General features: G+C 37.7%; 4 protein-coding genes across 4 annotated transcripts; 2 read left to right on the top strand and 2 right to left on the bottom strand.

Annotated features, from left to right (window-relative positions):
- Window positions 1-19,320: 19,320 nt before the first annotated feature.
- On the bottom strand, window positions 19,321-23,008 carry LOC104086438 (protein HOMOLOG OF MAMMALIAN LYST-INTERACTING PROTEIN 5). The gene is made up of 6 exons (XM_009590687.4): window positions 22,772-23,008; window positions 22,571-22,671; window positions 21,763-21,872; window positions 21,144-21,219; window positions 20,829-20,969; window positions 19,321-20,266 (listed from the first exon to the last, which is right to left on the bottom strand). The coding sequence occupies exons 1-6, from the start codon at window positions 22,863-22,865 to the stop codon at window positions 19,478-19,480; spliced, it is 1,311 nt and encodes a 436-aa protein (XP_009588982.2). The 5' UTR covers window positions 22,866-23,008; the 3' UTR covers window positions 19,321-19,477.
- Window positions 23,009-33,626: 10,618 nt separating this feature from the next.
- LOC138895586 (uncharacterized mitochondrial protein AtMg00860-like) lies at window positions 33,627-34,144 on the top strand. Its single transcript, XM_070180293.1, has 2 exons — window positions 33,627-33,746; window positions 33,842-34,144. Exons 1-2 carry the CDS (start codon window positions 33,627-33,629, stop codon window positions 34,142-34,144), a joined length of 423 nt encoding a protein of 140 aa, XP_070036394.1.
- Window positions 34,145-35,498: 1,354 nt separating this feature from the next.
- LOC138895585 (uncharacterized) lies at window positions 35,499-35,936 on the top strand. The gene has a single exon (XM_070180292.1). It carries the CDS (start codon window positions 35,499-35,501, stop codon window positions 35,934-35,936), a length of 438 nt encoding a protein of 145 aa, XP_070036393.1.
- A 1,128-nt stretch (window positions 35,937-37,064) lies between these two features.
- On the bottom strand, window positions 37,065-41,868 carry LOC104086447 (65-kDa microtubule-associated protein 1-like). The gene is made up of 10 exons (XM_009590695.4): window positions 41,728-41,868; window positions 40,820-40,912; window positions 40,470-40,673; window positions 40,096-40,344; window positions 39,794-40,009; window positions 39,245-39,400; window positions 38,846-39,157; window positions 38,088-38,175; window positions 37,659-37,807; window positions 37,065-37,524 (listed from the first exon to the last, which is right to left on the bottom strand). The coding sequence occupies exons 2-10, from the start codon at window positions 40,889-40,891 to the stop codon at window positions 37,228-37,230; spliced, it is 1,743 nt and encodes a 580-aa protein (XP_009588990.1). The 5' UTR covers window positions 40,892-40,912; window positions 41,728-41,868; the 3' UTR covers window positions 37,065-37,227.
- Between the last annotated feature and the right edge of the window lie 30,221 nt (window positions 41,869-72,089).

The following is a 72,089-nucleotide window of genomic DNA, read 5'->3' as shown; positions in this document are numbered from 1 at the left end:
ATATGTTTGTTATATATATGTTTATTTAAAGTTTTTTTTTCTCTGTTAAAAGCAAAAGGTAAAAAAAGTATATGTTATAACTAAAGAAATATTTTTTAGTAAAATTATAAAAAATAAAAAATAAAAAAAAAGTGAAAAAACTTGATAAAATTTGAGTTGCCTTACTCCTAAGGCGGCTCATTTCATGTACTTCCATGAATTTCTTGTTTGGTTATTTGCCATGGTTGTAATCCTTTGAACCGAACATGTTTTTTAGGACTTTTTGTTGTTTAATTAATTTGTTTTGGTAAATAAGTTGGCTAAACTTGATTTTACTTGAAACCATGAGACTTAAAAAAAAAAAGACGAATTTGATTAAGTATCATTCATGGATTTTATGATTACCTTTCTAAGCTCATACTTACTTATTGGTGATTGAAATCATAATTTTAGTACGTTCCAAGTGTATTGTGCGGTTAGCTTATATTGTCTAGTTCTCCTGCTTATTTGGAAATCTAGAACTTGCCTTGAATGTGGTTTGAAGCGAAATTCTAGGTAGATCTTTGAGTTGAGAAATGAAAGTAGGCCTTCTTTGTTGAGCCACAACCTAAATTAACCTACCTTGATGATCTTTATCCCTAGTTAGCCCAGTTGAGCCTAAATAAATTATCTCTTCTTCTTTTTGTTGGTCACCAAGCTTTAACCCTTAGCTTGTTTGTTGTTACAACTTATTATTTATTCACCCAATTCTCTTTGGGAACTTTAAGAGTTGATCTAAATGTAAAAATATAGGGGTGAGGTGTAATTGATGAAAGAATAATTATTTGAGCTTGTTGATCTCTTGATATGTTTTTATGAGGAAAAAAACAAAAATAGTTGCTTCTGAAATTCTGGAAAATAATTACAAAAGAAAAGGGAATAACGAAGAGATATTGTCATCTCCATTCAATTAAAAAAAATGAAAGTTATGAATGGGTTACAAAAAAAGGGGGGGTTGTCGATTGCTTAAAGAAATATGGAAGACAATTGTGCTTGAACGATAAAGTAAAGTGTAGATCCTACAGGGAATTTGAGTCACTATTATCCATATGTATCCTTCTGATCCCTAAGCCTTCATTACAACCTTGTAAAAGTCCTACATGATCTCAACTCAAAGACTCTTATATTAGTAGAGAACCACCTAATAGTCAAGCTTATGGCAATTTCGAGTATCTTGAGATACTTTTTTTGTTGAGAGTGAGCGAATTTTTCTATTCATGCCCTTCTCTGTTCTTTATCTATATATTATGTGATATATGGGCATCTCTCTTTCTCTAGTAAGACTGTAACGACCCGACCAATCGTTTTGAGCATTTGCACTTCGCTCGGTAGTTTACGGGCATGAGTAGCCCCAAATGATGTATTTTGACTTATGTGAATCGTCGGTTTTGATTTTTCAGGTTATTCGGAATCGAATTGAAAGAATGAATTTCATTGTTGAAGCTTTAAATTGGGAGAGTTGACCAAGTTTAACTTTTTAGCATTTGACCTCGAATTAGAGTTTTGATGATTTCGTTGGGTGATTTTGGACTTAAAAACACGTACGAATTGTGATTTGGAGGTCCATGGTTGAATTTGGCTCGAAATGGCGAAAGTAGAAATTTTGGAAAGGCTGACCGGGAGTGGACTTTTTGATATCGGGGTCGGATTTCGATTTTGAAAGTTGGACCAGGTCTGTAATGTCGAATGTGACTTGTGTGCAAAATTTGAGGTCAATCGGACATGATTTGATAGGCTTCGCCATCGGTCGTGAAAGTTTGAAGTTTCAAAGTTCATAGATTTCGATTTGAGGTGTGATTCATCGTTTTGATGTGAAGTATTAGATGATTTGCGTTACAGGAGCTCGGAAAGGATTTGGTTGAATCTCACTGCAGTATTATGGCAGTAATAGAGTATGGGCATTGTGAGTTGTGTGTTTTGATCTATGGCTTTGAGCCAAGTGGGGGAGTCTGCTATCGACAAGCTGATTGCACGATTATGTGTTGTATTATTTGAGGTATACTGGTGAATCAGCTATGACTACAGGGGTTAAGATTGAGGATGACTCGAGTAAGGAAATTTCTGGATACGGGTTAAATTACACTCTATGGGTACATGGGTATTATAGAATGATTGAGTGGTTAGTCGTGAAAGATGTAGTGTGCATCAAGTAGGAATTTGCTTGGTCGCGTTAAGGTGGGATTACTCCTTTGGGTGTCGTCGTGCCAATGGGGAACAGGTCGTTCGGTTCGTTTGGTCGGTGTAATTGAGATTTGAGTAGAGTGGATGACTTTCGAGAATGGTTCTGATGGATTCAAGATTTATATGTAGCAATTTGGAATTTTCAAGATTTATATATGGCTAGAAACTGGGAGTTGCATTGGATGGTGTCGAGACTTGTGGCATTTTTATACCGTTGTGGATTATGCATTTCAGCATCAAGAGGGTGAAGAAAACAGTTTTAGGTATGTAATTTATGGTATGTAATTGATTTTGGCTAGATTTGGGCCATTCGGAGTCGGATATTTGTGGAAAGGGAATTGTTACCGATTGATTGAGCTTAGTTCGAGGTAAGTGGTTTGCCTAACCTTGTGTGGGGGAGATCCCCTTAGGATTTGGTACTGTTGTGATATGTCAGCACCGTGTACGTGAGGTGACGAATACGTACCCGGGCTATTTGTTGTAAAACCCAATTTATTTTATGGAATAGCAACCTGTTTTTTCTTTAATTTGAGTTATACCATTTAAATGAGAATTAGTCTGTTTTCATTCTTAATTGAGTTATTCCAATATGTGTAGTTATCCTGCTTAGTCTAATATCGCATGTCTATGTGCTTTAACTGCTTATTTGAGCTCTGTGAAGCATCCCTAGTTAATTTCCTATTTTTCCTTGTTCCTTATCAGTATAACTGTAGAAATCTTGTTGTTAATTATTATATTTATCGGTTTGAGTTGTGTATTTACTTTTGAAACTACGAGGCGGATCCTCGCGAGTTCTTCCTGTACATTTACTTTTGAGACTACGAGGCGGTTCCTCGGGAGTTCTCCCTGTACATTTACTTTTGAAATTATGAGGTGGTTCCTCAGGAGTTCTCCCTATACATTTACTTTTGAGGCTACGAGGTGGTTCCTATGGAGTTCTCCATGTACATTTACTTTTGACTGAGGTTAGGCTTGGCACTTACTAGGTACCGTTGTGGTGTACTCATGTTATTCTTCTGCACATGTTTTTTGTGTGCATATCCATGTACGTTTTATCAGCCCTGCTATTAGCTGAGAGTGTTCACTGTTATACGGAGACTTCAAGGTACATTTTTCACGTTCGCAGACCTTGGAATCCCCCTCTATTCTCCCATATGTCAATTACCTTTTGTACTTCTTTTATTAGACTATGGTGTATAGAGATACTAGTTTCCTCCTGTAGCTTGCGACTTATGATCTTTGGGGCTTTGGGAAGACCGTGTATTTATAGAGTATGGGTTATTGTACATGCCGAGCCGCATTGTTATTAGTTATTTAGTTATCCACTGATGTTAGTTGCTAAGTTTTACTTTTGTTTTGTTATTTTCTGCAATTTGTTAGGCTTACCTAGTCGTAAAGACTAGGTGTCATCACGACATTATACGGAGTGAGTTTGGGTCGTGACAAGTTGGTATCAGAGTTTTAGGTTCATAGGTGTCGTGAGTCACAGGCCGGTTTATTAGAGTCTCACGAATCGGTACGGAGACGTCTGTACTTATCTTCTGGAGGCTATGGAGCTGTTAGGAAAAATTATGCTCTTTGATTCATTGTCGTGCGAAAATTGTTGACTTCAAATTCTAAACTTTTGTATTCTATTCTCTCACAGATGGTGAGGACACGTACAGGCGGATCTGATGACTAGGCACTCGCGCCCCTGCTAGAGCCACGAGAGGCCGGGGTCGGGGTAGAGGCCGAGGATGCCCACGCAGTGTAGCTAGAGCACTCGCACGAGCTACTACAGAGGAGCCCTCAGTAGCTCTAGCTGGAGGGCAAGAACCTGAGGTACCTGTTGCTGCACCAGCCCTCCAGGAGACTCTAGCCCAGTTTCTGCGCATGTTCAGCACCTTAGCTCAGGCTGGATTGATTCCACTTGCTCCTGCCACATCTCAGGCCGGGGGATGAGCACAGACTCCCGTCGCTGGTACCCCAGAGCAGTGAGTTCAGGTAGACCAGGATCCAGAGATCATACCAGTGCAGTTAGGGCTGCTTATCGGGCGGATTGGGCGGTTAATTACTCTTAACGGTTTGGCTTAACAGTTATCGGCTTTTAAATGTATTAATCCGCTAGCCACCCGATAAGATATCGGGCGGATTGGTATCGGTTTAGCTCTTATAGGGCGGTTTATCGGCCTAATTAAATCTATATTGCGTGCATTAATTGTTTGTTGACCGCCTAGCATACAAATTCATAATAGGAAATTACACATTGAGTCCCGACAAACATGTATGCTAACGCCTACATAAGAATGATGTAGTGTGTCATGTGTTGAAGAGTGAAAAAAGTATAACACATTGTAGGCTAGATTACATCCCAAAGCAGACTACATATGAGTCTAGACATACATGTATGTTAATGCCTACCATTAAATCCCAAAGCAGACTACATTACATGAGTCCAGACATACATATGTCTGTTAACGCCTAGCATACAAATTCAGAATAGTAAATTCCAGTCTATATTCAAAGTGAGTCCAGGATACATATTTCAAAATGATTAATCCATAAGTGAGCAGAATACACAGAAATGTTTGGCCTGCAGCTAACGCCTAACAGAGCTTGAATTTATGCAGCTTCAAAGTTCAAACAACAACTTCAAATTTCTAACTTAAACTCTCAACCAGGCATTTCACGCTATATCATTAACCATACAAACAACACCGAGAAAAAGGTAGTTATGTATAGAAATAGGGATGGATTATAAGTAGTAAACAATTTACAGGAAACGCAGATGCGCTATTTCCCCATAACATAATTCAAGACAGTACTATCGTCAATATTGTGGGATAAAAGTTGTGGCAACAACACTGTTGTTCTTGTATTAAATATAGACAGCATGCATTAGTTTTAAAAAACAAAAGCAGAGGTGAACCATAGACAGTAGCTTAAACAATCTTATAGTAGGGTGGGAGAATAAGCTAAGCAAATAGCTGGAAGAAGTGGAAGAGTTTTTGATATTTAATATATATATGGATAAAAATAAATTTTATATATATATATATATATATATATATTCTTAACGGGTTAACGGATTATCCGTTAAGAAAATTGAATAATCTGCCCCCAAACCGATAAGTCGTTAATAAAAAAATTTCAATCTGTTCCCCGTCCGTTAAACCGTTAACCCGATACCAATAAGCCATTAAGCTTCGGTTTCGGGTTGATTTTCAGTTTTGGTTCGGTTTTGAACACCCCTAAGTGCAGTCGATAGCTCCCGTTCAACCCAAGGTTAGGGCAGCAGTTTCTGAGGCGGAGCAGCTCAGACTTGAGAGGTATAAGAAATACCACCCTCCTACCTTCAGTGGATTGGCGTCAGAGGATGCCCAAAGTTTTTTGGAGGAGTGTCACTGTATTCTCCGTACTATGGGTGTATCGGAGTCGAGTGGGGTTTCTTTTACTGCATTCCACCTTAGAGGAGCAGCCTATCAGTGGTAGCGTGCTTATGAGTTGAGTAGTCTGGATGAGGCAGCTTCACTTACATGGACTCAGTTCTCGGACATGTTTTTGAGAGAGTATGTCCCTCAGAGCCTCAGGAACTCATGGCGCACGGAGTCTGAGCAGTTGCACCAGGGTGCTATGACTGTGTCAGAGTATGCAATCTACTTCAGTGATTTGGCCCGACATGCACCGGCCTTGGTTACCACAGTTCGAGAGAGGGTTCGTCGTTTTATTGAGGGACTCCACCCTAGTATCAGGATTAGTATGGTCAGGAAGTTGGAGATGGATATATCTTACCAGCAGGTTGTGAGTATTTTCTAGGAGATTGGAGGGCATGCTCGCTCGGGATAGAGAGGAGAGGAAGGCCAAGAAGTCTCGAGAGTCTGGCACTTATAGTGGTACTCGTGCCTAAGCTGCAGTTCGCCATGGTAGGGGTTATGGGAGTCTCCCCGTCTATTCAGCTCTTCCAGCCACCAGTGGTATTCCGATCCCTTCAAGGCCCCAGGAGCCTTATTATGCACCGCCAGTGTCTAGTGTGCCTCCTGCATGGGGTGCTTTTAGTGGTCAGTCCAGCAGACCTGGCCCGAGCCAGTCATAGCAGCCACGCTCTCCGAGAGCTTGTTTTGAGTGTGGTGACACCCACCATATGGTGAGGGATTGCCCCAAACTTAGGAAGGGTGCACCTCCATAGACTTCTCAGCCACCGCGTTCTCCACCGGGTCCTCAGGCTATGATTCCAGCACCAGCTACCGCCCCACCTGTTAAGCCAGCTCAAGGTGGAGGTCGGGGAGTTCGAGGTCGCCCTAGATAGGGAGGCCAGGCCAGATATTATGCTCTTCTGGCTCGTACAGAGGCAGTTGCTTCCGAATATGTCATTACAGGTATTGTTTCGGTCAATCATAGAGGCGTGTCGGTCTTATTTGATCCAGGCTCTACATATTCCTATGTGTCCTCTTATTTTTCCCCGTATTTGGGAGTATCTCGGGATTCCTTGAGTTCTCCTGTTTATGTGTCTACTCCTGTGGGAGATTCTCTTGTTGTGGACCGCATGTATCGGTCGTGTTTGATTGCTCTTAGTGGTTTTGAGACCAGAGCCAATTTATTATTGCTCAGTATGGTAGACTTTGATGCTATCTTGGGCATGGACTGTTGTCACCCCATTATGTTATTCTTGATTGTCACGCTAAGACCGTGACGCTTTAGAGTGGAGAGATACCTTAGAATATACTCCCAGCAGAGTTATTTCATTTCTTAAAGCTCAACGAATGGTTGAGAAGGGGTGTGACGCGTATCTAGCTTATGTGAGAGATGTCAGTATTGATACCCCCTACAATTGAGTCATTCCCAGTAGTGAGGGATTTTCCAGATGTGTTTCCAGCTGATCTTTCGAGCATGCCGCCCTACAGAGATATCGATTTTGCCATTGATTTGTTGTCGGGCAGTCAGCCCGTCTCTATTCCTCTATAGCGTATGGCTCCTCCTGAGTTGAAGGAGTTGAAGGAGCAGTTATAGGAGTTGCTTGATAAGGGCTTCATTCGGCCCAGTGTGTCACCTTGGGGTGCTCCGGTCTTATTTGTGAAGAAGAAGGATGGTTCTATATGTATGTGCATTGATTATCGCCTGTTGAACAAAGTTCCAGTGAAGAAAAGGTATCCATTGCCTCATATTGATGATTTATTTGATCAGCTATAGGGTGTTTTCCAAGATTGATTTACGTTCCAGCTATCATCAGTTGAAGATTCGGGAGTCAGATATCCCGAAAACTGCTTTCAGGACTCGGTATGGTCACTACGAGTTCCTTGTGATGTCCTTTGGACTGACCAATGCCCCAACAGCTTTTATTCACTTGATGCACAATGTGTTCCGGCCCTATCTTGACTAATTCGACATTGTGTTTATTGACGACATTCCGGTGTACTCCCGAACTCGAGAGGATCATGAGCAGCACCTGATGACTATGCTTCAGACCTTGAGAGAAAAGAAGTTATATGCAAAATTTTCAAAGTGTGAGTTTTGGCTAGACTTAGTAGCATTCTTGGGTCATGTTGTATCTAGTGATGGGATCATGGTGGATCCGAAGAAGGTGGAAGCAGTGCAGAGTTGACCTAGACTGTCATCAGTTATGGAGATCCGGAGTTTTCTTGGTTTGGCGGGGTATTACCGTCGTTTTGTAGAGGGATTCTCATATATTGTTGCACCTATGACTAGGCTGACCCAGAAGGGTGCTCCGTTCAGGTGGACAGAGAAGTGTGAGGAGAGCCTTTAGAAGCTCAAGACAGCTTTGACTACAGCCCCAGTATTGGTATTGCCTACAGGTTCGGGGTCTTATACTGTATATTATGATGCGTCGCGGATTGGTCTCGGCGCGGTGTTGATACAGGACGGTAGGGTGATTGCCTACGCGTCCAGACAACTGAAGGTGCATGAAAATAACTATCATGTCCACGGCCTTGAGTTAGCAGCTATTGTTCATGCCTTGAAGATTTGGCGGCACTATTTGTACGGTGTCCCTTGTGAGATTTACATTGATCACCGGAGTTTGCAGCATTTGTTCAAGCAAAAGGATCTTAACTTGTGTCAGCGGAGGTAGTTAGAGCTGCTTAAGGATTATGATATCGCCATTTTGTACCATTCGGGGAAGGCCAATGTGGTGGTCGATGCTTTGAGTCACCGGAAAGAGAGTTTGGGGATTTTAGCATATCTACTAGCATCAGAGAGGCCATTGGCATTGGATGTTCATGCCTTAGCCAGCCAGTTTGTGAGATTGGATATTTCTGAGCCGATTCGAGTATTGGCTTGTGTGGTCTCTCGGTCTTCTCTTTATGATCGTATCAGGTAGCGCCAGTATGATGACCCCTATTTGTTTGTCCTTAAGGACACGGTCTAACACGGTGATGCTAAGGAGGTCACTGTTGGGGATGATGGTGCATTGAGGATGTAGGGCAGGCTATGTGTGCCCAATATAGATGGTTTGCGTGAGTTGATTCTCTAGTAGGCTCACAGCTCGCGGTACTCCATTCATCCCGCAAAGACGTACCAGGACTTGAGGCAACATTACTAGTGGAGGAGGATGAAAAAGGACATAGTGGAGTATGTACCTCAGTGTCTAAATTGCCATCAGGTGAAGTATGAGCATCAGCGGCCAAGTGGGTTACTTCATAAGTTAGGGATTACGGAGTGGAAATGGGAGCGGATTACTATGGATTTCGTTGTTGGAATCCCACGGACTCAGGCGGAGGTTTGATGCAGTTTGGGTGATTGTGGATAGGCTAACCAAGTCAGCTCATTTCCTTCTTGTGATGACTACCTATTTTTTTGAGTAGCTGGCTCAAATTTATATTCGCGAGATCGTCAGGCTTCATGGCATACCGGTATCTATCATCTCTGACCGGGGTACGCAATTTACATCACGGTTCTGGAGGGCCGTACATCATGATTTAGGTACTCGAGTGGAGCTGAGCATAACATTTCACCCTCAAACAGAGACGGGCAGTCCGAGCGCACTATTCAGGTATTGGAGGATATGTTTCGTACGTGTGTGATAGATTTTGGAGGTTCTTGGGATCAGTTCTTGTCACTTGCGGAGTTTGCCTACAACAACACTTATCAGTCGAGCATCCAGGTGGCACCGTATGAGGATCTTTATGGTAGGCGGTATCGGTCTCCAGTGGGTTGGTTCGAGCCGGGAAAGGCTAGATTATTGGGTACAGACTTGGTTCAGGATGCTTTGGAAAAGGTTAAGGTAATTCAGGATCGACTTCGCACAACCCAGTCCATGCAGAAGAGTTATGCGGATCGGAAGGTTCGCGATGTTGCATTCATGGTTGGAGAGCGGGTCTTGCTCCGGGTTTCGCCTCTGAAGGACGTTATGAGGTTCGGGAAGAAAGGCAAGCTGAGACCAAGGTTCATTGGGCCATTTAAGGTGTTGCAGTGTGTTGGGGGGGTTGCTTATGAGCTTGACTTACCTCCCAGTCTAGCAGGAGTTCATCCGGTATTCCATGTTTCTATGCTCCAAAAGTATCACGGTAATCCGTCTCATGTGCTGGATTTCAGCTCAGCCCTGTTGGATAAGGATCTATCTTATGTTGAGGAGACGGTGGCTATTTTGGGCAGGTAGGTTCGAAAGCTGAGGTCAAAGAACATTGCTTCCATAAAGGTTCAGTAGAGGGGTCAGCCGGTCGAGGAGGCAACTTGGGAGACCGAGCAGGATATGTGTAGCCGTTATCCTCATCTTTTCACCACTTCAGGTATGTCTCTATGCTCGTTCAAGGATGAACGATTGTTTTAAGAGGGGGAGGATGTAACGACTCGGCCGGTCATTTTGGGAGTAATATCCCCGATCCCCTATTAAATGCTTCCCCTGTATCTTTCTCTACTTATGTAACTTGTCGGGAGGTTTTATTTTTGATTTCGGAGTATTTTGGGACACTTAGTCCCTAAACGGAAGCTTAAGCCTTAGGATTTTGACCATAGTCGGAACTGTGTGAAGACAACTCCGGAATAGAGTTATGTTGATTCTGTTAGCTCTGTTGGGTGATTTTGGACTTAGGGGCGTGTCCAGTTTGTGTTTTGGAGGTCTGTAGCTAATTTAGGCTTTAATTGGCGAAAGTCAAATTTTTGGAGATTTTGACCGGTAGTGAACTTTTTGATATCGAGGTCGGATTCCGATTTCGGAAGTTGGAGTAGGTCTGTAATGTTAATTATGACTTGTGTGCAAATTTTGAGGTCAATCGGACATGATTTGATAGGTTTCGGCATCGATTGTAGAAGTTTGAAGTTTCAAAGTTCATTAAGTTTGAATCGGAGGGTGATTCGTGTTTTTAGCATTGTTTGATGTGATTTGAGGGCTCGACTAAGTTCGTATGGTATTTTAGTACTTGTTGGTATGTTTGGTTGAGGTCCCGGGGGCCTCGGGTGTATTTTGGATGCTTAACGGATCGAAAATTTGACTTGTGTATTTGTTGAAGTTTCTGGTTTCTGGTGTTTTTTCACCTGCGATGGGGAGACCGCAGGTGCGTACTCGCACGTACGGAAGATGGAACGCAGAAGCGTATGGGGCCTGGAGCGTGAGGTTTCGCAGAAGCGAAAGATATCCGCAGGAGCGGGCACGCAGGAGCGGCCCCTTGCTCGCAGATGCGGACCCATCCCCTTAAGTCATTTCCGCACCTGCGAGGGATTTTCCGCATGTGCGGCGTCGCAGGTGTGACTGGTGGTCTGCAGGTGCAAGATCTCTGGGCAGAAAAGGGGAAATTTTGAGGGTTTGATCTCATTTTCATTTTTGGGTCTTTAAGAGCTCAGATTGAGGCGATAATTCAAGGATTTTTCAGAGAGAACTTTGGGGTAATGATTCTTAACTTATGGTTATATTCCACTAATCTATAGTTGAATTCATCATTTAATTAAGGAATTTTGGTTGAGAAATTTGAGAAAAAGTTGGAAGGTTCTTCAAATAAATTTTTGAGTTTTGATTGGGATTTTGATATCGGATTTGGATAATTTTGGTACGAATGGGCTCGTGAGTGAATGGGTGTTCATATTTTGTGACTTTTACCCGATTCCGAGACGTGGGCCCGGGGAGGCTTTTGGGGGTAATTTTGTAATTTCTTGCTTTAGCTTTGATTTCATTAATTAGATTAGTTTCTTATAGTTGTATTTATGGTATGTAATTAATTTTGGCTAGATTTGGGGCCTTCGGAATCGGATATTCGTGAAAAAGGCATTGTTACCGATTTGATTGAGCTTGGTTCAAGGTAAGTAGCTTGCCTAACCTTGTGTAGGGGAGATCCCTTTAGGATTTGGTACTGTTATGATATGTGAGCGTCGTGTACGTGAGGTGACGAGTACGTACACGGGCTATTTGTTGTAAAACCCGATTTGTTTTACTGAATAGCTATCTGTCTTTCCTTTAATTTGAGTTATACCTTTTAAATGAGTATTAGTCTGTTTTCATTCTTAATTGAGCTATTTCAATATGTGCAGTTATCCTGCTTAGTCTAATATCGTATGTCTACGTGCTTTAACTACTTATTTGAATTCTGTGAAGCATGCCTAGTTGATTTCCTATTTTTCCTTGTTCCTTATCAGTATAATTGTAGAAATCTTTTTGTTAACTCTTATATTTATCGGTTTGAGTTGTGTGTTTACTTTTGAGACTATGAGGTGGTTCCTCGGGAGTTCTCCCTATACATTTACTTTTGAGACTACGAGGCGGTTCCTCGGGAGTTCTCCCTATACATTTACTTTTGAGACTACGAGGCAGTTCCTTGGGAGTTCTCCCTGTACATTTACTTTTGAGACTACGAGGCGGTTCCTCGGGAGTTCTCCCTGTACATTTACTTTTGAGACTACGAGGCGGTTCCTCAGGAGTTCTCCATGTACATTTACTTTTGAGACTACGAGGCGGTACCTCGAGAATTCTCCCTATATATTTACTTTTGAGACTACGAGACGGTACCTCAGGAGTTCTCCCTGTATATTTACTTTTGAGACTACGAGGCGGTACCTTAAGAGTTCTCCCTGTATTTTTATTTTGGGACTACGAGACAGTATCTCGGGAGATCCCATGTTGTTTACCCCTGTGTGTTGTACTGTTTCCTTGTTATGTTTCATTTTGTAAAATTCTAATCTCTTATTATACTTTATATTCTCCAGCTTTATTTTTTATATACCAGTGGGCCTGGCCTCACCTCATCACTACTCGACCGAGGTTAGGCTTGGCACTTACTGGGTACCATTGTAGTGTACTCATGCTATTCTTCTACACATATTTTTTGTGTGCAGATCCAGGTACTTTTTATCAGCCCCGCTATTAGCCGAGAGTGTTCGCTACTGTACGGAGACTTCAAGGTACATTTGCCATGTCCGCAGACCTCGGAGTCCCCTTCTATTCTCCCATATGTCAATTACCTTATGTACTTCTTTTATTAGACTCTGGTGTATAGAGATACAAGTTTCCTCATGTATCTTGTGACTTATGATATTTCGAGTTTTGGGAAGACCGTGTATTTATAGAGTATAGGTTATTGTACATGCCGAGCGGTATTGTTACTAGTTATTTAGTTATCCATTGTTGTTAGTTGCCAAGTTTTACTTTCATTTTGTTATTTTTCGCAATTTATTAGACTTACCTAGTCGTAGAGACTAGGTGCCGTCATGACGTTATACGGAGGGAGTTTGGGTCGTGACAGTTAAAAGGGAATTGAACAAGCAAAATGATATGAAAAGAAGAATGAAATGAGGAATTAGCTGAAGACGTGAAGAATTGACAGAGGCAGGCGGCGCAAGAGTTTTAGTTCGCGTTTGAGCTTGCATCGCGACTTCCAGCACGAGATTGTTCCTCGCGTTTAAGCTCGCGAGGCGAGGCCTGACGCGAGATTGTTACCTCGTGTTTGAGCTCGCTAGGCGCGGCCTGTCGCGAGATGCTTCGCGTGTTCCGGTTTCAAACCTATTTCATCTCTTTTTTGGTTTTGGACTTGGTTATTTCGCTTACACCTTTTCCCTACACATATAAATAGTCTTCAAAAATACAATTTTTATGAAGATTGGACGAAAGGAGAGTACAAATCCATCGTGGAGCGAAATTCATCAGATTCCATCTTTCTTTCATCAAACTTAGTAAACTTTACGTTTCTTTGGATGAATTGTTGTTTTGCTACCATGTCTATGCGGTAAACTTCGCGTTCTTGGGTTGTGATTGTCATGAATATTGAAGTTTATTAATTATATTACTGTTAATTTGAGTTATCATCTTTGGTTGTTTCTCTAATTCTATGCGTAATTGCTTAATTATTTGGCCAGCAGTTGAGTCCTATTTACTATCTATGTTATGCTTGAGAAAGTCGTGTTTAGATTAGAGTAGAATTAGAGAGAGCTTATTTCTGAACCCATGGCACGGGGAAAGATTTCGCGGTTAGGATAGGAATATACCTAACAGTCTTGCTTAGTTGAACATTGTAATATATTGGTTCATGATAGATTCAAGACCATAGGAATATAGGGTTAATATATTATGGATAGACGGATAGTATTGTGGGAATATGCTATTTATATAAACGATCTGGTCAACTAGAAATCATAGATAATGTGGATTAACATGTGTAATTACGAACCCAATAGGATTGACAAACCGACCACAACTCTAGAATCTATATCTCCCTTGGTCACGTGTTTAAATTTCACAATAGTAGTTTACTAGAAAAATAATATTTTTTTATTTTCTTGGACAGTAAATTGACTTTAGTTTGCTTAGTTAACGATTAATCTAAGTATATGTGGGTTCGGCATCCGACTTTCGAGTCACTTTATTACTTGACAGCAACATATACTTGTGTGTATTTGGGGAACCAACACATAGGTTGCGATACCTTGTGGAGTGATTAAATATGAAAGTCTTCCACTTAGCCTAAATTTCACCGCTCGAGTATTATTATCCATTCTTTTTACATAATAACTAATGTAGGGTACACCGTTGTATGTGACAACCTAACACTAGTTACAGGAGAACAACTATAGTTCATCGATCGAATTATTCTCCAACGCGTACTCACCGTCTAGTATAACACAACCCTAATTCATCCCTCGTCCATCATTGTTGAAAGATTCAGACAAAAAATAAAGAAAAAAGATGGAGAACATAAGACAAAATTATTTTAGATTAGGAAAGAAAAAAATTTCATGATTCAAAATAAGATTTAAGTAGATGATGCATGAGCATATGGACAAAAATAAAAATAAAAATAAAAAGTACAGTATAGAGCATGTATCCAATGTGCTATACCACTTATAAGTATAATTTAGAAGGAGATCATTTCAGAAATTTAAAAAAAATAGACTGAAAAAAGAACTAGTATTATACCGCATGGGAGGCATGCTCTATATCAATCAAACATGACTAAACGTCCGTTAAGATGGGACGTTAGTCAAGCGTATATAGCGCATGCCTCCTATGCGTTATATGTAGTATTCTTTCCTTCTTCTTTTTTTAATATCACTTTGGTTCCTTAAAAGATTTTATACGTTACTTCAATTCCGGACTCACTACAATGCATTGACATAGTTTAATTCAATAATTTGGGTGTCAAAAGATTTATGAAACCCATTGAACCGAACCTAATTGAACTGGCCCTTGGGATCTTTTTTCTATAAATATACAACTTTTTATGTGAACTTATAAGCGTCCAAATAACTACTAATATTGTTTTACTTATATATATATAAAGAATTGAAAAAATTATTGAACCAAATCGGTATAACTTAATTATTTGCAAGCCAAACAATCCTTTAGTAAATTGATAAAAGTACCACACATATATTTTAAGTATATAAACAAATTACAATATTTTGAGCTTTGAGAAGTATCTAGGAGTCGATCCATAGTATACCATATTTTGAACCGAATAACTTTAGCTCAAGCCTTGTATATGTATTAAAAAAAATTCACTAAATAACTTTAAATATTTTATCGTGAAACCCATTTATTATCGCATGCTATAAACTTAGGTCGCAATAAAAATTTATAAATTTCTGTTGGGGATACCAAGTTCTTCTGATACAAGTCTAAAAAGTCTCTAATTCTTCTTTTATAAGTAATGCTTGTGAACATCATGTGCAATGAAAGGATAGAGTTAATAGACCAATAGATCTAGTCTATGAAGAGGAGACCCAATTCCGGGTAGAACAAAAGTACTCGTGACTTTAATTATTAGTTGTAGTGAATCTAAGACTACAAGATTTGGACCTGGTTTCATTCTGCCTGATAAATCCAAAACCAAAACCATGAATACCTTGCCCAACTCCTACAACAGTGTTTTTTCCTTTTGAGAATGATTTGCAGTGATTCAATAAGTTAAAGTGTTCTTTTAAATGATTTGCAGTGATTCAATAAGTTAAAGTGTTCTTTTAAATGTAACTGGCAACTTGCCTTAATTTTAGGATTATGAATAGTTATTTCTAATAATGATCTTTCTAGACGACGTGATAATATAACAATACTTCTTTTATATTGTTTTTGTGTATATAAGTTACACTCTTCCAAATTCTGACTAGTTACTAAGTTAAAATAGTAAACCTGCTTTTTCTTGAATATATATACTACTATATATATATATATATATATATATATATATATATATATATATAGCGACTCTCTGCCGCTAAAAGGTGTCCTGAGGAACACATACTTGTCCCCGGCACCCATTGAGTTGAAGACCAAAAACTAAAATGATTCTTTTAGAGCATTTATGAATATAAATTACAACGACTTTAGTTGTTCTGTTTAAACTTTGAAGATATTTATGAATATATGCTACATATTAAAGTTGATGGAAGAGACAAATCTGCATGGTAACACAATCATTGTAACCCTATTATTTTATGTGGTGGTAAAGTCGAAAGTTTGATTCAAGATCTTATATATATATATAAAGGTAATAATTGAAATGTATATACAGTCGTATAACTTTCATCTACCATCCTTGAGCTCTCAGCTACCGCTTTAGCCTTTAAGGACGTACGAGAAACACCAATGGGCGTACCATTTGAACATGCATTACGCCTCCTACTATATCCACTTGAACTTGTACCAGATCCACGGTTACTTTTTCTTTTCCTTCGTCACTTAATATTATTACTTTTCCATATGGTTTCCCAGGAACCTTTTCAATACTGTCCTAATCGCTAGCACTCTAATCAAAATGACGCATAAGTTAAACGACTTTTGGCATATATAAAATGACTTCTCACTCTGACATGCGCCTCCTCCTTCGCTTTTCAACTTTTCTCATGTTTTCTTTTCGTATAATGTTTGATTGAGAAGGCACAATATATTACATTGGTGACAGTACCATTTGATTTAATTGCCCGACAAAAATGAGAAGGTCAATTGAGATTTGCGAGTAGAAAGTTGAAGGACGTGCTATTTTCATAGGAGAACCAAGTATACAACATCAATATTGGTCCTTCGGTCAGTTGTCGCTGTTTCTTTTCTGTTTTGCCTCTTCTTGACAATGAAATCTGCATGCATGCCTAAGATTTTTCCAGCCTTTTTCTAACAGTACTACTAATTACTTAAAGATTTAAGTTATACATACGGATATTAACAGTGAATTTTAACTTATAATTGCAAGTTAATTACTCCTTCCGATCCAATTTAAGTGATTTTTTGGCCTTTTCTTTGTGGTTCATAATATTTGATTTTTTCAAATATCAAGAAAGAACTAACTTCTTTTGTCTAAAATTGTCCTTGGGGTAAAGAGCCTAGGAATATTTATTGTATTTTTAATGAATAAATTAAGGTTAATATTGTCAATTACATTGTTAATTATTACTAAAAGGTGAATTTCACTTTAAGTTGACTGAAAGGAGTACTATTTTTACCATACAATTAATGTTTATCATTAACCTATAATTATCTAATAACAAGTGATTTGATAGTGTAAATATTTATTACACCGTCTCGTCTGTACTTAGCACTTACCATCATTATTTAATCTTGAAAAGGAGTTGATTTTAGCCCAGAGCCAAAAATGTCGTAGAATAGTTACCTAAAAGTTCATTTTTATACTCCTTATAGCAATTCATAATATCAGCATATTATAACAACGTCGTACAGTATTAGTACTAATATATACAGAATATTTCATCAGAATCCATCAAAGACCCAATGAATAAGTAAAACTTTATTTATTACTAATTCTATGAAATGAAGGCACTTTATCAATAATAAGAAGTATTCCTCAATATCAAATAACCAGGCGAATGTTTAAAATAAAAAGCAATTAAAAAAAAAAGTTAGAGATGTTGTATGTGTATAAATGAACAAAATTCTATCATTCCTTTACTGTGAAACCATTTCTACACCCAAAAAAAAAGTAATGGTGGAATAAATTGAATTTCCTTATCATACTAGAGTATTATGTTTAAATGATGGGAATGAAGGAACACCTAATAGATAACTCTTCCTCTTTTGGTGGCCTAACACGCACATCTAAATATTAATCGGACAAGTAAATTTCGGATACACACAGTAAAAGAATACAAAGTCCATCATTTAACTTCATGAGTCATACAATAGCTTCCTCACCACCACCACCACCACCACCCCCCCCCCCCCCCCACAAAACACACACTGACACATACATCCCCAACCCCAAGAAAAAGGAAAAAAATAAAAGAAGTGGTAAAAAGAGTTAAGTTGAGGTCATTTAGAAGCTGTTAATAGACAGACAAAATGCAAAGCACCTTATTGATTATAACAGTAAATGTAGCTACATGACATTCAATGGTCACTATCTCCTGCTTCCGAGTCCAAAATGAATACATCAGCCACCTCTGGCTGTCTAAAACTCACCCTCTTCTTCAACTTTCCACTTTGGCTTTTGCAAATAGAGACATCTTCTCTTTCTCTTCCTTCAACTTCAATATTGCTACTCTTATTTTTTTGATAGGTAACTTCAATATTGGTACTATTGTAAGATAAGAATCTTCCAAGTGAAGGATAAACCTTGTTAGAGGACTGTTTGGACCCCTGAAAATCAATACTTGGTGAAGCCAAGATCCATTCCTTTAATGTCACAAAATCTTGCTCATTTTTACTAGTTTCCTTCAAAAGTTTCTGATGACGATTCTCTCTTTGGTGTGAGTGATCAACCTGTCTTTTCCTCTTTTTCTTTGCTGTCCATAGGCATTTAAGACTTACTTGTCCAAAACCACAAAGAGTTGCACCCATGACCTTTAGAAATTTTCAAGATTAATATTAATTATTATGCATAGAAAGTAATGGGAAAGAGTAGATTATATATGATGACTAACAGTGATCTATAGTTTTCCTCAACTCAGAAATCTATAAATCAATTTGGACTAGTCTTTGTGTTTTTACCCCAAGTTGATTACTAGTATAAAATAATTTTTTTTTCTTGGAGGCATCAACAATGCCCAAAATGGAAAATGGGGTCGATGATAATTGACTTAAAAAAACGGACGTCTTGGGCTTATTCACCGTCTTCATGAGGTAAAGTTAAAAAAGACCGAAGGCATCTTTGGTAAACATAGAATTGACAATAACAAGGACAAGACTCGTAACATTAGTGGTAATGAATCAACATAATCTTAATCCTTAATTTTCCCTAATCCTTGTACCAGCAGTTGAGGACTTAGCTTAGAGCTCCAACTCACAGCTCACGTGATTCTTGTCACTATAATTTGTGCATTACTATGATACTTCCAGCTAAGGGATATATTTTGTCTTATTTCTTCTCTAATTGGAATCGAAATGATGAACATTTCAAGGTACAGCTTTTTAGCTCACTGAGTGTGAGTTTTAGGAGTTGTAAATCAACAATGGAATGATATAACCATATAGGTGGGGCCTGCAGGTCAGTAAATTTGTAAGCATTTGCTACAATTGCCACACATAATTGGAAAACAGAAATAACGCGACCTATGAACATTTATGGAACAAAGTAGAGTGCAAGCTTGCACTTACTTTTTATTTCTTCTCTCTTTCATAATTGCTAGTTTCTCAATGCTTACAGATCAGTTCTTGAACTCGGACATTTTTTATGGGCTTTTCTTTTCGTATATCCTTTATATATATGGGCCTCCTGGCTTCACTTGGGTTTCGTATATCTTCTATTTGAATCACAAAAATCATAAAGCTGACAAGACTCCTGGATGCATACATAATCACATCACTGTTCGCGTAAAAAAGGATAGAACAGCCAACAAAGTCATCTTTACAAACTAAACCAAACAATGAACAACCCCTAAAAAGTAGTCTCAGACGTTCAATTAGGTAGCACGACGCACCTCATTGATCACCTGATGGGTTTGTTAACAACTCAAGTGATTTTTTGAGGTAGTCTACGGCAATAGAGACATCATCAAATGCTAGAGCCCCAACAGCAAACCTTGCAGCCTTGTGTGCTTCAGCTATTTTATCTGGAGGAGGCTGATAATTGCTGTTGTATTCATATGTTTTCGTGGGAGCAGCTGCAGCTTGTGATGCAGTCCCATTTCTATCACTTGAGCTGTATTGAGTGTTTGATGGATAATTTACAGTGCTAGATGCAGGCAATGTGGAATACGAAGCATCAGCGCCTTGGTAGTAAGAAGGGTGATGTGATGGCGCAGAAGGAAGGCTGCTCTCCATAAAGCTAGGATATGACTGGAAATTGGGATATGAATTCGAGGGAACATCATGCGAAGGGTAGTGCTGTGGCAAGTGAAACTGTGGTTCTTGCACATAAGGTTGATGGTGATACGACGGAGAGTAAGACGGATTTTCAGATATATTAACTGGTCCAGTCTGCTGGAAATTATGAGAAGAATAGTCATTTTGAGAAGGATACTCATCACTAGAATATGAAGGAGGTGATGGAGGGATATGTGAAGGAGTTGGTGTGGTGGCTGCCGGAGGTGACGGAGGGACACGTGAAGGGGGTGGTGGTGGGGTGGCTGGAGGAGACGGTCTATTTGCAGAATAATGCGCATCGTCATATGCGTGATTAAATGAACTGGATTCTGGTGCAGGTTTGATGACTGAATCGGATTCTGGTGCAGGTTTGATGACTGAATCAGTTCCACTAGGTTGATGATCCTGCAAAGATGCTACGGTCAGTTAGCCACGATAGCTTGCAATTACTGTCTTTAGATGCTCTAGAGAGGAAATAATCATTGCAAGCAAAAAAATTAATTAATATAATTGCTTGAGTGTTTAAGGGATTACTCCCTAATCCATTAAAGACAATAAAAAATAATTTAAACAGAATTGGAAGGGAAAAGCTCAAAGTTCAATATCTTAAACTGTTAGCAGGGAAACAAACACTAAGGTGAGAAACTTTCGGTATTCCCAAAAGCAAGAAACGCTTAACATCTACTTTAAGGCTTTTCACCCATTAACAGTGTTATGAAAGCTTTTAGATTACACTTCAACGAGTACAGAAATAAGCCTTCCTATGTCCCATTGTCTTTCATCTACTCTCTGTTATAAGCAGCTCCAGAAAGAGAGGTCACTTTCAAACTTATCAACAAAGAATGGTCTGTGTTCACACATGCAAGACAATCAGTGGCAATGCATGACCGTCACTAATCTGCCTCTGGAAACTTTTGAGATAGGATAATACACTAATCCAACAAATTATCACAAGCATGAACCTTACATATGTATCATTTTGTGCACTGGACAGCTCCGAAATATCTCTTTCATCACCAGGAGGGCCTGGTACAGGCTTCCTTCCTTCTTTCAGAGCTTTCCTTATATCTGCTGCCTTCCAAGCTGCATACTTCTGTTTCTGCTCAAGCTGATGATATAATAAGGTCATCCAATCAGGCGAACAGAGTCTACATCACTAAATATAGTTGGAAAAGTAATGTTTTGCATAATCAGGTATCATGACAAAAGATTAAAACAAATAAGAGCTACCAGAGAGAGAGAGAGAGAGATTAAAACTTGTCACAACACGATGGAAACTCACATCAGGCTGGAGTTCACCGAACTGATTAAGGATCTCAAAAAAGATACTGGCGGCATAAAACGTCTTTGCTGTATTCCTGTAAAACCCCAGTCAGTCATTGCAAAGAAATTCCCAATTCCTAATCATCAATAGAGAAACAAGCTCCAATAACAGTTAAGAAGCTTCAATACCAATTAACAAACAAGTATCTAAATCAACTTCGTTTACATAGTATCACCAATTAAATATGTTGTACAGGACAGTTGAAGCATAGCCAAGGTCAGAAACAGCCACCATATCAGATGTTTGAACTAATTAACTAAAGAGCGAAGGGAGCAATGGAAAAAATCTAGAAGATGAAGCTAAATCCGTCTACTTTGAAAAGTCCAAGAGATCAAAACAGAAGCTGGAGAACGGCTGGTAGTAAGCATCTATTCTTAACTATGTCTTATTCCATGCAACATGAGGTTGGCACATCTAAACCAGATAAAGCAGCCAAGACGGGTCTTATTTTTTATATCAGTGCAGTCAAGATGGCATCTTTACTGAATGACAAGGTAGAACGACTAATTACATATGAGAAGAATGATGCAAGTGAAAAACAAAAAGGTGCATGTCACATAAATAACAAAATTCATACAAGTCTGCTCTCCCAGCTCGATCTTGTTTATCTGCCTTTGCAAAAACATTCAAGGCAAATCCCTCCACATGCAAATGATCATCGGGCCCCAATTCCAATGACTTCTTATCCTGTAGAAAGAGAGCAACAGACATGACATCAAATAAGACAAAGAAAGCCACACCAAACATAGACATTAAGGCTCAAGCAGATCTCAAGCTACGAACTCAAAGAGTAATGACCATTCAGTGAGATTGGCAGATGTGTTGGCTGATCAAGCCGAAAAACTTAAGCTAAAACACCAAGATAAGATTATATACCAGAACAAAATTCTTCTTAAAGTGCATGGAAGTCAAGGAGATGCTAGCCAAACATTTGCTTTCAATCAAGCTGAAAAAAGTTAAGCTAATAGGCCAAGATAAGTTTATAAACAAAACACTAGATGAAGTCAAGGATATGCTACCCAAACAATATGCTAGTTTCTACTCCCTGAGCAAAATTTATCACATTGTGATAAGGACATTAGTTCTCAATGTTCGAATATAAATCAATCATTCAATAAACTATTCCTCAATCCCAAATTACTTGGAGTCTGACTATATGAATCCTCTGGCAGTATTTAAAGAGTTCATCATAGTAAGGCTATTTTAACACTAGCTGCCAATATTTCCTCTACATTTGAGATCAACTACACTCTAGGCAGCTAAAGTAGACGAAAATTTAATGTTACATGAATATCTCACTCACCATATTTCTAAAAAGATGTTGTCCTTATAAGTCTATATTTCTAAGCAAATCTAGGGATTCAACTGACTAAGAAAAAGGAAACCTTTTCGAGTTGATTAATAAGGGAGACAAGGAGGGAACTAGTGGTCTTTGTACGCTCTTTTTGAGGAATCTTCAACCCTCGCTCCATTGCGTACAACCGACCTGCCACAACATACTCTCAATTAGACAATTCTAAACCAAATTTAATATGAACAAAGGAAAAGTAGGGTTTTAAAAATGAAAAAGGAGGAATAAAAGTTACAGTAGTAGGCAACGAGAGGTTCGTGTTTCTGCAACTCATCGGCACGTTGAAGGTAAGGCAGTAGCAACTTTGCCGGTTCGTTCTCCTTCGACATCGCCACTTCTACAACCTTCGATTTATGACAACTTCAGTGTTTTGTGCCTAACAATTGACACCAGCTTTCTTATTGTTGGGACTTCTTTTGGTGATATTTCTATGCAATTTCGCTTCCCTTCTCAAGTAAGGAAAAGGAAGCTCCTTTTTTACAAGAGAAATTTATATGTATACTATATATAGTAATTCTTCCAAGTTTCTAAAAAGGGAAAAGAGCCAAATATAATCTCTACTTTCGAAAATGGTTTAAGAATACATTTCGTTATACTATTAGATTAAATATACCTCTCCCGTCATACTTTAAAATAAATATACCCTTATTTTGGATGGAGTGCCACGTGAAAGCACCACATGAAAACGACTCAGTTCTCTTTTTTACCCGATCCGTTTTTAAAAACCCACCAACCAACCCGTTTTAAAATTCAATTTTTGTTTAAAACATATATTTTGTAAAAACTAGAATTTTTTTTGTAAAAACTGGATTAAAAAAAAAAAAGAATTTGCAAAATATATATTTTTAAGTTTTTTCAATTTTTTTAATGTATTTTTTTGTAAAAAATAAAAAATAAAAAATTATAAAAGCTGGAAAAAAAAAAGACTCTCCTAAAGCAGTGGACCACATATGCATTAGTTTTAAAAAAATAAAAATATTTTGCAAAATCTTTTATTTCAATTTTTACAAAAAAAAATACTTTAAAAAACTGAAAAATATATTTTGCAAATTCCTTTTTTTTTCAGATTTTACAAAAAAAATATTTTTTTAAAAAATGCTTTAAAGTAAAAACTGAAAAATATATATTTTGTAAAAACTGGAAAAAAAAAAAGAAAAAAAAAGGAATTTGTAAAATATATATTTTTCATTTTTTTTAAAGTATTATTTTTGTAAAAACTGAAGAAAAAAAAATTTGCATAATATTTTCATTTTTTTAAAACTAATGCATATGTAGTCCACTGCTTTAGGAGAGTCTTTTCTTTTTAATTTTTACAAAAAAATATAAAAAAAATTAGATTTTACAAAAAAAATAATTTAAAAAAATTTAAAAAACTTAAAAATATATATTTTGCAAATTCCTTTTTTTCAGTTTTTACAAAATATATTTTTTTTTAAAACTGAATTTTAAAACGGGTCGGGTGGTGGGTTTTTAAAAACGGATCGGGTAAAAAAAAAGAAATGGGTCGTTTTCATATGGTGCTGCCATGTGGCACTCCATCCAAAATAAGGGTATATTTGTTCCAAAGTATGACGGGAGTGGTATATATAACCCAATAGTATAATGAAGGGTATTGTTAGACCATTTTCGAAAGTACAGGGGTATATTTAGCCCTTTGCCGTTCTAAAAAAGTACTCCTACGTAAATCTTTTCAAACAGGTAGAAATTAATACCCCTCGACGTCTCCGTTTTCTTTGATCTAATACCATCTCCGGTTTTTATTTTCTTTATTTGTCCATTATATTAAAAATATTTTTTTACTCATTTTATAAAAAGAAAATTAATAATTTATTTTTAATTTATCCTTATCATTATGTAATTATTTCTAAAATTAATCGAAGTACTAATAGTCAAATTTAGATATTTACAATACCATTGATAATGATAATTTAATAAAATAAATACTTAAACTAAAATTTTCTTATTGGAAGTGAACAAGTAAAATGGGACAGAAGTAGTATAACTTTAGCTAAAATGTTATAAATATATTATATTATGGATGTTCATTTAGTACTCCGTTGTAAATAAGCTTCCTGAAGAAACTTATTCATATGGGACTCCGCCGTAAATATGTTTATCTATTTAGTACTCTACTGAAAATAAGTCTCATGAAGAAGTTTATCCTTGCGATACTCCGTTACGGATAAATATTATCCCTTGTAGAAGATTATCTATATCTGGTACAATAAGCTTATTCTTTCGGTACTCCGTTATGGATAAATATTACCCCCGATAGAAGATTATTTATATCTGGTACAATAGCAGCTTACACAGCAGCTTGCAGTAGCAACTTACAAGCAGCTTACACAGCAGCTTCCTTTCTTCTATATATAGAGGAGATTTTAGTTCATTATGTACATCACTTTGAAATTGAATAATATATCAGTTTCTCACTAAATTTGTCTTTACTTTACGGTCTTTATTTTATAACACGTTATCAGCACGAGACTCTGCCATCTCGAGCAAATACTTTGAAAGCATCAGAGGTACGAACTTTTTTTTTCTAAATAATGTCAAATCTTTCTAAACTTGAATTTGTAACCCTGGATATATCGGGTAAAAGCTACATGTCTTGGGTGCTTGATGCTGAAATTCATCTTGATGCGATGGGTCTGGCAGACACCATCAAGGACAAAAATCAAGCATCAAACCAAGATCGTGCCAAAGCAATGATATTCCTACGCCATCACCTTGATGAATGCTTGAAAATGGAATATCTCACTGTTAAAGATCCAGTCATACTGTGTAATAATTTAAAAGATAGATATGGCCGCCTGAAGATGGTCGTTTTTCTACAGGCACGTTATGATTGGACTCATCTAAGTCTACAAGATTTTAAATCTATCAGTGAGCATAATTATTTCCCAATTAAAATTATGTGGTGATTATATTACTGATCATGATATGTTGGAAAAAACTTTCACCACTTTTTATACCTCGAATATGCTCCTGCAGCAGCAATATCAAGAGATGGGATTCAAAAAATATTCTGAACGTATCTCACATCTTCTTATAGCCGAGCAACATAATGGGCTATTAATGAAAAACCATGAAAACGACCTACTGATTCTTATCCATTCTCTGAAGTGAATGAGACGAACTTTTACCAAGCTAAGCGTGGAAGAGGTCGTGGCCCCAGTCGTGGTCATGGCCGTGGTCGGGGAAGAAACTCTAGTCATGGTAATAATAATGCATCAAAGAACCCTCCTCACCACCAGCAGTGGAAAAGGAAGGAATAAAAGCATGAAGCGGTGCAAGCAACAAATGCAAAAAATGCTTGCTATAGATGTGGAGGAAAAGGGCACTGGTCACGTACTTGTCGTACGCCAAAGCACCTGGTTGAGCTTTACCAAGCCTTCCTAAAGAAGACAGAGGAAAATACTGAAGCAAATTGTTTTTCTGAAGATAATTTAGACTTCATGCATTTGGATGTAGTTGATTACTTTGCACTCCCGGAAGGAGAAACAAGTTATGTGATCGGTGATGAATCTGTAGAAATACAAATATTTTAATTTTTGTTGATTGTAGTAGATAGTATGGTTATGTAATTGTTGTACATAAATAAAAATTGTGCTTTGATAATGATGTTTACTATCATATTTATTTTGTTTATGTCATTTTGAATAATATGAATAATCCTCAAATTATGTTTGGATCAAAGACCAATCATGAAGATATTTGTGTAATTGATAGTGGAACAACTCACGCCATATTCAAAGATCAGAAATACTTTTCTTATTTGCATAAGGAAAAAGCAAATATTTCAACAATTTTTGGTAATATAAGTTTGATTAAAGGCTCCGGAAGAGCCATTATATTTCTGTCTAAAGGAACAAAACTTATTATAGATAATGCATTATTCTCCTCCAAATTCCGAAGAAACTTGTTGAGTTTTATAGATATCCGCCGAAATGGGTATCATGTTGAGACGATAGATGAAATGAATGTGGAATATCTTTGTATTACAAAGAATGTTTCTCGCCAAAAGTGCATTGTAGAAAAGTTACCAACTTTATCTTTTGGCTTATACTATTCAAAGATTAGTACAGTTGAAGCACACTCTATTGTAAATCAGAAGTTTACTGATTCAAATATTTTTATGCTTTGGCATGGCTGTTTGGGCCATCTTGGATCAATAATGATGAGATGAATCACTGAAAATTCAAGTGGGCATCCATTAAAGAACCTGAAGATTCTTACAAATGATGAATTTTCTTGTGATGCTTGTTATCAAGGCAAAATGATCACTAGACCATCACCAATGAAGATTGGCATTGAATCCCCTACCTTTTTAGAGTGTATACATGGGGATATATGTGGACCTATTCACCCACCAAGTGGGCTGTTTAGATATTTTATGGTCCTAATAGATGTTTCTTCAAGATGGTCTCATGTGTGCCTACTATCATCTCGCAACCTAGCATTTGCAAAGCTATTAGCCCAAATAATTCGATTAAGGGCACAATTTTCAAATTATCCTATAAAGGCTATTCGCCTTGATAATGCTGTTGAATTCTCATCTCAAGCTTTTGATAATTATTATATATCAGTTGGGATAAGAGTTGAACATCTTGTAGCTTATGTTTGTCACATCTCCTTTTTTTCGAGAATATAGTCAAAAATTAGGTGCTCACAATGTTCATACTCAAAATGGCCTTGCAGAGTCATTTATTAAACGCCTGCAATTGATAGCAAGACCACTACTTATGAAAACAAAATTGACCATTATTGTTTGGGGCCATGCTATCTTGCATGCAGCATCACTTATCCGTCTCAGATCGACACATTATAATAAATATTCTCCATCATAATTAGTTTTTGGTCATGAACCAAATATTGCCCATCTACGAATTTTCGAATGTGATGTATATGTACCAGTAGCACCACCACAACGTAATAAGATAGGCCTACATAGAAGGTTAGGAATACATGTTGGGTTTGAATCACCCTCTATTATTCGCTATCTTGAACCATTGACAGTAGATTTATTTACTTCTCGATTTGCTGATTGTCAGTTTGATGAAAATAATTTCCCACAATTATGGGGAGAGAAAAAGGAAATTAAAAGAGAAATTGTGTGGAAAGTTTCATCATTATCTCATTTTGACCCACGTACCCATATATGTAATCAGAAGGTCCAGAAGATCATCCATTTACAAAATATAGCAAATCAAATGTTAGACACATTTACTGATTTGAAAAGGATAACTAAGTCATATATCCCTGCAGAGAATGTGCCTATCCGAATTGATATCCCAGCAGGACCATCTACTATCATGAGAGCTAGTGAACCTAAAGCACGCCTGAAGCGTGTTAGGCCTTTGGGTTCTACGGATCGAAATTCTCGAAAAAGAAAATCGACAAATGATCAAAACGATACTATGAAGGGATCTCCTGAAGAGACCCAAGATCTGATTAGTTCTGAGATTCCTGAAGAAATTAATAAACCCGAGAATCAAGTGAGTGGGAAACTTTTAATAAGTTCTACTGGTGATAGGATTAATTTAAATCGATCTGAAATAGTGGTGGATAATAATTTTGCATATAATGTTGCACTTAACATTATGCAAGATAGTGAAGGTCTTGAACCCCGATCTGTTGAAGAATGTCGACAAAGATCTGATTGGCCAAAATGGCAAGAGGCAATTCAATCAGAATTGAACGCACTTGCTAAAAGAGAGGTCTTTGGACCAATAGTCCAAACACCTGCTGGTATAAAACCAGTTGGTCATAAATGAGTTTTTGTGCGAAAAGGGAATGATAAAAATGAAATTGAAAGATACAAAGCTCGCCTTGTCGCACAAGGATTCTCACAACGACCTGGAATCGATTTTGATGAAACATATTTACCTGTTGTGGATGCCATAACATTTCGATATCTCATCAATTTAGCACTACATGAAAAGCTTGAAATACATCTAATGGGTGTAGTTACAGCTTATCTGTACGGTTCACTTGATAATGAAATTTATATGAAAATACATGAAGGATTTAAAATGCCTAAAGAAAATTCAAAATCTCGGGATATGTATTCAATCAGATTACAAAAATTTTTGTACGGTTTAAAGCAATGTGGGTGCATGTGGTATAATCGCCTTAGTAAATATTTGTTGAAAGAGGATTACACAAATGATGTTATTTGTCCATGTATTTTTATAAAGAAAATAGCATCAGAATTTTTTATACTTGTAGTTTATGTTGATGACATAAATCTTGTTGGAACTCGAGAAGATCTCCAAAAGGTATTGAATATCTTAAGAAATAATTTGAGATGAAAGATCTTGGAAAGACAAAATTTTGTCTTGGTGTGCAAATTGAACATTTAGCAGACGGGATCTTTATCCATCAATCTGCCTATACAGAACGGGTCTTAAAATGCTTTTACATGGACAAAGCGCACCCATTGAGTACACCAATGGTTTTTTTATCACTTGAAGTATATACGGATCTGTTCCGACCTCCAGAAGAGGATGAGAAACTCCTTGGTCCCGAAATACCTTATCTTAGTGTAATTGGTGCACTTATGTATCTTGCTAATTCTACAAGGCCTGACACATCATTTTCTGTTAAATTACTAGCAAGATATAGCTCTTATCCTACACGGAGACATTGAAACGGGATTAAGCATATATTGCGATATTTAAAGGGAACTCTTGATATGAGTTTATTTTATTCTAACAAAGGTAGTGCAGATCTTGTTGGTTATGCAGATGCAGGTTATTTATCTGATCCACATAAAGCTCGATCTCAAACCGGGTACGTATTTACTTGTGGAGGTACCGTCATATCATGGCGCTCCACAAAGTAATCTACTGTTGCTACTTCTTCAAATCATGCTGAGATAATAGCTATTCATGAAGCAAGTAGGGAATGTGTATGGTTGAGATCAGTGATTCATTTTATTCAAAAAAAATATTGTTTGGAATGTGATAAAAGATCCACTATTTTATACGAAGACAATGTTGCATGCATAGCCCAATTAAAGGGAGGATTTATAAAAGGAGATAGAACGAAGCACATTTCACCAAAATTATTCTACACACATGATCTTCAGAAAAATGATTACATTGATGTGTAACAAATCCGTTCAAGTGATAATCCAGCAGATTTATTCACTAAATCTTTGCCAACTTCAACTTTTGAGAAGATGGTATACAAGATTGGAATGCGGAGACTCAAATATTTGAAACAAGATTTTTATCAGGGGGAGTAAAATATGCGTTATACTCTTTTTTCCTTACTAAGTTTTTTCCCATAGGGTTTTCCTTATAAGGTTTTTAATGAGATAACTAGTTATACGTATTACTAAATATGTATACTCTTTTTCCTTCACTAGGATTTTTTTCCCGCGGGATTTTTCCTAGTAAGGTTTTAATGAGGCACATTATGTTTTAACGAACATCCAAGGGAGAGTGTTATAAATATATTATATTATGGATGTTCATTTAGTACTCCATTGTAAATAAGCTTCCTGAAGAAGCTTATCCATATGGGACTCCACCGTAAATATGTTTATCTATTTAGTACTCTACTGGAAATAAGCCTCCTGAAGAAGTTTATCCTTGTGATACTCCGTTATGGATAAATATTATCCCCTGTAGAAGATTATCTATATCTGGTACAATGAGCTTATCCTTTCGGTACTCCGTTATGGATAAATATTACCTCCGGTAGAAGATTATCTATATCTGGTACAATAGCATCTTACACAGCAGCTTGCAGTAGTAACTTACAAGCAGCTTACACAACAGCTTTATTTCTTCTATAAATAGAAGAGATTTCAGTTCATTATGTACATCAGTTTGAAATTGAATAATATATTAGTTTCTCTCTAAATTTATCTTTACTTTACTGTCTTTATTTTATAACATAAAAGAATTTGATAAAAAAGATATTTGTCATATTAAGAGAGCATTAACTATCTTCTTTCAATTCCGTCCTTAGTAACTCCAAGATAGTAGCATATAGTCACTGCGTAAAGGTAATTTAATGAAATACCCCTATCATGAATGATATTAAAATTTACTTAAATAAATGCGCCAAAACCATAGGGAAACTTAAGTATGTATTGAATGGTCCAATATTTTATTTTTCTAAAGAAGGAATATCCTTTTAACCGTAAAATGAAGATACAATTGTTTTAAGAGTGACAGAGCAAATTATCTGGATTTTCATTTACCCGTATTCCTTTGGATAATATTTTTTCATAATATTGATATTGGAATCAAGTTGCGTGCACCTCAAGTAATTCAATGAGTACCTATTACCTCCAATTGAATTGCTATTCAACTGCTAATTGTCTATTGTTGTTCATCCAGAAGGATATTATTACTACATCATTTTGGACAATTGGCAAAGCTTATCAAAAAGGATTTAGATAGTACTCAATCTACTACATGAATTTTATAGTTAAATGAGTCCTATCGAATATATTTCTTTGTTAGGTCTGGGAGGTTGAAGAAAGGAAATTAGGGTCAATTGATGGATTTAGAAGGTGGAGTGTTATCAATTAGGAAAGTACGATTATATTAGACCTTCCAGCTCATGTATATGTGTATTATTTGGGTTGAGAGTCAGCTTAAGTAAATAAAGAAGATTAAGACTCGTGGTCGGCGCAGATTCATTTTAGCTATTAGTAGGCAACGGTGGAGATTAGATTTTTAATTAGCTAAATATCAGCTAACAGACTAAAGGAAAGGCAGTTATGCATCGGTAATTCTGATACCCTCACTCTCTATCTCTCTTCTCTCTCGATCTAATTCTCTTCCTAATCATCTTCTCTCTTCTTCTTCTTCTTCAGGAATCACCATGGAAGTTGTAAAATCTAGTTGAAGCTTTAGTTAGTTCTAGTTGAAGCTTTAGTTAGTTCCAATTGAAGCATCTTGTATTACGAATCGTTTCAAATCAACAAAACGACGTTTGTCTCAATTTATTTATGTTTTCTACTGATTTCATTCATAATCATTACAATTGGTATCAGAGCCCAATCCTGGTCTAAAATACCATGACAGTCACAGAAACTCGGTCTAAATCCATAGAGGAAAACATTAAGAAATTGGAGTCTCAGTTACAAGTTCACATGACGGAAACCAGTAAAAAAACTGAAACAACAGATGCGAAAATTGACGACTTGACGAAGAAGTTGGGCATGTTGATGGACAGGTTGCTTCCAAATCATGTGGGTATTCTTGGCGCAACACCAACTGGGAACAATCTCTCAGAAAGGTCTGGGGTAAGACTTCCGATGGACAAGTTAATCAGTCCCAGAGCTAGAGAGAGATCTCAGCCCGATAATCACAATTCTAGGGTTGAATTTCCCTATTTCGATGGAGCACCAGGGGCAGATCCTTGTTCGTGGTTGAGGAAGTGTGAAAGATACTTTCACTATAATCACATCACTGAGGTTGAAGAAAAATTGGAGCTAGCAGTCCTTCATCTCAATGGCAAAGCTGAAGCCTGGTTCTTCTCTATCAATTAAGTAAAGGAGATGTTAGATGGCAAGAATTTTGTGAGGAATTATGTAGAAGATTCCAAGAAGCAGTCAACAGCAAATTCAATCTCATAGGTAAGTTCAAGAAGATTGAACAAAAAGGAACAGTTAATGAGTATCTTGAAAAATTCGGAGATTTGAATGCTTGGGTTCTAATGAGAAGTCCTACTATCCCTGAGGATTTCTTTTTAGAATTCTTTGTGGAAGGGCTTAAGGAGGATATAAGACACACTGTCAAGATGTTGAACCCTTTCTCCTTGAGTCAAGCAGTCGAAAAGGCAAAGCATCGGGAGAGAGTCATAGAGGCTTGGGCCAGGAAAGGGAAGACCACATGGGGAAGAAATTTGGGTCCTAACAATTCAGTACCTACCAACAGTCAGAGCTCAACTATAGTTCCAAGGGGGGCAGTACCAGCATGGAGAATAAACTCTTTGAGACTAGAAGAGCACAAGGATTATGCTATAAGTGTGGAGACAAGTATTTCCCTGGGCATCAATGCAAAAGTAAACAACTTAATGCATTGACAGGGACTACTGATGCATGTGAAGAACTGTATGTAACTACAGATGAAGGTGGGGACATAAATGAGATAGAGGAAGAGGTCATTGATGAGCCTATTAGTCTCAATGCCTTATCAGGGATTGAGACAACTAACACCATCAGATTAAGAGGAACATATGGGAAACAAGAGTTGACCATTTTGGTGGATAGTGGCAGTACCCACAGTTTTTTTGCTACAGAAACTGACAAACAAGTAGGTTGTATCATTAAACAAAGTGCTCCAATGAGAATCACTGTAGCCAATGGAAGCCACTTAATGAGTTATCATACATGTCCTAATATTTGCTGGAAGACTCAAGGACTTGAGTTTCTACATGACCTTAGGTTACTTAATATTGGGGGGGTGATATTGTGCTAGGGGGAGATTGGATGAGGAAACACAATCCTATGTTGTTTGATCTCATTGCCAATAAATTGGGAGTTACTGTGGGAGGAAAAGGGGTAGAGTTAAAAGGGATAGATGAAGAAGGCAGATTGCACAACATGATTGCCACAAAGGTCAAACAATTCTTTAAGAAAGGCAAGTTTTTATGGGCACACTTGTTCACAATCTCAGCCAGAAAGAATGCAACTTCAAAGAAGAAACCTGCAGAGATAATGGAGGTGCTTGATAAATTTCCTGATGTGTTTGCTGAGCCCAAATCCCTGCCTCCTAAGAGAAATCATGACCATTCTATTCCTCTGCAAACAGGTGCAACTCCAGTTAGCATAAGACCTTACAGGTACAATTACTTCCAAAAGAATGAAATTGAAAAGCAATTGACTGAAATGCTTCAAAATAGTATAATTCAGCCTAGTCATTCCCCATTCTCTTCACCAGTACTATTAGTGAAGAAAAAGGATGGGAGTTGGAGGTTTTGTATTGACTATAGAGAATTGAATAAATTGACAGTTAAAGACAAGTTCCCAATACCTTTAGTGGATGATTTAATGGATGAATTGCATGGATCTTGTATATACTCTAAGATTGATTTAAATGGCAGGCTATCACCAAATTAGGATGGGAGAAAAGGACATATACAAAACAGGCTTTAGAACACATTCAGGGCATTATGAATTCAAGGTCATGCCTTTTGGCTTGACCAATGCCCCTGCCACTTTCCAAAGCCTAATAAACCATGTATTTGGAGCCTATTTGAGGAAGTTTGTACTGGTGTTTTTCGATGACATCCTAGTCTACAGTGCTTCCATGTATGAACACACTTTGTATCTCAGAAAAGTATTGGGCATACTAGGAAGGAACGGTTATTTGCCAAACTGTCCAAGTGTTCTTTTGGACAACAGAAGGTGGAGTATCTGGGGCATGTAATCACTAGAGAAGGGGTGTCTACAGACCCAACCAAGATTGAGGCCATGACAAACTGGCCAGTTCCAAAGTCAGTCAAGGCATTGAGGGGATTTCTGGGATTGACAGGCTACTATAGGAGGTTTGTAAGATCTTATGGAGTCATTAGCAAACCCATGACTGAGTTATTGAAGAAGCTGAAGAAGCCTTTCAGAAACTTAAGAAGGCCATGACATCTGTTCCAGTACTAGCATTGGCTGACTTCACCAAACCTTTCATTATAGAGACATATGCTTGTGCTAAAGGAATGGGGGCAATATTAATACAAGAAGGTAGACTAATAGGCTATTTTAGTAAAGCTCTAGCTCTTAGACATCTGGGGTTATCCACTTGTGAGAAAGAATTCATGGTTGTTCTTTCAGTTGTGGATAGGTGGAGGCACTACTTACAAGGGGGCCACTTTATCATTAGAACAGATCATCATAGCCTGAAGTACCTGTTGGAGCAACGAGTGACTACAACTTTACAACAGAAGGGGCTGACAAAATTGCTGGGCCTAGATTATGAAGTCGAGTATAAGAAAGGTACAGAAAATAGGGTTGTTGATGCCCTTTCTAGAAGACATGGAGAGGAATCTGCTTTGAATGCTATCACTAGTGTAGAGCCTACATGGATGGAGGAGGTCATTCAAAGCTATGAACATGACCCTGTTGCACTGCAGTTAATAACAACATTGATTTCAGACCCTACAGGTAAACCTAAATACACTCTACATCAAGGGGTCATAAGGTTTGAACAGAGGATTTATGTAGGGAGAGGGGTTGGCCTGAGAGCTAAGATATTTGAAGCATTGCATCATTCTCCTTTGGGGGGTCACTCTGGGCAACAGGGAATCTATAGGAGGGTTAAGATGATATTCTTCTGGCCTAATATGCAGTCTGACATCACTAAATGGGTAGCTGAATGTGATGTTTGTCAGAGGGTTAAGACTAAAAATATTCATTCTCCAGAATTGCTACAACCCCTACCTATACCAGATACACTATGGCAAGACATTGCCATGGAGTTTGTGGAAGGCTTACCCAGTTCTGGGCATAAGAATTCCATTTTTGTGGTAGCGGATAGATTAACAAAATATGAGCACTTCATTTCACTGAAGCACTCATATACTGCCAAGGAGGTAGCTGAGGTATTCTTATGTGAGGTTTACAAGTTACATGGACTACCAAAAGCTATAGTCACAGACAGGGATACCATCTTTACCAACCAATTCTGGCAACATTTGTTCAAATCTATAGGGACAAAGCTAAATTTAACTACCTCTTATCATCCACAGTCTGATGGACAGACTGAGAGACTCAACCGTTGCTTAGAGGATACTTAAGAGCCATGGTGTTCTCCAATCCAAAAAAAAATAGTTGAAGTGTTTGCCGTTAGCTGAGTGGTGGTACAACACAAATTACCACTCTTCACTCAGAATCACCCCCTTTGAAGCTTTCTATGGGTTCCCTCCACCACAGGTTCCCATGGGGTCACTACCTCACTCTACACACACCTGTGGGCATTTGCGTAGCCCAGAGACAAACTATGTTGCAAAATCTGAAGGAAAATCTTCAAGTGGCTCAAACCAGAATGAAGTTCTTTGTAGACAGAAACAGGACAGACAGGAATCTAGAGGTCGGAGATTGGGTTTATTTGAAGTTGCAGCCATACAGACAAACATCAATAGCCGTGAGAAGGAACTTAAAATTGAGTGCTAAATACTACGGAACTTACAAAGTATTACAGAAAATAGGCTCAGTTGCTTATCGTTTAGAATTACCTCAAGGGTCACAGATTCATCCAGTCTTTCACGTGTCCCAGCTCAAAAAGAAGGTTGGGCCCCACATCAACCCTCAGCAGCAATCTCTAGTGTGTGATGGTGAAGGCAGGGTCCTAGTACAGCCGGTGGCCATCCTTCAACGGCGGATGGTAAAGGTTAGGTGTAAAGGTGCTGGTACAATGGTCGAATTTAGGCCCAGATGAAGCCACTTGGGAGGATTGGGGATACATAGCAAGTCAGTTTCCTGATTTTGTTCGTGAGCTCTGACCTTGATGGCAAAGTCGATTTGAAAGGGGGAAGTATTGTTAGGTCTCGGAGATTGAAAAAAGAAAATTAGGGTCAATTGATGGATTTAGAAGGTAGAGTGTTATCAATTAGGAAAGTACGACTATATTAGACCTTCCAGCTCATGTATACGTGTATTGTTTGGGTTGAGAGTCAGCTTAAGTGAATAAAGGAGATTAAGACTCGTAGTCGGCGCAGATTCATTTTAGCTATTAGTAGGCAACGGTGGAGATTAGATTTTCAATTAGCTAAATATCAGCTAACAGACTAACGGAAAGGCAGTTATGCACCGATAATTCTGATACCCTAACTCTCTCTCTCTCTTCTCTCTCGATCTAATTCTCTTCCTAATCATCTTCTCTTCTTCTTCTTCTTCTTCTTCTTCTTCAGGAATCACCATGGAAGTTGCAGAATCTAATTGAAGCTTTAGTTAGTTCCAATTGAAGCATCTTGTATTACGAATCGTTTTAAATCATGGAAGTTCAGAATCTAATTGAAACTTTAGTTAGTTCCAATTGAAGCATCTTGTATTACGAATCGTTTCAAATCAATAAAACGATGTTTGTCTCAATTCATTTTCTTTTTCTACTGATTTCATTCACAATCATTACGTTCTTAAAATTATATTTTCTAATCTTAGTGTTCAAATTGCCCAGGTTTAGAGTCGCCACATTTATAGAATCATATACTCCATCTCGGAATAAAATCAACTGAAGGATTTCCCTCAAATCCTAGAATAACATCTCACTTTTGCACATCGATACTCAACCTAAAGAGATTTGCATTGCATGTTTAGGCATTGCATGTTTAGGCATTACATATGGTAGCTATCTCTCATACCATCACCTCACCTGCGTTCCTCCAATTCCTGTCATAATTGAGCACTAAATCAAACTAATCTTGAGCAATCAATGTTCTTGAATCTAAGTTGACAGGGCTAGTCTACAACTACCCAGTTGTAACAAAAATACTCCTAGACGATGATCAGATATCGCATCACTACAGTTTGGTATAGTGCTTCCGTTTTCACAGAACAAGAGCCAATATTTCGAGAAACTTTCTGATATTAATGACTATAGCACAAACTATTAGGTCTACTCTCTGATCACTCACTGTCCACATACTTATCCTACTACATGAACTAGACTAGTAATGACAATAGAAGACATCACAATGGTATATGAGTACACATCTCTTGTTCAGCAGTTACTAAGGTGTGCTAGGACTATGCTCACTTCCAGAAATGTGAGAGGCTGCATCATCCTTTGTCATGGCAACATAGTTCAGAGGAGCAATTGGTCTGGTGTCTCTCTTCCCATCTTTATTAGTTGACCTGGAACCGTTTTGGTGGGAATTAAGTGACAGCCTTCTGCTTGTCGGCCCATTGGCACTGCCATTTGCTCGTGGGCCTGTTACCTTCTTTGGACCAAGTGGTCGAGCAGGGCTTGGCGTTGATCCAAATACTGTTTCTTCTTTGCTTATCTGCTCATGGAACTTCTTCTGGTCCTGCCGGATACCAAATGAAACATTTAGTGAGGCCTTCAAACTATTCTTGGTATAATGACAAGCAAAAAATTAATGCAAAATCAAGCTTCTCTTCACCAATTAACTCCAGAAGAGGTAAGAGACTGTGGACTTACCCTCAACCTTCTTTTCTCTTCTTCTCTGTCGTGCCTGAGCATCATATATTCATCTAGCATGGCAAGTAGTGGAACGCCATCATAAGTGAATGTGGTGTCTCGCTCTTGCTCCCATGCTCTGGTTTTTGCAACCAAGGAGTCCACAAGAGCTGCATAACCAAATTTAAAATTCAGACTCAGCGACATATGCACCAGTAAAATGAATCTTGTTTAGCACAGAAAGGAAATGGATCTTAAATTGTTACTTCCAAGTCAAGTAAGAAAGAATCCTTGAGCTCCTTAAAATGGAAAGCTGAACTAAGTAATGAAAGACACTAAGATAGATCCTTGAAAGTACTTGCATCATCCCAGAAAAATATCAAGCAGAGCCAACACCAATACCCAAAATACGCAGTTTTAACATTAATGTAAAATGAATTTGGGATTTACCTGGAATTTTGTTGACCAATATCCGAGCCTTTTCAGCCCTCTTCAAATTTAAGTGTGCTCCTCTACTTGCATTATATCGGTTGTCGTCCTGTTTCACCATTATTTATGACATGTTATCATCATGATTCCCGGGGAGAGATACCTTTATGTTGATTTGATGAACGACAGGCATGGAAACCCCATTTTACCCAAATACCAAAATGTTTTTGGTTTTAAATCATATAACTAGCAAACTTCACTTACTTGTAGTTTCTTAGTTACCAAATAATGTAGAAGTGCTGGGGAAGAACCAAAATTGTGTTTTTGGGACAGATGTCTACTACAGATTAGTGGCATATAATTGTATGTAACACATAAGTGTATAAAAGTTAGCAAGTTTCACCAATGCCGTCAGTTACTTTTTATCTTAAATATGATGACCATATTGAAATTCATATGCAGCTTCTTACTTTAGATTTTCATTACATAAGTAGCAAACCAGTAGTGTTCAAGAGATCTCAGTTCACACTCTCATTAGAATGCTTTACTAGCTTCTTGAACTGGATCACTAGGATATATATTTTGAAGCATATCAAAAAAGTGAAAGGATGAAAAAGGGCGCATTCTCTACCGAATACACTGACAAATCAAGCTCTGCCAAATATACTTATAAATCAAGTTCTACTCATCCCAAATGCTCATTTACAAGACAGCATGAAGAATTTATCCACACAAAAAAGAGAGAGGAAAGACAACATGAAGAATACAAGAGAATATACCCTGTTGTAGTCTTCAAGCCAGCTCTCTTCTTCACAAGCTGCCATCCATTTCTCAACTTTATCCAATATTTCTTTCCTGCTATGAGCCTCTTCTTTTGCATTTACAATCTGATTGTCCATGTCAGCTAGTAACTCTGCAGGATCAACATTCCCAGAATCGATCAGTGCCATAATTTTTTCTCGAGCAGCCTCCGTATCAATCTCTACGTGGGCACGAGCATAAATGTCTTCCAGTTCAGCCTGCCTTTTGAAAGCAATCTCCTTCATCTTGCTAGCTTTTAGTTGATCAAGCCTTTCAACTTCTACTTCAGCCTTGACAATAACAACAGAAAAGCAGTTAGTGACAAGCTATTAAAGCACTTGAAGTGGATTCTAAGATCAATCTCCACCTCCTAATACCTGTTCAATCAGATCAAGAGCAAGAGCCCCTGGAATGGCCACTTCATCTACTGAAGCTGATATGTTGCAGGTAACATGGTCAAACAAGCTCCTTTCTTCTTCTGGGGTATCCATCAAATTCCATAAATCGATTAGCTGAGTTGCTAACTCTTGAAGCTGCATGAGGGAATACAATCAGAAGGGAGTGGAATTCAAAGAGGTGGGGACTGAGTGAAATGTTCATCATGTGGACGAGAGATAACTGGCTATAACATGTTTGAAGTAAAGTGCTAAACTAAGTACTGTCTACAGCTGTCATATGCAGTTGAATGAATTGTGCAAGGTCCAAATAGACTGAAACAATTCCAAGGAAAGAAACTCCAGCCATGCACACAGGATGGGCAAGCAGAGAGTGAGATACTCTGTTTAAGCAGTATAGACGAGTAGTGCTTGGAGGATCCAAATTTTGAAGAATACACATTGCAAAATATGTCCAATGTATTCGGAACATGATGAGAAGTAATAATAAGAATAGCGAAATGATCAACTTAAAAGAGTAAGGACATTTACCTTATGCAATCTCTGCTTCTTATCCTCCTTTAATACTAAGACAGTTTTAGCCAGACTTGACAGAGTATCATTGCTAATACTTTTTGACTGTACACCAGTTGAATCATTCAGGCTTGGGTGAACTTCTGTGACAGTACTGAAGAAGTCCATGCCAAGAACAGCACAAAGGTCATGCACGGTACTCACAAGTTCAAGGACCTTCTGTAGTCTCTCACTCTGCAAGATCAAACAAGAAGGTATTGAGTATCTAACAGGAAGCAGAACCAGATAAGCAGCCTATAAATATTTTCTTGTTGTTATACCTTCTCTTTTTGGAGCTCTTGAAGCTGTGCCTGAAACTCATCCAACTTTTTAAGAGATAAATCAGATTCGTCCACTGTAAGACTCTCAACTTGCTCGCGAGTTCCTGCAATCTCACTGCTTATCTTCTGAATTTGTGATTGCACATCAAAAAACTCTTTTATCCTATCATCTTTCTGCTCCCACAGTTTTTCCAGTGCTGGTGCTATAGCTGCAAGCTGTTCCTTGATTGTACCTGAAGTCTTCTCAGGCTAGAGAATCAATCACAGGAAGGAAAACAGACATAAGAAAAAGCAAGCAACATTATGACTTCAAACAAAAATAAGTATAAGTAGTTCTGTCCATCCAAAACAAAAATGAAGTAAAGGTCACTCACAATTCCAACATATGTCTTCTCTCCCAGGGCTGATAGCAGCCTGGAGAGTTCAACTTTGGCATCTGCCAATGCCTGAAGAAGGTGAGCCCGTGACTTCACAGCCTGGTCAACCTTTCTCTTGTAGACATCCAGGCACTCTTGGTCTATCTGAAGAAGCATATTGTCCCGCTCATCATCAGTTTCACCGACCTCATCCCAAATTTGCTGCATCAATAGACAAATTTCTTTCAGCCATCAGCTACATTCATATAGTATATACTTTAAGAGAATACTTGATTGGTTCCTTTAAATAATTAGTTAAAAACTGAGGCTAAATTCACAAACAAATAAATAAATAAATAAATAATTGCCTGCAGCTTTTGTAGTAGGGAACCGCAAGTTGTTTCGTCAAGAACAGGAGCTTGAGCATCTGCTTCTGCCATCTTCACTCACTTGGACCAATCCTGAAAATGATTCCAAAAACCAAGCTAAGCTTTCAACCTAGAATACATATATCTTTCTTTCTTTTTTTGATGACCGAGTAATCCATCTGGGGCCAGCCTGTAGGACAACCGCTGCCTTCAGAACTCGAGGATAATGAGTCCGCTACTCTAACCTTCTCCACATAAATACCAGGCTTAGCTCGTATGGCTCGAACCTATGTCCTTAAGTCACAAGTCCCTCAACTTGTGCCACTTGAACTAAGCCTTGGGGGCGACCCAGAACACATATCTCAGGGATTGATGATGAAATTTGCAGAAAGTTACACAGAATAAATGGCATAACCACAACACTAAAATGAGCTATTGAGCTGTCACTCCATATTAGTAGGCCACAAAATATTCAACATTACTTAAAAATTGGTTTAACACCTCTACTAAGTTTTAGATATGGGGAGGAATATCAATTCTTATCTTTTCAAATTTTCACCTTCGCTTAAGAAATGCAGTTGGAAACTGCTAGATTAAGTCACATTACAACTATGAGGAAAGCATTATAATTTTGAGTAGAGCAAAAATAAACAGGAAAAATCCTCCAAGTAGAGAATATCCAACTCTAAGCCCTCACATTTACACAAATGCACATAAAATTGAAGGCCAAAAAAGTACATTCACAACAATCAAAACGCCATAGTAACTCGAAAATCACTTAGATCTCAGTGAATCGTCTTCAAAAGAAGTTTATTCAAAAAGCCATAGATGCACTATAAATGCGTAGCTCATTGCTCGTTATAAAACGAAAAACAACAACAGAGAGCTGAAATGAAGAGAATGCTTACCTGGATTAGGGTTTTAGGGGAGATTTTGGGCTCAGATCTACGGATTTCACTTGAGAATCAGTATATGAGTGTTTGTGTCAATCAGAGTACGGAGGGAGACAGGGGGGTGGGTGGGAAGCTTAAGCAAAGGACTGAGAAAAGGATATATTCAGACTTGAAAAATAGAGAAGTGGGGTGGGGCCGTGAAAATATAAAATATTTCTTAACACTTGCCACTGTATTCAGTTCAAATTACCATCTTGACACTGAGAGCCAGTGGAAAGTGGAAACTGTAGAAACGGACATTTGACTGACTTGACCAGACCTGGTTTGGGTCTTAGTGGTCAAAACGCTAAACGAGAATTGTCATTTTGGGAACATCCATGAATGAAAATATATTCTGTTTTTATTTTCTTTTTTTGCTATTTAATTGAGCATTATGTTTGAAGAAAAATAAATTTTAAAAGTGTGATATTATTTGTGTAAGTATATAAAAAATTTGATGTGCATGTATAAAATTGAAGTAATAAAATCATAGCACAAATGTCTTGTCATCCAATAAAAATTGCTTTAATTGTCACTCAAGGTAACTCTAGTCGTGAGTACTGAGTAGCATATTGATCATTTTTTTTTTTTTGAAATAAAAGTCTTACTTAGATATCATAATAAGAGCCCATTTGGACATAAGAAATTTTTTTTTTTTTTTTCAAAAACTTTTTACTTTTTTTCGTAATCAGCGTTTGTTCATAAAATTTTTAATTTTCACTTGAAGATGCATTTTGAAAATTTTCGAAAATTTAAAAAACTCAAAAAAACTGTTTTTCAAAATTTTCACTCACAAAACTTCAAAAACAACCCAAAATTATATTCATGTCCAAACACAACTCTAAATTTCAAATACCATTTTTACTTGAAAAATATTTTGACCCTATTTTGAAATTTTACAATTCTTATGTCCAAGCGCTCACTAAAGTTTCAAAAACTCCATTTTTACTCTTTCGAATTCTTAAACTCGACTTTATAAAAGAGAAAATGTTCAAATATTATGATCCCACGTTCTTTTAAATATTAAATATTTATATTAACAATTTCACTTTCATAATCATGTCAAATGAAAAATGGACGATCAAATTAAACAGTGCTCTTGAATGCAACACATAAAGGTTCGTCACAGAATATTCATTTGTGATATGCATTTCATATATTTTTATTATTTTTTATGTGAGAATATTTGCCTGTAGAATATCTAAATAAAATTTCGTTAACGATTATTCCTAATTGACTAAAATATCTTATTACTAAAACTAGATAATACTCGCAAGATATCTAGGCTAGTCTAGCTTCCAACTGGTGGGACATTAAATATTTCCTCCGTATGCAATGAGAATACAGGAAAAGCTAATAATTAAAATTAGTAAATTAATTCACTCCATAAACGTTCAGCTATTAAAGAAGTTAAAGATTTAATATTTAAAGCAAGCTAAAGCTTGACAAAGCCACACAAGCCACTGTGGCTATATTTCAAAATGACAAATGTATTAGCTCATTCTAGAAGCCTATGCAAAAGAAGTATGAAAAATGTCTAATTGCATGAAAAATTCAAGACAAGTGTTGTCATGTTTCAAACTTCTCTTAAAGCCTATAAATAGGCATTCAACATAGGTAAAAATCATCACCAACTTTTCTTGCTTTTTTATTCTTCACTAGTAGTATTATTGTCATTTTCATGCCAAGTAATACTACTACGGAAATTTTTGATGGTGCTATCAAATTTGGTGTTGTTTTCGTTGCTACTGTTTCAGTTGTCCTGCCAGATATCCATGATGTTGCAAATACGTTATTACATCCACAATTTTGGTAGACACTAATATCAAAACACAGGTATGTGAATAGACATGATTACATATCTAATGTTAATATTAAAACCTTCGAGAAAAATACACTTCAATGCAAGAGAAGAATTGGGATAAATGATAATCTCGCTAAGTCAAAATTGAATTTGACTAAAGCGGATAATATAGTTGTTGCGGTCATTTCCCAAATAAATAATGTGACCAATGTGAGAGATTGGGTGATAGACTCTAGTGCTACTAGGCACATTTGTGCAAACAAAAATGAATTTTTGTCATACACCTAAATTGAGGAATGAGAAGAAACTATTTATCTCGGTGACTCAAGGACAACTCGCGTTCTTGGGAAAGGAAAAATTCTTCTCAAACTCACATCTAGTAAAACTCTAGCATTGAGTGATGTATTGCATGTTCCTAATATACAAACCAATTTGGTTTCTGTGGGATTATTAGAAAAAGTTGGAGTGAAGATTTCTTTCGAGAATGATGAGGTCGTATTGACCAAAAATAATATTTTTGTGGGCAATGGATATTATAACCATGGTTTATTTATGCTTAATATTTCTAATACTAGCAATGAAAATGCATCTTCTTCTGCCTATATGGTTTAGTCTTTTTCTTATGGCATGCTAGACTAGGACATATTAATGTCGCGTATATAAGAAAAATGCAGTCACTAGGCTTAATATCTGGTTTAGACTCAAATAATATTAACAAGTGTGAAATATGTGCTAAAACTAAAAGTACTAGAAAGACTTGTTTTTCTGTAAATAGAGAAACTGAATTATTATCCTTGATTCACACTAATTTAGGCGATCTAAAGCAAACTATGACTATAGGTGGTAAAGGATATTATATGTAACTTTTATTGATGATTTTTCTAGATTTACTAAGTTGTATTTGCTTAGAAATAAATATAATGCCTTTAATGCTTTTATTTCTTATAAAACTGAGGTTGAAAATCAACTTAGTAGAAGAATCGAGAGAATTAGATCTGATATAGGTGGAGAATATTTATCTTTAAATAATTTTTGTAAAAAGAATGAAAGTATTCATGAAGTAACTCTGCCTTATTCACCTGAGTCAAATGGAGTAGTTCAAAGAAAAAATAGAATATTGAAAGAAATGATGAACTCTATGTTAGTTAGTTCTAATGCTCATGATAATTTATAGGGTGAAGCTATCCTATCTGCTTGTCACTTACAAAATAGAATATCATATACAAGAACTAGCAAAATTCATTATGAATTGTGGAAGGATTATAAACCAAACTTGAAATATTTAAAAGTGTGGGGATGCCTTGCTAAAATCATGTTGCCTAAACCCAAAAAGAGAAAAATAAGTCCTAAAACATCTAACTGTATGCGTATTGGATATGCTGAACATAGTGTTACATATAGATTTCTTATTTTAAAAAGTGATGTGCTTAATTGCAATACTATAATTGAGACAAAAAATGCTGAGTTCTTTGAATATATTTATCCATTGTCTGATAAAATTTTCCATACACCTGTTGAAACAAATAATAAAATTACCTCTAACAAAGAACTGAGAAGGAGCAAAAGGCCTATGAAGGAATGTTTTTCTTATGGAAATGATTTTCAAACTTTTCTTCTTGATAATGAACCATCGAATTATTTTGAATCTATATCTTCTTTTGATGTTGATTATTGGAAGAGGCAATAAAAGTTGAAATTGATCGTATCATGAAAAATAGTACATGAATTTTAACTTATTTACCTCCTGGTGCAAAACCTATTGGTTGTAAATGGATTTTCAAAAAAAAATCTAATCCTAATGGATCTTTAGATAAAGCTCGGTTAGTAGCAAAAGAGTTTTCTCAAAATATAGATTATTTTGATACATTTGCACCAGTGACTAGAATATCTTCTATTCGAGTTTTAATTGTCTTAGCTTCAATCCGTAAGCTTTTTATCTATCAAATGGATGTCAAAACATATTTTTTAAATGGTGATTTAGAAGAAGAGATTTATATGGTTCAAGCTGAAGGCTGTATCATTCCTAGACAAGAAAATAAAGTTTGTAAATTAATTAAATCTCTTTATGATCTTAAATAAGCTCCTAGGCAGTGGTATGAAAACTTTGAACAAGTCTTACTGAGAGATGGTTTTTCCTCAATTGAGGTGGATAAATGTATTTATACTAAAGTGGTAGACAATGATTATGTGATAATATGTCTATATGTTGGTGACATGCTTATATTTGGTACAAATTTAAATATTGTGCAAAGTACAAAATTATTTATGTTTGCTAATTTTGATATGAAAGATCTGGGTGAAGTAAATACAATATTGGGAGTTAAAGTTATAAGGAGTGAATATGGAATATTATTGTCACAAGAACATTATGTTGAGAGACTTCTTAAGAAGTTTAAATATTTTAATGTCACATCTGTAAGCACTCCATTTGATGCTAACTCTCAGTTGAAAAAGAATAATGGTGACCCAGTTGCTCAGTCTAAATATGCTCAGATTATTGGAAATCTGATGCATTTAATGAATTTTACAAGGCCGGATATAACCTATAATGTGTGTAGACTGAGTGGATATACTCATAATGTAACGACCTGACCGGTCGTTTTGAGAGTTAGAGCCCCAAACTCCTATTAACTGCTTTCCCCATATCTATTTCTGCTATTGTGACTTGTCGGGATGATTGGTTTTGAGTTTCGGAGTGTTTTGGGACATTTAGTCCCTGAATCAGAGCTTAAGTCTTAAAATTTGGACCGTAGTCGGAACTGTATGAAGACGGTTCCGAAATAGAATTTCGTCGATTTCATTAACTCCGTTGGATTATTTTAGGCTTAGGAACGTGTCCGAAATGTGTTTTGGGAGCCCGTAGCTCATTTTGGCTTGAAATGGCGAAAGTCGAAATTTTGGAGTTTTGGACCCGTAGTAAAAATTTTGATATTGGGATCGGAATCTGATTCCGGAAGTTGGAGTAGGTTCGTAGTATTGAATATGACTTATGTGCAAAATTTGGGATCAATCGGACGTGGTTTGGTTGGTTTCGGCATTAGTTGTCGAATTTGGAAGTTTCAAGTTTTTTAAGTTTGAATCGGAGGGTGATTTGTGTTTTTAGCGTTGTTTGATGTGGTTTAAGGATTCTATTAAGTTCATATGATATTTAATACTTGTTGGTATGTTTGGTTGAGGTCTCGGGGGCCTCGGGTGTGTTTCGGATGCTCAACGAGTCATTTTTGGATTTAGAGAAGTGGCAGATTTCTGGTATTTTATTGTAGAAAAATCCTTCATCGCGTTCGCGAGAGGTGCCTCGCGATCGCGTAGAGCATCTAGGAAAAGCAGCTAAGTTGTTCTTCACGTTCGCGATGTTGTTCCCGCATTCGCGAAGGTGTGGGACCTTAAGCCTACGCGTTCGCGATATGGTCCTCGTGTTCGCGTAGAGGAACGGGGCAGAGGGAGCTTCGGGCATTAAGCCTACATGTTCGCGAAGAGGTTCCCGCGTTCGCAAAAGGTCCGTCAGTGGAAGGTACACATTCGCGAGAGGCCCCTCGCATTCGCAAAGGAGAAATTTTGGGCTAGCGGAATATTGTTCATCGTGTTCGCGATCGTGATGTCGCGTTCGCGAAGAAGAACGCACATGTGCAGAATTTAAGGTTAAAAAATGAGGGTTGAGTTCATAACACAAAAAATTGATTGAGAGCTCGGTAGAAGGCGAAATTTGGAGAGATTTTCGGAGGAAGTTTTTGGGTAATGATTCCTAACTCCTTTATGGTTATATTCCACTAATCTATGGTTGATTTCATCATTTAATTCGGAATTTGGGGTTTGAAAGGGGAATTTTGGTCGTATTTGAGTAATTTTTATATGGTTAGACTCGTAAGTGAATGAGTATTCGTATTTTGTGACTTTTACCCGATTCTGAGACGTGGGGCCCACAGGCAATTTTGAGTTAATTTCAGAATTTTTGTTAAAGTGTTGATTTCATTAATTAGATGAGTCTATTATGGTTATATTTATGATATGTAATTGCTTTTGTCTAGATTTGGGCCATTCGGAGCCGAATATTCGTTGGAAAGGCATTGTGACCGATTGATTGAGCTCGGTTCGAGGTAAGTGGCTTTCCTAACTTTGTGGGGGGAGGGGGGTATCCCATTAAGTTTTGGAACTATTGTGATATGTGAGCGCCGTGTACGTGAGGTGACGAGTACGTATACGGGCTAGTTGTGGAAAAACCCAATTTTCTTACTGAGCAGCAACTTGTTTTCCTTTTATTTTTAGTTATACCATTTTAATGAGTATTAATCTATTTTCATTCTTAATTGAGTTATTCGAATATGTGTAGCTATCCTGTTCAGTCTAATACAACATGTCTGTCTTAATTGCTTATGTGAACTCTATGCAGCATGCTTAGTTAATTTTCTGCTTCTTCCTTGACTGGTAAAGTGGTACTTAGTCTAAATCGTAAGATTCTGTGATGTAGTTGCATTTCTATTGTTTGCGTTACATATTTACTTTGGGACTACGGAACGGTATTACGGGAGATCCCCATGTACTGCATATTTACTTTGGGACTACAGAACGGTATTCTGGGAGATCCCCTTGTACCGCATATTTACTTTAGGACTACAGAACAGTATACCGGGAGATCCCCATGTACCGCATATTTACTTTGGGACTACGGAACGGTATTCCAGAAGATCCCCATGTACTGCATATTTACTTTGAGACTACAGAACTGTATTTCGGGAGATCCCCCTGTCTTGCATATTTACTTTGGGACTACATAACGGTACTCTGGGAGATCCCCCTGCATATTTATATTTGGAACTACGAGATGATATCTCGGGAGATCTCCTATTGTGTTTTTGTGTACTTAGCTGTTACCTTCTATGATTTCATTATTATTAAATTTCAGCCTTTATTTTATTGCGGTATTACACTCTATATTGTTTTATTATATATTTACCAGTAGGACCTCACCTGACCTCGTCACAACTCGACCGAGGTTAGGCTTGGCACTTACTGGGTACCGATTGTGGTGCACTCATGCTACTCTCTGCACATGCTTTTCGTGTGCAGATCCAGGTACTCCTTATCAGCTGCACTATCGGTGAGCCGGAACAGCTTTGGAGACTTCAAAGTATATATGCCGCGTCCGCAGATCTCGGAGTCCCCTTCTACTCTTTCTAATGTCCATTACCTTCTGTATTTTTCCTTTGTTAGACTCTAATGTATAGAGATATAGATTTTTCTTCTGTAGTTTGTGATTCACGATGTTCCGGGTTTTGGGATTGCTGTGTATTTTTGAATGGTTAGTTGTTACAAATTATGTTTTCATTTTATTAGTCCGCAATTGTTAGGCTTACCTAGTCGTAGAGACTAGGTGCCGTCACGACGTCATACGGAGGGGAAATTTGGGTCGTGACACATAATCCCAACAGAGAGCATTGGTCTGCATTAGCTAGACTAATGAAATATTTGAGAGGAACCATGAATTATAGTATCCTATATAGTGGATTTCCTTATACTTTAGAAGGATACAGTGATGCAAACTCGATCTCTGATTCATATAAGACCAAATCTACTAGTGGTTATGTATTCACCCTTGGTGGTGGTGCAATATCGTAAAAATCAGCTAAACGGACGATCATTGCCAGATCGACTATGAAATCAGAGTTTGTAGCTCTGGAGTTAGCTGGCTCTGAGTCTGAGTGGCTAAGAAACTTCTTAGCTAATATCCCTTTAATAAAGGATGTATTGCATCATGTGTCTATGCATTGTGATTGTCAAGCGGCAATAGCCATTGCAAAGAATAAATCTTATAATTGTAAAAGTAGACACATAAAATTGAGACATAATGTCATAAAGCAGATGTTGAGCGGTAAAATAATTTCCATTGACTATGTGAAGTCAGAGATAAATTTGCCTGATTCTCTGATTAAACATGTGGAAAGAAAATTAATTTTTCAAACCTCATAAGAGATGGGGTTAAGGCTGACAGGTTGTCAATAGAGATGGTAACCCAACCTATGTGATTGGAGATATTGACACTGAAGCACTAAGAATTAGTGCTTTACTGCTACTAATTGAGAGGTTGAGTTATAACTCTTAATGAATTCATAGTCCTTATTGATGGTGTATTTAAAAGCAGTATACACTTGATGAATTTACCTATATGAGAGTGGAGTGAGGCCGCTCCTATGAGATTTTGGCCTAATCTCTAGAGCTCTCATGAATAACCAAGCACGCGCATGGCCTAGTGGCGCAAAACCGCGTTGAACAGCAAAATCGTGAGGGTCGAAATGTGATTGATAAAATCTCTGACTTACAATAAGAATTATTGGTTCATAGAAATATTATATTTCACCAGTGATTCTGTGGGTCAAGCTTTATCGATCAAAGTTTGGTTCATAGTCCAAAAGACACCAAACTCATTACATTTAAACCATACAAAGGTAGCAAGTTTATTTCAAAAAGTCTTTGAAATAGTAGGGGACTATGGCTATATTTTAAATCCTGAACGACAAATGTCTTAGCTATTCTAGAAGCCTACGATAAGTGACAAAAGAAGTATGAAAAATGACAATTGCATGAAAAATTCAAGACAAGTGTTACACCCTTGTCATGCTTCAAACCTATCTTAAAGCCTATAAATATGCATTCAACTTAGGCAAAAATCACGAGCAACTTTCCTTGTTTTTTCATTCTTCACTAGCTTCCATTTGTTGTCTTTCCTTCTCAAAATTAGTAGTTTATTTTCTTTTGTTCCCTCTTTTAAATAGCTGGGTTTGTAATTTAATATTTTGCTGATTCCTCTTAAGTAGAGGTAAGCTTGTTTAATCTTGGAGAAATATTTTACACTGCTAAAATAGTTTCTTAGGATAGTTCCCAATACGACTCAAGCCAATTCGTGTATTTCTACTCACAAATAATATTATTGCAGTTATATTATAATTTTTTCGTTGTCATTTTACTACAACCACTTCTTGTATTTGTTTTGTGACAAAAAAATATATACTAATACACTTATTCAATCGAGTCAAACTCTCTCTATCTATCTATCTATCTTTATCTCTTCAGTCAGTCAAACACACACACACTCTAGAGTCAAATAAATTCTATATATACACACAAACATACACGGATCTAGAATTTAAAAGTGGCGGATGCCACAATTTCCTTTAATGTACACCTTGTAATAACTAATAGCCATTTTTTTCGCAAATACAAAAATTACATCTCATATATCAAGAAGCAAATGCATTTTAAAGAAAGAATCACTCATTATAATTAAAAATACAAGTAAAATTAATATTTTCACTAAGAAATTATATTTTTTTCTGTATACTAAAAATAAATGTGCATAAGTAAAATAACATCTCCAATAAGGGAATTATACCAATCACGATAAGAAAAGTAAAAAAAATATCTTCAATAGTTTAATTATACCATGTACGTAAATGCCGAATTGGATAAACTACAAGTTCCCAAAAATCAAAATCATAAATCTCATATTTTTCTAAGCAACGCTTAGAAATTTTTATCATAATTTAGTAGTAAATGATTTAAATTATATTTAATAATCATAGAATAGCACAAATTTTTATGTTATAATAAAAAAAAAATTATCAAAATTAAATTTGATCTCAATCCAAAATTCTCATCAAGACCCAAGGTTTTCGATTTTAAAAGAAGAAAAATAACTGATTTAAGATTAAGAGACATGATTATTTTATGGAATTTTAAAAATTTAAAGTCTTCTATTGCTAGAGATTACAGATAAGATAATATAATATAAAAAAAATATTAAAAAATAATAAACGACAAATAGAAAATTGGGAGGTCTGTGGAAAAGAAAAATTATTTGGACAAAAAGAAATAAAAAGAACAAAGAAAAAGGGAACTCAAGCAAGGTTCAAAATAAATTAGAACTTGGATGTTACACGTGAGAAAAGCTTTCACAACAGTATACCAGCCATGACACCTTTATCTTGTCACGACCCAAAATTCCACCACATGCGTCGTGATGGCACCTAGTCTCTAAGACTAGGTAAGCCGATTTCAATTATATTTAATAAAAAAAAATTAAATAGGTAATCAAAACTAACAGCGGAACAAATATGAATATACAACCTCCCAAGACTGGTAGTACTGAGTCAAGAACTCTAATACATGGGATGATCACGAGGACCGAATATACAATACTGTTTGATTAAAAATTAACAGTACAATGAAAGGAAAAGACTCCAAGGGACTGCGTCGACCAAGCAACTCTACCTTGAATCCTTACGATCCAGCTTTAACTCTGCTCAAGTCCGATATCTCCAATACATGGCTTTGCACAAAAATATGAAGAAATATAGTATGAGTACACCGTGGTCGGTACCCAATAAGTATCAAGACTAACTTCAGTAGAGTAGAGACGAGGTACAGTCAAGACACTCACTAGTCTAATAGCCTTTGCAATATAATATACAAAATAATAAGAAACAAATAACAATAAATGCAACATAAAACAATCAGTGATATGCACTGCAGACAACAAGAACACCATTAATATCGCTCAACAATTAATAAATACAATTACACTCAATTAATTGAAGTTTTTCAAATAAATATCTTTTACATATAATTCTTCCAAATAACTCTCTTTCAAATATAATTTCTATAAATAAATATCTTTCAAATATAATTCCTTTAAATAAATACCTCTCAAATATAATTTCTTTAAGTAAATATCTTTTGAATATAATCCTTTCCAATAAATCTTTTTGAATAAAAATCCTTCCAAATAAATATTTTGAATATAATTCTTTTAATTAAAAAGTCACCATGTGATACTTCATTTCATAATCATTCAACCACGGGTCTCAGCCCATTTTTTAATTTTTTTTTCATAAACACGGGTCTCATCCCTCTTTCATATTTCCACAGTACTTCGAGCCTATAGTTAAATTATCATATTTTTCCGGCACCTCGTGCCCTCGTTTCATATCACAATTGCACGGACAATTCACGTGTCAATATCATCATTATTTACTCCCAGCACCTCGTGCCCACATTTCATATTATAATTCGTTTAGCAATAGCCACAGACCCCAATTTCAGCATAAATCAAACTATTACCAATTTAACAACAACAAGACCAACGACACAAGATATAAAAATAAACACAAGAAATATCATAAATATCACATAACAATCACCAACGTAACAACTCCACATCATCACATATCACCACAATAGCCACCCTTATCCTTCCTATAGCCACCCTTATCCCTCTGCCCTTACAATATCAATAGCCACCCTTATCGCTCATATAGCCACCCTTATCTCTCCTATAGCCACCCTTATTGCTCCGGCCAGACAATATCCCAACACACATAACAGCAGTGAAATGCTACCCTTATACCCACATAATATCAACAATGGAATGCCACCCTTATATCCTCAAAATAACAACTCACACAACATAACAATTTACATAGAAAATTATCACGGCAACATAACAAAAATCAATTCACATTATAGTTTGCCCAATGGCCACAACAAATTTCAAGGATATAATACAATCAATTAATTTTACAACAAATAGCCCAAGGCTCCACACAATGTATATAAAACCTCAAAAACAATCAACAGAGATAGAAAAATAATCAACATAGGGCACACCTTCATTAATCCAAATTTAGATAATTATATTAACACTTCTTCTTAAGCTCATTTAATTAATTATTTACAGAGGGAAAAATTCATTATGAAATTAGATCCCACGAGTATCAAACCATCAAACTCACGGAATTCACAAAAATATATAGGTAATATGCACATCAAATCGTTATATAAAAATAAATTCAATAAATGCGAATTGAAGCATGGCAAATAGATGACTAAATAAATGCCAAAAATTATCCAATTTACTATACAATATGCTCAAGCCTTTAACTCAATAAAACTGAGTACGTACTCGTCACCTCGCGTACACGGCTTTTCACATTTCACAAATGGCACATAAGACTCGATGCCTAAGGGGTAATTCCCCCACTCGAGGTTAAGCAAGACACTTGCCTTTTTGAAGTTATGCCGATATTTCAAAATAGTCGTCTTGCTTGAATAAATCCTCCGGATAGCTCAAATCTATACAAATTAAATTCAATTCAGTAAATACTAATTATAGGAATAAATTTCATATGGAAATACTAATTTTCCAACAAAATCCTAAATTTAACTCAAACATCATTTGTGGGGTCCACATCTAGGAACCCGACAAAAGTTATAAAATACGAAAGCCCATTCAACCAAGAGTCTAACCATACCAATTTTACCAAAATCCGACCTCAAGTCGACCTCCAAATCTTCAAATCCCTAAGTTCAAACCCCCTGATTTACACCTCAAAAACATGTAATCTAGTCGGATTATTCGATGATAATTCAATATTATGGAGTAAAAATGATCACAAGGGATTTACATCAAATTTTTCCGTGAAAACGTTGCTTAAATATCGCCCAACCCGAGCTTGATATGCCCCAAAATGGCAAAAGCTCGGAGCCCATCTGTTTTTGTACTGCCCAGGGGTTTTCGCACCCGCGGTGCTTTCTTCGCACATGTGGTCTTCGCACCTGCGGCAAAAATCTCGCACTTGCGATGTCCGTACCCGCGGTGATTTCTTCGCACCTGCGGTCTTCGCACCCGCGGCAAAACTCTCGCGCCTGCGATATCCGCACCCGCGGTAATTTCTTCGCGCCTGCGGTCTTCACACCCGAGGCAAAAATTTTCACACCCGCGGTGCCTGGCCAGCCCTTGCATTTTCGCTTCTGCGACAAATGCCTTGCATCCGTGAGTTCGCACCTGCGGCCCTTGTTCGCGCAGGTGCGATCATACCAGATGCCCATGTGCTTTAGTTCCTCCTCCAAATCCAAATTCGATCCGTTAAGTATCCGAACTCACCCGAGGCTCCCGGGACCCCAACTAAATACACCAACAAGTCCTAAAACATCATATGAACTTAGTCGAACCTTCAAATCACATCAAACAACGCTAAAAATACGAATCATACCCCAATTCAAGCCTAATGAACTTTGAAACTTTCAATTTCTACAAATGACACTGGAACCTACCAAATTAAGTTCGATTGACCTCAAATTTTGCACACAAGTCATAAATGACATAACAGATGTAATAAAATTTTCAGAATCGAATTTTGACCCCGATATTAAAAAGTCAACCCCCCGGTCAAACTTCCCAAAAATTTGACTTTCGCCATTTCAAGCTTAATTCCACTACAAACCTTCAAATAATTTTTCGGACAAGCTCCTAAGTCCAAAATCACCATACGGAGCTATTGACATTATCAAAATTCCATTCTAGAGTCGTTTACTCGAAAGTCAACTCTCCGGTCAACTCTTTCCATTTAAGCTTCTAAATAAGGATTGTTCTTTTAATTTAATTCCGAATCTTCAGTAAATCAAACTCGACCACACCCGCGGGTCATAATACATATTGCGAAGCTACTCGAGACCTTAAGTCACTGAACAGTGCGTAAATTCTTAAAACGACAAGTCGGGTCGTCACATATCTAGTTTGCGGGTAGAGGTGGCAAGATCAAAATTTTAATCTAGTTTAAGAAAATTCTATATAAGCATATGTACTTTTACCAACCTAATGGGTAGGGGTTGAAAAACTAACCCAAACCCGCCCAAGCTTTAATGGGTTTAGGCTAGAACGATTTGAAAATGGGTTGTTTTGTGTTAGTCTAAGTTAACCCATAAAAATTATTAGTCCAAATGGACCCATGATGTTGACCAACCTTGACCCATGAAAATGTTCAATGTTAGAATTCTACCTTGACCCATGTGCTAGAAAATAGGCCAAATATATAGACGGCCCCTTAAAATTGGTTCCAAATTCTATTTTAACACCTTAACTTAGTCTGTTTTCTATTAAATACTTAATCTTAACATAAAATATGCCTATTAGGGGTCGTTTGGTAGGGTGTATAAGAATAGTGCGAAATAAGGTGTATTAGTAATGTATGAGTTAGTAATGCAAGCATTAGTTATGCAGATATTATTTCTTATTTACTGTTTGGTGTGGTGTATTAAAATTATAATGCATTGCATGATTTTTAAGAAAAATAGTTGTTTACAAAAATGTCCTCCATATTCTCAAGTTTTAAGGGACTTTAAGGATAATTTTGTCTTTAACCAACCTAATGCATGCACTAGTAGCCTTGGTATTACTAATACCATAGTTTTCTATGCATTACTTATACATAGGATAATACCAAATATGATGTATAACTAATACAAGTATTAGTTATACACAGGTTGAAAAAATATACCAAACAAGGTATTAGTAATGCATAGAGCTAATGCTTGCATTATTTTTTCTAATACCCCCTACCAGACCACCCCTTAGACACAAATCATGAGGTGGCAAAGTGAGTATATCACACTTCTTTTTGAGAGCGTGGATACAAAATATTGTGTGTCAATTGAAGATTAGACTATAATTTTTCTTCCATCTCCTTTATCCGGCTTCTCTGCAGATATCATCCCACCATGCCACCTCCATAGACACTATCTTCATCACCACCTCATTTTCACCTCCACTATTTTGGCCAATTCCTCCACATGTATTTTCACAGCATAAAGCACCTCCATCTCCCGCCGAACTATCACTGTGAAAATCACCTCGAACTCCACCGCCTCTCCACCATTAGAAACAAAACTTCGCATCATAATTATAAAACTCCACAGCTTCTTCAAACAATTCCAGACCAGATACCCCCAAATTCGCAATTTCAAGCTGGTAATTTATAAATTTCTCATTGAAGAAGAAATCAAAATACCAACATAATAATACCAGATGAAATTGAAAAGGAAAAATAAAAATAACAGAGGATAAAGAATTGAAACAGAGGATAAATTTCTTCAAGGGTTAGTGTCTTATTTTAGGATAAAAAAAGTTCTTGGAAAGTTCCACCGGAAAAATAGCCAATAAGACTCCATTAATGGAGTATGATCATGGCTTTAAAATAAAAGACAGTGATGGGCTTTTGCCGAAGGAACCAGAGGGGTCAACGGCACTGGTGTGGAACTTCACCTACTGTCGTTCTCTTAGACAAATAATAAAAAAAAATGGTTAAAAGAGAGAGTTTACTAGTGAGAGAGATTTGACAGAGAAAGGGGCAGAGTGATGATTGGGAGGGATTTATTTAGAGAAGAAGACGATAGGAGAGGCTAAGTGGAGAAGGAAAAAAGTTTATATATTTGTTTTTGGTAGTGGTGGGGTTATATTTTTTGGGGGGTATATTGTTAATATATTATTTGGGTTAAATACATGTGAATTGGACTAAAAATAATTCGTAAAAAAAATATTTTTCAAATATTTAAACCAACCAAACATGAAAAAATTAGAAAATATTTTCTAGGCCAAATACATAGAGAGTCCCTTAAAGTTTGCTCCAAATTTCATTTTGACATCTTAACTTAAATTGTTTCCTATTAAACACTTAATCACAACATAAATAATGCTTATTAGGCCATCGTCTAACCACCAGTAAACAAAAGTAACAACGTGAAGTCAAGCGCGATAATGTGGCAAAAAAAACAAATTAAATAACGGAGGAAAATATTTTTCCTATCAAGAGAAAAGAAAATATTTTCTAAAACTCTTTTTCAACCTTCCAAAACTAACTGTTGTTGACAAAAATAATCATCAAACATGAAAAAATTTGAAAATAAAGAAGAAACACATTATTACACCAGAAAAATAACAAATAAAATTTATATCAATAAAATGAAGGACGGGTACTGAGCTATTTTTTAGGTATCACAATAAAATAAAATAAAGTACTCATTTTATTGAAATAAAAGAAAATACTTTTTATTCAACATAAAAAGAAAATATCCTTTTTGTTGAAATAAAAGAAAATATATTTTCTACAACAGGAAAAGAAAATACTCATTTTATCAAAAAGAAAATACCTTTTCTATATAATGAAAAGAAAGTACTCTTTTTATTGTAACAAAAGAAATTACTTTTTCTACAACATGAAAAAAGTACTCATTTTGTAAAAAAGAAAATACTTTTCTATATCATGAAAAGAAAGTACTTATTTTATTGAAAAATATATTTTCTATGTCATAAAAAAAAAATATTCATTTTGTTGAAATGAGAAGAAAATACTCTATCTACAACATTAAAAGAAAATACTCTAAATAATATTTCTATTTAGGGATGAGGTGAGGGTTCGGGGTAGGGCGGGGTTTGGGGTGGGTGGGGAAGTTCTAATTTTATTAATTTTGTTTATTATTCTGGTCTTTGTTAGTATTATAAGATGAACAACTATCTAATAAAATTCTAAATTCAAATTGAGGAAAGACATCATTTGGCATGAATTGATATTTATTCTAAAACATAAGATAATTTTTATGTATGCTTGTTTAAAACATAAGATAATTTTTATGTATGCTTGTTTAAACGTTGAGAATATTGCAAAGATTTGGGTCAATTTGAGCGGGTTGAGTTACAACCCATTATTTAACCATTTCGACTCAGCCCATCTTAACCCAAGTAAACTTTGGACAGGGTTGAGCACTGACCCATTTAATGAGTCAGCCCATATTGACCAGCCCAAATACAGTCCAAACAACCCATTTGTTTGTTAGTTGTCACCCCTACTAACGGGTGCCATACCGTCCCCACCCTAAAGGGTATATATATATATATATATATATATATATATATATATATATATATATATATATATCATTTTTTATATCGGTTTTAAAAAAAAGTCAAGAAAAATTTTCAAGTTCCAAAAACTGTTTTAGGCCAGTTTTTGGGTAAATTTTTTTTCCACTCATAAAACTTTAATTTTTTCAAGTAAAACACATGTCCAAATTCAACTTCCAAAAACTAGTTTTACAACATAACATCAAAAACTTTATTTTTCAAGTTTCAATTAAATTTATGTCAAAATATGCTAGATTGTATTAAGTCCGAGCCATTGTCACAAAGTTATAGAATAGAAAGTACAGTAGCATATGCACTCAGGGGCGGAGCTAGCTCTTCGGATACGGATTCGGTTGAATAATAACTTTTGTCCAAATTTTATATTTATCTTAAAAAATTAATAAATTATATATAAATTATTGATTAAGAACCTAATAAATTAAAAGAATTATAACACTATCTCATAAGTTTAAAATTTGAATCCGCCTCTTTTGCACTCGTTGTCTAAGATCTAAGTTTCGCAATGATATATGCAGGATGAATTGATTACGAAAAAGTAGTGGTAAAATATTGTATTTGTTCAGAATGGTCGGCACGTAACTCCATATATAGAGGCACTTAGTATGGACTATATGCCACTTGATTACAATCATATACAATCTGCGTAAATATAGTAATTGTTAAGTTGACTACTTTTAGATGGAATATGTTGATATTAGTGGAAAACATTGATGGAGAATATATTAGTACTATATTATAGCTTAAGAAAGGTAAAGGGGCAAGTACGTAATTAATGGCGACAAGAAAGGCATGTCAGTAAAGACCAAAGAGAAATTAGAGTCATTTGCATGGATTAGGGGCAAAAGTCGTGAGTCGCATCATTGCATGCTAGCGATAGTGTTTTAGTTTTGGAGGGAGAGAACTTTTTTTTTACGTCGTAATTTTGTGGATCCAAAAGTGTAAGATATGAGTTCACAAATTTATGAGATAAAAAGAGGTCTCACATAATTAATGTCATGTATAGACATATCATAAATTTTTTTGGAGAGTATATATGGTCGAAATCGGGCATGTCCGATTTCATAGGCACGAGGAGCTACCTCGAGAGTAAGCTCGTAATAGACCAGACTCAAGCTCAATTGCAGAGCATGGAGCATGAAGATCGAAGTGCTCGTTGAAGATCGAGATAGGGCATGACCGACTTCGAGTAAGGCATAATAACGGAATGACGAGATATTAACAACCGACCGAAGAGCTCGGCGGAAATCACGGAACATATCGAATCAAGCGGTTATTGACGCCAATCATGTGATTTGTTTCCGTTATTAGAATTGTACCTTATTTACGATTATTGTACTATATAAAGAGGGACCATATTCATTTGTAAGGGAGATTGATTCACTGATAAACATATACATATACATTGCTTTCTCTATTTCACTTACTATCTATTACTGCACATCAGTATTTATTTTTTGTTCTTTATTGTTCTTGTTACCCAACCTTGAGACCATCTCGAATCGAAGTCGAAAGCACTGCCAAAATACTGGTTTGATTTATTTTACTATTCAGATTATCTATTTAATTCATTGCTTATCAATTAGTATTGGATTGAATCACGTATCCTGGAAACCGCTAAATAAGTTTAACTTTTACTCGAATTTCTGGGTAAACATAGAGAATGCATATGCGAAAGCATTATTTAAAACTTATGGCGTTTGAATTTGTCACTTAACATAATTTATTTTAATTATTGGGTTTAAAATTAAATATTTATATATTTAATAAAAATTTTAATATGAATATAAAATTTAAGTAGAGTTGCGTTCGTTCGAACCCATAAATAATATTATAGCTCCACCCTTGATTGAGTAAAAGCTTTTAAAAAGAAATATTGGGGCCCAAAAAATTAAAATGAAAAAAACAACTATCAATTTATTAAGATTTCAGTATCTAATACTTATAAAAGTTTTGCTAATTTGACATTTAGGTTTTGAGATTATATATAATTCCTATATTAGGGTAACCCCCCCCCTCCCCCCCATTTTTCCATAATAGAGCATTTTTGGTCATAATGTGGCTCTAATTAGGAGTGGGCATCGATTGGTTCGGTTTTATAGAATTTCGGTTCGGTTAATTCGGTTTGTGATTTTAATAACCAAAATCGAACTATAACAACTTCGGTTCGGTTCGATTTACTCATGTTCGATTCGATTTAATCGGTTCGGTTTTCGATTTCAAGCCCACGCAAAGTGAAAGTGACTATTTCAATTAGTAATTTCCCCAATATTCTTAAGCGTAAAAGAATCTATTCTTATGGTCAAAAGTCAGTATATTCAATTCCAACTTGGACGGAGTCAATCAGATTTGAAGTTTGTTTGAGATTAATTAGACCAATATATATATATATATATATATATATATATATATATATATATATATATATATATATATATATATATATATATATATATGTTTACCCGAAAAATGGATAGAGTTAAATTTATACGCAGTTCCGAGGATATGTGGCGTAACTTAACACAAAATGTAAGGATAAATAGAAATGTAAATATAGATTGCAGAGAATACGAAATAGATAAGGTTGTCAGGAACAATGAATCTTAGGATTCAACAAATAGAATCAATCTAAGAAATCTGAAAGAACGATTCTTTACTGTAGAAGAATATAACACTTTTATTACAATGTAAGCCTTAGAAAAACTTATTTTACTGAAATGGTAACCAAGCCCTTTTATAGTGGAGGGATTTGGCTCTAAGCATAATAAAATAAATATTCAGTTGGAGACCCATGATAAGTCACCTTTTCCACAATTTCTGCCAAGATTCTCTCTAGTGGGATTGCAACGGCTTTTGTGTGCGAGCTCGATCTTGCTTAGAACCCTCGAATTTGGTTTGAGCTTGATTTCGACTCGAGCCCGTGATCTTGGTTCGAGCCCGATCCTGGCTCGAGCCCTCGAATTGATTCGAGGTCAATGTTGGTTGGTCTCTGGATTATCAGCATGATAGATCTACTCTGCATCATGGTTCGATTTCGATTCGAGCTTGATAATGATACCGAACTCGACATGGATCGGTCTCCCCTGGTTCGAGGTTAGTTTGTTCTACCTTCAGGATCTTACTTCGATAGATCATCGTTCGAACTCGATCAGACGTGCTAAGGCCGAAATCTATTTCGACTGTATACAAATAGTCCCCTTGTTTCTCAGAAAGAATGTGGCCAGAAATGATATGATTTTTTTAACGGCTCGATCGGATTATAACCTGACGTTTCCCTCGGGTTCGACAATGACGCATCTGGCAGCTGTCCCGTCGGTTTAGTCTTTCAAGGCATTTAATGCATGTCAGGCAGTGGTCGACCACCGCTGATATTGAACCGCCATCGCTTGAACCTATAAATAACCCTTTCTTTTATCTTTTATCTTTTACCACTTTTACATCTTCTATCTTCCAAATTTCCCAAGTTCTTCTTCGTACTCTCCAACTTACCAGTAAATCTGTGATTTCTTTCTGCAAACGCCCCTCTTCAATTGTACCAAATCTTTGTCACTTTCTTCTATTCCTCACCTTTGAAATCGAAAACGGTGAAAACATCACAAACCATTCCTCAGAAAGAGAAGGCTTCATCTTCACAGTGTGCCGCCGATGAGACACCGGCAGAACCACGGCCGGGGGAGTATGTTCCCGGGGCGTGTGTTCTTACTTCAGATTTTAAGGTCGATAAAGGTTCATCGGTCCCTGGCCGGTGTGAGCCGGTATCGAGGTACATGTGTTCGATAACCGAGAAGCACCTCAAACAGCTAAAGAAGGATTGTAATTGGGGTGAAAAAGAAATAATAATTCCTATCCCTGACGAAGATATCACTTCTTATGTGAAAGGGTTTTTGAATGTGTATACTTATCCTTTCACTTTAGGTCCCCTCGATTCCGTTATTATTGACTTCTGTCGACAATACCAGGTAACCCTAGGCCAGGTCCATCCTTCTTTGTGTCGGATCGTTATCCTGATCCGATATTTTGCGAGCAAAATCGAGGGGATGCCGTTCACCCTCGATCATCTTATCCGATTGTACTGTCCTCGACTTTTTCGAGGAGGGTTAATAAAACTTCAGCGTCGGGCTACCAAAGCTCTGTTCTCGAGTATTGACGAGGACAGGGACCGGGGTTGGATGGGCAGGTTCGTTCGAGTAAGGACTTCGGACCTGATTCCGACTGAAAAGATGCCCTTTCCCAAGGAGTGGAATATGAAACGTAAGTGTGATCTTGCTATTACTTTTACTTTGTTCTTTCATTTATTCTCTCATCGACACTCCTCTTTTTGTGATGTAGCAGTTCCCTGGATGCCCGGAGTAGTTCCCGATCTCAAGAACTGGGTACGAGCCCTTGTTTCGACCTCCACATACGCCGAGCGCTCATGGCGTGATTTGTCAATGGGTCGGTGGGAGGCCAAAAATCACGGTAAGCTCATTTCTCATACTCTTTGATGATCCGAACGAGGTGGTGTTCAAAATATTTTATTAAGGTTTTCCATATACAGGTTTGGGTAAAGACACGATTTTGAGGCATTTGTCCAATGAGGAGGAAATTTCGGCCTCTGTCACAAAGCCGGTGAAGAAAAATAAAAGGAAAAGAGCCTTCGTTCCCGAAGATCCAAAACCAAAGAAGAGGATGGCTCGTAAGCTGAACAAGAATGTCATTTCTTTAACCGTGGAATCCATTCGGCGTCTAAGGGATGAAGAAGAAGAAGAAGAAGAAGAAGAAGAAGAAGAAGAAGAAGAAAACGATGAGTCCGCGCTGGCGGTCCGAATGAAGAGAACCACCGATGCCTCATCGTCGGCTGGATCGATGATGCTCCATGAGGCTCCGCCTCGAACTGAGGATATACCTGAGAAAGATTCGGGTAGATTCCCCGAACTATCGGATATCGAAGACGCGTCTCATCGAAGTCAGCAGCAACCGAGGATTCGCCTACCTTTCCCGCTTTTTTCGCAGGGGTGATTCGGGAAGCTCAAGCTCGGGGAGCCCTCGATCTAGACAGGCCTCACGATGAAGAAGATTCCTTTCGTGACCTGTTTACAGGCATTGAGGACATTGCCGGTGCTGGTGATGAATCAAATCTTTTTCATGGATTGCGGCAGGTTTTGAATCAAGTGAGCTTTTAAAATTATTTTATCGGTACTATCTTTTTGTTTATTTTTCGTTAACTTCACTTCTTGTTTCTTTGTAGGCAGCGGCAGTTCATCGAGAATAATGTTCTCGATCCCAAAATGAGCTGTATCGATACGAGGCCGTCCTACAACGGCTACTGACGAGAGGAACTCCCTTAGACTTTTCTTAGGGCAGAGAGAAGAGGAAGTAAAAGACCTCCGAGCTGAGCTGACCAAGGCTTATCGAGATCACACTGATTTGTCTGAGCAGGTAATGATACTTTTGAAATCCTATGGGCTCGATACCGGAACGATAGCTAATATTTCGGTCTCATAACTACAGCAAAAAATCGAGATGATCGGGAAGCTTCGTGAGGAGGTCGACGTGATAAGAACGGAGTCTTTGCGGTGGAAAGAAGGTATGGACCGCTTTGCTGCAGAAAAAGAGACTGCTTGAGCCCAGTTATCATCGTCCGAAACCCAACTTTAGAAAATGAAGGAAAAAGGCCTGGTTCAAGCCAGAAAAATTGAGGAGCTTGAGGCTCGGTTGGCCTTTGTACTTGCCAAGGCCGAATCTGATGCTGAAAAGGAAAAGGCCGATGCGGATGTGCCCGTGGCCGTCTATCGGACCGATGCTTAAGCTGCCCAAGTCAAGGCAAGAGAGGCAGCCGAGTCCGCCGATATTCGAGCACATTGGGTCGCCGAACTTGCTAAGTGCCAATCCCGAAGGGAAACTCTCGAGGAGATCCATGCTCGTGGTTTCGATCTCGCTGAAGAGATAAAAAGGGCCAAAGAACTCGAGGCCGATGCTGAAGCTCTAGTTTCTGATGGCGATGATGATGATGATGAGAGCAAGGGCGGATCCGAAAATGGGGGGGAGGCTGATAAAGAAGAGACCGCTCCTGACCGAGAAGTTTATTTTTTAGTTTTTACGTTGTAATCACCCATGCAGATATTTGTATATAGATATATCTCCTTTTTTGCCGACTTGCTTCTGTTTTTGTTTCCTGTCAGACTTTATTCATGCCTTATGAATGTTTTCACAATGATTTGGACAACTTAATCAAATTTGGACTTCGTAGCCTCTGTAACCGAGCGAGCGCTTTCTCAAACTTGGAGCGATATAGCCCTTAGGCTTATTAATTGTCAATGATTCGATCTTGAAGAAATATATCCCGTAGGCATAATGATCGAGTGAGTGCTTGCTCGAACTCGAAATAAAAGTAGCCCGTAGGCTTAGTAGTCGAGTGAATGATTCGAACTCGAAGCAATGTAGCCCGTAGGCATAATGATCGAGTGAGCATTTGCTTGAACTCGAAATAAAGGTAGCACGTAGGCTTAGTCGAGTGAATGATTCGAACTCGAAATAATGTAGCTCGTAGGCATAATGGTCGAGTGAGTGTTTGATCGAACTCGAAATAAAAGTAGCTCGTAGGCTTAGTCGAGTGAATGATTCGAACTCGAAGTAATGTAGCCCGTAGGCGTAATGGTCGAGTGAGTGTTTGCTCGAACTCGAAATAAAGTAGCCCATAGGCTTAGTCGAGTGAATGATTCAAACTCGAAGCAATGTAGCCCGTAGGCATAATGATCGAGTGAGCGTTTGCTCGAATTCAAAATAAAAGTAGCCCGTAGGCTTAGTCGAGTGAATGATTCGAACTCGAAGCAATGTAGCCCGTAGGCGTAATGGTCGAGTGAGTGTTTGCTCGAACTCGAAATAAAAGTAGCCCATAGGCTTAGTCGAGTGAATGACTCGAACTCGAAGTAACGTAGCCCATAGGCATAATGGTCGAGTGAGTGTTTGCTCGAACTCGAAATAAAGTAGCCCGTAGGCTTAGTCGAGTGAATGATTCGAACTCGAAGCAATGTAACCCGTAGGCGTAATGGTCGAGTGAGTATTTGCTCGAACTCGAAATAAAGTGGCCCATAGGCTTAGTCGAGTGAATGATTCGAACTCGAAGTAATGTAGCCCGTAGGCATAATGGTCGAGTGAGTGTTGGATCGAACTCGAAATAAAGTGGCCTGTAGGCTTAGTCGAGTGAATGATTCGAACTCGAAGTAATGTATCCCGTATGCGTAATGGTCGAGTGAGTGTTTGCTCGAACTCGAAATAAAAGTAGCTCGTAGGCTTAGTGGTCGAGTTTATCTTAATTCTGATTGCATAATAAATCTCAAAATAGAGGAATTTTCCTTGGATATAAGATGTCGATAAAGAAGAGAACTTTCTTCGCACGTTATTACACGCCTGGGTTCGGGCCAATCTATATGAGCATGGTTCGCTTCGACCATTTGCCTCTTATAATTTTTCCTATTGGAACCCTGTTGTTATGAAATAACTTTCTTGCGAGGCCTCGGATATTGTTGTAAATGCTGCACGATCAATGGTTGCCTTATTAAAAACCTTGCCGGAAAATCCATTTGGGATAAAATCGGTCTAAGGAAAAAAAGAGTGCAACGCGTGCCTTCAAGCGAGAGATCCATCTTAGCCCTTGTTCGGACTTCTGCAGGGGTCAGTTTTGAAATATAAACGAATATGGAAAGGTTGTACCTTAGCAGTAGTACCGTTTTAGATGTAATACATTCTAGCTGCTTGATAGCTGTTTGCCGTTTATAATGCCGAGCCTGTACGATCCCTTTCCGATGTTCTCGAGCACCTGATATGGTCCTTCCCAATTCGGTCCTAGTTTTCCTTCGTTCGGATTTCGGGTATTGATGGTAATTTTTCTTAACACTAAGTCCCCAGGCTTGAAATGGCGGAGCTTGGTTCTTCGATTATAATATCTTTCGATTCGCTGCTTTTGGGCGGCCAATTGGACGAGAGCAGCTTCTCGTCTTTTGTACGATAGTTCGAGGCTAGTATTCATAGCCTCGTTATTTGATTCTTCCATCGCGAATCGAAATCTGGCACTGGGTTCACCAACTTCGACTGGTATCAATGCTTCGGACCCATATACTAAGAAGAATGGGGTCACCCCCGTGCTGGATTTTAACGTCCTCCGATATGCCCAAAGGACTTCGGACAGGATTTCTCTCCATTTCCCTTTAGCGTCATTCAACCTCTTATTTAAGTTTTGAATGACAGTTTTGTTCATTGATTCGGCCTGTCCATTCCCACTGGGGTGGTATGGCGTCGATAGTATCCTTCTTATCTTGTGGTCTTTGAGGCATCTTATTACTTTGCTGCCAACGAATTATTTTCCATTGTCACACACTATTTCGGTGGGTATCCCGAATCGGCATATGATATGATCCCAAATAAAGTCTATAACTTCTTTCTCTCTTATTTTCTCGAATGCCTGCGCTTCAACCCATTTAGAAAAATAGTCAGTCATAAATAAAATGAATTTGGCTTTACCTGGGGTCGATGGCAGAGGGCCGACGATATCCATTTCCCACTTCATGAACGGCCATGTGGATAGGACTGAGTGGAGTTGCTCTCCAGGTTAGTGGATCATCGGTGCAAACCTTTGACATTTGTCACATTTACGAACAAATTCCTTCGCATCTTTACCCATATCGATCCAATATTACCCTGCTCAGATTATTTTTCGAACTAATGTATCGGCTCCAGAGTGATTCCCGCAAGTACCCTCGTGCATTCCCGTAAGATGTAATCGGTATCTCCCGGAGCCAAGCATACTACCAACGGTCCATCGAATGTTCTTCAGTATAGCATTCCGCCCGAAGCCAACGTGAATCGAGAAGCTTTAGTCCGTAGGGTTCTGGAATCTTTAGGGTCCGATGGGAGTTTTTCGCTCTTCAAATATTCAATATACTTGTTTCTCCAATCCCAGGTTAAGCTTGTAGAATTTATTTCGGAGTGGCCTTCTTCGATTACCGATCTTGAAAGTTGAACAACATTCCCCGAGCCCGAGTCATCTACCTCGACCGACGACCCCAAATTCGCAAGCACATCGGCCTCATTATTCTGTTCCCGTTATACATGCCGTAAAGTCCATTGTTTGAAATGGTGCAAAGTGACAAGCAGTTTATCTAAATACCTTTGCATTCTACCTTCTCGAACTTCGAAGGTTTTATTTACTTAACTCACCACCAGCAAGGAGTCGCAATTGGCTTCAATGACTTCTGCTCTCAAGTTTCTAGTAAGCTCGAGACCTGCAATCATGGCTTCATACTCGGCCTCGTTGTTAGTCAACCTGATAGTTTTAATATATTGCCTAATTGTGCTACCCGTGGGTGGTTTCAAAACTATGCCTAGACCGGACCCTTTCACATTCGAAGCCCCGTCCGTAAAAAGGATCCATACCCCCGATGATGTACCTGATTTCAACAGGAGTTCTTTTTCGACTTCGGGTACGAGGGTTGGCGTGAAATCGGCCACGAAGTTTGCTAAAATTTGAGACTTGATGGCCGTACGGGGTTGATATTCGATATCGTACCCACTAAGTTCGATGGCCCATTTGGCCAGTCGGCCTGATAACTCGGGTTTGTGCAAAATATTACGAAGCGGGTAAGTGGTTAACACACATATGGGATGACATTAAAAGTACGGCCTTAACTTTCTTGAGGCGCTTATCAGTGCAAGTGCCAATTTTTCTAGAAGCGGATATCTAGTTTCCGCTTCTCCTAAGGTTCGACTCGTATAATAAACGGGGAATTGCGTACCTTGCTCTTCTCGAACTAGGACACCGCTTACGGCGACTTCCGATACTGCCAAGTACAAACAAAGTTTTTCGTCTATTTTTGGAGTGTGAAGTAGTGGTGGGCTTGATAGATATCGCTTTAGTTCCTCTAATGCTTGTTGGCACTCCGGGGTCCAAGCAAAATCGTTCTTCTTTTTGAGTAGAGAGAAAAATTTGTAACTTCGGTCAGATGATCTTGAAATGAACCGGCATAAGGCTGCAATCCGACCCGTTAGCCTTTGTACGGCCTTCATGCTGTCCACAACGACGATGTCTTCGATGGCCTTGATTTTATCGGGGTTAATTTCTATTCCCCGACGTGACACCATGAAGCCGAGGAACTTGCCCGAACCGACCCCGAAAGCATATTTCTCAGGGTTGAGCTTGATGTTGTATTTCCTTAAAATCTCGAATGTTTCCTGCAAATGAGTCAAATGGTCCTCTGTGCGCAGGGACTTAACTAACATGTCATCAATATAAACTTCCATTAATTTTCCTATTTGTTCTTCGAACATTTTATTTACTAGGCGTTGGTAAGTAGCCTCTGCATTTTTTAGCCCGAAGGGCATCACATTATAACAATACGTTCCATATTTGGTGACAAATGGAGTCTTTTCCTGTCCTTCGGGTTCATCTGGATTTGATTATACCCGGAATAGGAATCGAGAAAAGTGAGGATCTCGTGGCCGGCCGTGGCATCGATCATGCGATCGATGTTGGGCAGCGGAAAGGAATCTTTGGGGCATGCTTTGTTCAAATCCTTATAGTCCACACACATTCTAAGTTTGTTCTCTTTTTTAGGGACTACAACTATGTTGGCTAGCCATTCGGGATATTTCACCTCCCGAATGGACCCTACTTTGAGAAGCTTGGTTACCTCGTACTTTATGAATACGTGCTTTCTCTCGGACTGGGGTCTTCTCTTTTGCTTCACCGGTCTGAACCTGGGGTCCAAACTTAGCCGATGCGTCGTTAAGTCCGGCGGGATCCCTGTTATATCTAAATGGGACCAGGCAAAATAATCGATGTTATCGATAAGAAATTGAATTTCTTCCTGAGTTCGCGGCTCAACCCCGTTCCCAAGTATACCTTTCGCTCGGGCCAGTGCTCGATTAACGTGACTTGCTCTAGCTCCCGATTGTTGATTTGGTGGCGTCTGAGTCATCAAGAATCACGAAAGATCGAGGGACCCTTTGATCATCATCCTCTTTGATTTTCTGGCTGTCTGGCTGGGTTGAAGCCGATGTCTGTGATTGCTATTTGGTGTCCTGTTCTCCTTCCGGGCCTGATCCTTTTATCAGCGAGAGTGAGGACATTGGTTTAGCTTCGTCAACGGCGAACATTTCCTTTGCGGCTGGTTATTCTCCGTACACCGTTTTGACACCTCTCGATGTCAGGAATTTGAGGTCCTAGTGTAGGGTCGAAGGTACAACTCTCATGTTGTGGATCCATGGCCTTACGAAAAGGGCGTTGTATCTCATATCGCCTTCGATCACGTGAAACTTTGTTTCCTGGATGGTTTCGGCCATGTTTATTGGTAGGATTATCTCACCTTTGGTGGTTTCACATGCCATATTGAACCCGTTTAGAACCAGAGTTGCGGGTACGATCCGATCCTGTAGGCCGAGCTGCTCTACTACCTTTAATCGGATGATGTTGGCCGAGCTACCTGGATCGATTAACACACGCTTAATTTTAGTTTTATTCATGAGTACGGATATTACCAGTGCATCGTTATGAGGTTGGATGACCCCTTCTGCATCTTCATCATCAAAGGACAAAGTCCCCAAGGGTGCGTAATCTTGAGTCCGAGATCACTTTTCCCTCACCATCGATGTTTTAGTGCGTTTAAGCACTGGTCCCTGAGGGGTATCGATGTCGCCGATGATCATGTGGATGACATTCTGCGGTTCTTCTTGCTCGTTTTGCTTGCTGAAATCCCTGTTTTTAAAATGGTTCTTCGCCCTATCACTCAGAAATTTCCGAAGGTGCCCTTTGTTAAATAAGCAAGCTATTTCCTCTCTTAGTTGCTTGCAATCTTCCGTTCTGTGGCCGTGGGTACCATGATATTCGCACGTTTGATTGGGATTTCTTCGGGCAGGATCAGTCTGCATGGGTCGAGGCCATTTAGTATCTTTGATGCATTCGATGGCTGACACAATAGCGGATGAATCAATGCTGAAGTTATATTCTGATAATCGAGGTGCTTCTATAGGATCAGGATATTTATCGAAGCCGCTCTTACTCATAAGCTCCCAAGAATTTTGTCCTCGATCACTTCTTCGATTGTTTCGAACTGCATTGCGTGCTGAACCGTTGTTTACCCGATCTGCGACGTACGGTCGATATCGGTCTCTGTTCCATCTTTGTTCTCTGTCGATCTCCTTTTGGTTTTTAGTAACTGTCCTGTTCTGATGAACGGGTCCGTACGGAGCTCCCAACTGATCATCCTCGACCCTAATTTTCGATTGGTATCAGTTGTGTACATCTGCCCAAGTTATCGCTGGATACTCGATCAAATTTTATTTCAGTCGATGTGATGCTGTCGAACTTAGCTCGTTCAACCCTTGGGTGAAAGCTTGTATGGCCCAATTGTCTGTGACCGGGGGTAATTCCATGCATTCCATTTGAAATCGGGATACGAATTCCCTGAGCATTTCATTCTCCCTTTGCTTTACTTTGAAGAGGTCTGATTTCCTTGTTGTAACCTTTATGGCACCAGCATGTGCCATTACGAACGAATCTGCTAACATGGCAAAAGAATCGATAGAATTAGGCAGTAAATTGTGGTACCAGATCATCGCTCCCTTCGAGAGGGTCTCCCCGAACTTTTTCAACAACACGGATTCGATCTCATCGTCCTCCAAATCGTTGCCTTTTATGGCACATGTGTAAGAGGTGACATGTTCGTTAGGATCGGTCGTACCGTTATATTTGAGAATTTCGTGCATACGGAATTTTTTGGGGATTGGCTTCGGCGCCGCACTCGACGGAAAAGGCTTTTGTATGATTTTTTTCGAATCAAGCCCCTTTATCATTGGTGGAGCCCCCGGGATTTGATCGACCCTGGCATTATACGTTTCCACCCTCCTGTCGTTGGCTTCGACTCATTTTGTGAGTTCGTCGAGCAATTTAGTAATTCCGGGAGTAGTCCCCGATTCTTGCTCGTTAGATTTCACTATGGCGGGCTCTGTTCTAGGGGTGACTTCTCGAAGTGGATTGGAATCCGGCCTGCTTTTGTGCGCGAGTTTGGCTCTGTAGCTGAGCTATCGCTACTTGTTGGGCTTGTAGCATCTCGAAGATCATACATAAGCTGGGCCCGATTTCTCCCGCGTTTTGGGTGTCTCGGGCTACGGATCGAGTACCGCCCTGAATGTTTCTATCCGGTTCGGAATGCTGATTCGCCTCCAAAGCTATTTATGAATTGACACCCAATGGTATTTCAGCTCGAATTTCGGGTACTTCGATTCGAGCCTCGGTGCCATCGTTAATTGGCCTTCCGGCACCGGGTGCCAAGTTGTTGGTTTCATCTTGAAGGCCGGTTTCGTTATCGATCGGTGAAGCCATTTGATTGGTGGTTATTCGTATCTGATCCAAATTCAAGATGTTTTCGGAAATAAGTGCAAAGCACAATGGCGTGTTTTTTCAGATTTGTATCAAATAATCACTGTTATCCTCGGCCCCATGGTGGGCGCCAAACTGTTTACCCAAAAAATAGATAGAGTTAAATATATACGCAGTTCCGAGGATATGTGGTGTAACTTAACACAAAATGTAAGGATAAATAGAAATGTAAATATAAATTGCAGAGAATGCGAAATAGTTAAGGTTGTCAGGAACAATGAATCTTAGGATTCAACAAATAGAATCAATCTAAGAAATCTGAAAGAACGATTCTTTACTGTTGAAAAATATAGCACTTTTATTACAATGTAAGCCCGAGAAAAACTTATTTTACAGAAATGGTAACCAAGCCCTTTTATAATGGAGGGATTTGGCTCTAA

Source organism: Nicotiana tomentosiformis, chromosome 7 (assembly GCF_000390325.3).
Source record: "Nicotiana tomentosiformis chromosome 7, ASM39032v3, whole genome shotgun sequence".
NCBI classification, from domain to species: domain Eukaryota; kingdom Viridiplantae; phylum Streptophyta; class Magnoliopsida; order Solanales; family Solanaceae; genus Nicotiana; species Nicotiana tomentosiformis.
Note: the sequence above shows the minus strand (reverse complement) of the source record. Positions and strands in the feature narration are given on the sequence as shown.

Coding starts and splice junctions, on each gene's coding strand:
- LOC104086447 (XM_009590695.4), bottom strand. CDS start 40,891: ATGGCAGAAGCAGATGCTCAAGCTCCTGTTCTTGACGAAACAACTTGC. Junction 40,345..40,469: donor AGAAGACATATGTTGGAATT/GTGAGTGACCTT, acceptor TTGATTCTCTAG/CCTGAGAAGACTTCAGGTAC. Junction 38,176..38,845: donor GGCTTGAAGACTACAACAGG/GTATATTCTCTT, acceptor ATGGTGAAACAG/GACGACAACCGATATAATGC.
- LOC138895585 (XM_070180292.1), top strand. CDS start 35,499: ATGTTGCAAAATCTGAAGGAAAATCTTCAAGTGGCTCAAACCAGAATG.
- LOC104086438 (XM_009590687.4), bottom strand. CDS start 22,865: ATGTCGAAGGAGAACGAACCGGCAAAGTTGCTACTGCCTTACCTTCAA. Junction 21,873..22,570: donor TTATTAATCAACTCGAAAAG/GTTTCCTTTTTC, acceptor CTCTTTCTACAG/GATAAGAAGTCATTGGAATT. Junction 20,267..20,828: donor GTGCACAAAATGATACATAT/GTAAGGTTCATG, acceptor GCATCTTTGCAG/GATCATCAACCTAGTGGAAC.
- LOC138895586 (XM_070180293.1), top strand. CDS start 33,627: ATGGGAGAAAAGGACATATACAAAACAGGCTTTAGAACACATTCAGGG. Junction 33,747..33,841: donor TCCAAAGCCTAATAAACCAT/GTATTTGGAGCC, acceptor TTTGTATCTCAG/AAAAGTATTGGGCATACTAG.